General features: G+C 41.2%; 1 protein-coding gene across 2 annotated transcripts; it reads right to left on the reverse strand.

Annotated features, from left to right (window-relative positions):
• Positions 1-4158: 4158 nt before the first annotated feature.
• Positions 4159-38666, reverse strand: Rbbp6 (RB binding protein 6, ubiquitin ligase). Of its 2 annotated transcripts, XM_008849208.3 has the most exons (18): positions 38103-38666; positions 32324-32423; positions 29618-29654; positions 24616-24660; positions 22435-22523; positions 22221-22317; positions 21605-21744; positions 18050-18222; positions 16569-16672; positions 16114-16451; positions 14053-14149; positions 13855-13933; positions 13710-13764; positions 12268-12336; positions 9782-10141; positions 9387-9488; positions 6793-8547; positions 4159-6479 (listed from the first exon to the last, which is right to left on the reverse strand). In XM_008849208.3, exons 1-18 carry the CDS (start codon positions 38266-38268, stop codon positions 4859-4861), a joined length of 5427 nt encoding a protein of 1808 aa, XP_008847430.1. In that variant the 5' UTR covers positions 38269-38666; the 3' UTR covers positions 4159-4858. The 2 variants fall into 2 exon arrangements, with proteins under 2 accessions (XP_008847430.1, XP_008847431.1); XM_008849209.3 differs by lacking the exon at positions 9387-9488 and having other exon boundaries at positions 38103-38310.
• Positions 38667-67019: the final 28353 nt, after the last annotated feature.

Genomic DNA, 67019 nt, shown 5'->3' on the forward strand with positions numbered 1-67019 from the left:
CCGGGTTACATAAAGTAGTCTCAAAAGGATAGGGGCTGGAGAGTTGGTTCAGCAGTGAAGAACGTGTGCTGCTCTTGCAGAGGACGTCCTTTACTTTATCTCTAGGCATGCATGTGGTACACTTATATGCAGGCAAAAACTCATACACAAAATAAAAATCTTTTATAAAAAACAGAATGTTAAACAATTACACAACATATACACGATGCACCAAAACACTGCATTACTCAAAAGAGAAAAATGAGACAGGTGTGGTGGTGCACACCTTTAATCCCAGCACTCAGGAGGCAGAGGCAGGTGGTCAGCTTGGTCTACAGAACGAGTTCAAGGACAGCTGGGGCTACAAGGAGGCCCGGTGTCAAAAAGACCAAAAAGAAAGGATGAATACTTATAGTGTTATAGGGATGCATTTATGAGATAATTATGTTGAGTAGGATAAACAATTATGTACATAATTATGTGTGCAAATACACAAGGCTTTTGTTAAAACTAAGACAACTGCTGAAGCTAAAATAAATGGACAATAGTATAAAAAGGGCTCAGAAAGAGTATGTACCTGAATTACTGTTCTATTAATAATTTTGCACAATAAGTGTTCAGTGAAGAAGCTGGAGGATGAAGTGGACATGTATACAAGTTGGGGTGCATGAACCATTAGTTTTTACCTCTCTAATACAGCTAGTTGATGTATTTGGAGGGGCTTAGAGTCCTTCATTTGGGATATTCACATAGTAAGAGGCTAATTTTTATATGGTTTTATGTGTATGAGTGTATTGCCTACATATATATTAAGTGCACCCATGTTGTGCAGTGCCTGCAGAGATCAGAAGAGGGCATCGGATCCCCTGGAACTGGAGTTACAGATGGTTGTTAGCTGCCATGTGGATGCTGGGAACCAAACCCAGGTCCTCTGCAAGAGCAGCCAGTGCTCTTAATTGCTGAGCCATCTCTCCAGCCCCAAGAGCCTTATTTTTAAGCATCTGATTTTAATATTCTGAAAGACAATTGACACAATGAAAACATTCAGTTACTGGAAGAATGCTGCTTTTTAAGTGTATAGTAGCTCAAGATTTAATTCACTTTAAAAAAGTAGCATCAGAGCACTGGCTGCCTGTGAAGCGTGCTTTTATGGGCCTCTCCATATTTCTAGCAAGCCACTTGTAGGGAAGGATTTGCTTACTCTCTGCGATGCCTGCTTTGGTTGCTGGAATATGAATAATACACATTTCTTTGGAGCTGAGCATAGTTTAGTCATAACCACAGTTCATAAAATCTGGAATGTAGTGACTATGGAAATTTGGTTATGCCACTGCTCCCTCAGGTGGTGGTGGTGGACAGGCAGGAACCAAGGAAACAATTTTAAAAAGCAGCCTATCTTGAAGAGTAGCACTGCAGCAAAGGACATCTTGGCTACATCAAACAGCCAAGTCTAGGGGCTTGAGAGATGGATCAGGGGTTAGGAGCATTTACTGTTCTTGCAGAGGACCAGTTTGGTTCCCAGCACCCATGTCAAGTGAATCACAACCTCCAATTCTAGGAGAGATCCAACCCCCTCTTCTGGCCTCCTCCATAACTGCACTAACAAGTATCCCTTTCCCCCTCGCACATACACATTAAAACCACAAAACAACAACACAACAAAACCAACAGCCAAGTTCGAAAGGTAAGATGCAACATGGCCTTTCAGGGGACCAGCACAAACAAGGTAGTCTATCATCAGCTACCTCACACAGTCCGAGACAGGTTAGGTCTAGTTAGGCACTGGCTTGAGTAGCAGAGGTTGGACTCAACCTTCAAAGGCAGATTTTCCTGCTTAAAATCACATGTAACATGAAGGGCCAGGGTTTTTTTTTTTGGGGGGGGGGGATTGATGAATGATATTTTTACCTAGCTTGGCAATGCAATTCATTCTAATAAATTATTAAGTACAGTTCTAAAAACTTTCTTAGTTGCCATCCAAGAAAAATGCCAATGTGTACTCGAACATATGCTGAATTCTTTAAAACTGACTTTAAAACTTTTCAAACTCTCAAGTGTGATAACACTGATATTGAAAAACAGAGTTTCTATTCATTGTGATTCATGATTTAGTTTTGGGTTTAAAAGGGTTTCAGTTCTCATTTCAATGAGAACAGACAATTGAGAGATCACCTAGTCACCTTTCTATAGAGGAATCCTCAGGTCTTGCTGAAGACTACAAAGTCTGTCAGAGGCAGAGCCAGTTCTCAGAGGTGCTCCAGAAATGTCTGGATTGCATAAGGCAGATTCCTATCTCAATGACCTTGGGCCACAGGTATTTTTAAGGGTTAGATGAAGTAAAGCACCTAGCAGTGCCCGGCAAAGTAAGTACTTAAAGTACTTTTATGGGCTCGAGTTGTCTAACTTCCACACACAGTAAATGCAATTTTAACATCTTTTGTGTTGTCATGTGTTCCTAAGTGTGGCTGCTTGGGTACCAAAGCATGTGTGTGGAGGTCAAGGACACACTCGGGTACCGGTCCCTCCCTTCCACCTTCAGTCAGTCTTGTTTCTTGCACACAGGTCCACAAGCTTCTGGGGAATCTCCTGTCTCAACCTCCCACCTTGGAGGAACATTGGGATTGCAGGTGCACATGCTATGTCTAACTTTACATGGGTCCTGGGGATCCAAACTCAAGTCTGCCCACTTACACAAGCCCTTAAATATTTCTTAAAATTCCTTCAAGGTTTTAATTTTTGTTAGGCAATATTCAACCTAAGTACAGGGTCGGGGGTTAGTGCCACCAGATGGAAAGAGGGAAGCAGGTTCTGTGGACACTGGCATGACTGGAAAGGAATGGGTAACAAGGAGTTGAAACCTCAGCCCAAGGAACCAACGGATGGAGCAGGGAAAACAAGCTGTTGAAATTTTAGAGCTCTTCACTGGAGAGAAATACTTCTAGGTGATTTTAAACTCCAGTAAACTGTTACAGGTATGGGGCTGCAATTAAAGGTCAACTGAGCTTAAAGAAAGACAACAGATAACATGACTCACGAAATTTGATAAAGCCTGTTCTGGGCACCAAATCCTTCGTGCATGTGGGAAACAGGATCCAGAATTTTAGACCTGATCAGCAAGAGCCAAGTATAATCTAGCCGGATTATCTAAAGGTGGGAGGCAGTAGGGCTGGAGCACTTTAGGACATCTCAGCCCTGAAAACAGGCATCTGGGAATAAACAAATGAGCTTTCATCAGCACAACAAAGCAGAGTGCCTCAGAGTTGTGTGATGCAAAAGGCAGCATTTCCAAAATGAACTCAGTACCAGTGACTGTCATGCATGCAAGCAGTGCTTGAGTTACTTTGTCTTTAAGTCACTTACTTAAAAATTTATGTGTAAGAGGGGTGCTTTACCAGAAGGTGGCATCTGATCCCCTGCAAATGCAGGTAAGGACGGTTGTTGGTGGCCATGTGTGTAGGGAACCAAACCCAAGTCCTCTACAAGAGCAGCCAGTGGTCTTATGACTCTCTCTCCAGACCCCTCAGTATTTTAAATGTTAAATGCCACCTGAAAAACCACATCATTCAAGGGGCTGGAGAGATGGCTCAGCGGTTAAGAGTACTGACTGCTCTTACAGAGGTTCAATTCCCAACACCCACAAATAGTGACTAGTAACTGTCTGTAAGGGATACAATGCCCTCTTCTGACCTCTGCGGGCACTGCATAAGATTGGGTACATTTAGATACATGCTTGCAAAACACTCATACACATGAAACAAAAATAAAAATTAAAAAACACATTTACATGTCGTTATATCACTGACGGCTGAGAACTGTCAACCTCAGAGTGCCACATACACAGCACACACAAAGGCCAATGATTCAGGGCACACGAGCTAACAGAAGCACCTTACTGCTTGAAGTAAGTCTTCCTTCTGCTTCTACTACCCAACTCTGTGCCCTAATACAGCACTTGAGGATCACAATACAACTACTTTCTTTACTAAATATGGATTAAGACAACCGCTATTCATGCCACCATGCTTTCTAAGTACGCTGTTAGCCTGGAGCCAGATATTCTGTGAATAGCTTTTTGTTTAGGGTTTTTGAATCAGTCATGGAGAAGACTCATGACGGTCTCGCACAGTACTGCTTACTTTAGTGAACTGCGGAAGATTGGACAGGCCATAGCTACTCACTTGGGTTAACTGCATTCGGCTTTATTGAGGAATTAAGTCTGCACCTAGCAGTTTTTAAGAAAAATATATGGCCAGAAAAGAGGCACAATTCCTTTATCTCTGAGATTGAAGCCCATAGAAACAAATCTACCAATCTTCTAACTGCTGTACACAGACCTACATTTCTTTAAGGAGATATACAATTACTGCCAGCCCACTCATGAAATGCACTTTCAATGCTTAGAATTTCATATATTCAATATAGCTCACATTTGAACATAGTCTTTTAAGTAATGCAGATCTTCAACATTTGAAAAGTTTACTGAAAACTTTTATTGTAATCAAAAAGTGACATAACGGGGCTGTAATGAGTTCAGCAAATCATTCTGCTGATATTTTAGAACTGGTATCAGCTTTTGCCAGGCAATTAAAAAAATTCAAATGTGAAAATTTCACAGTAAACTCCACCCCAACTAATTAATGGTGGTTAAAAATAATAGGCCCTAGCAAAACCTCTCATGTTACATGGTCACAACTCACAATTCTGTACAAAAGTTCGTGTTATAAAGCTCTGATGTAAAAATCAAATAATCAAGCAGCAAATATTTTAAGTGCAGCACAGGGTCTTCCATGTCATTATTTACAAGGCTTGAATCTCTTTACATTATAACAAAGTTTAATACAGATGACTTAGTAATTAAGTCAATTAAAAACTCTGTCCTTCACACAGGGACAGATTTCACTTTTTGGTCATCTTTCTCCTTCTCTTTCTCCTTGTTCTTCTTGGACTTCTTTTTCTTGTGTTTGTGTTTTTGGCTTTTCTCCACCTCCACCTCGGTGCCTGCGTGCTTCTTATGTTTCTTATGTTTTTTATGCTTCTTGTGCTTCTTCTTCTCCTTCTTCTTCTTCTTCTTCTTGCTGTCCTGACTCTCCGCCGAGCTGGCACTGCTACTGTGGCTTCGGGTCTGGCTGCCGGAAGGGCTGTGACTTCTACTCGGGCTAACGCTGGGGCTGCTCTGACTCTGGCTCCTGCTGGCACCCACCTGGCTGGCAGTGGCTGCTGCTGCCACCGCCGCTCCTGCTGCTGCTGCAGCCACAGCCGCCGTGGTGGCGGCTGCAGTGACGCTCAGGCTCTCCCTTGCTTTCTCTACCGTTTTATCTTTCATGTCCTTGGAGATGCTGCTGGCAGTTTCCTCTTCTTTCACAGACACATTACTCTCGCTGTCACTCTCGTTATAGTCTGGTTCAAAAGCAGCTTCATCGGTCTCTCTAGTCAAATCAGAGGAAAGTCGAGAGGAATGACTCAACTGGGGCTTGGGCTTAATAGTGTTCTTGTCCACCTGTCCGACCGGCTCTTTCTCAACGGGAGGGTCTGGTGGGTTGGGTGTGCATGGTAATTTGCTACCAATGGCCTCTTTCGTGTTCCGAGCCTCTGCTGTATGCTTTTCCCGTTCCTTACCAGGGTTCTTTTCTACAGACTTTGTCTCTTCACAAGAGCGCTTAGTATCGTAGGTGGCTTTATGATCATGGGGCTTTTTGTCTCTTGAGGGACTAGAACTACTTTTTTTGGACTCGGTCCCCTTTTTAGACAAATCTCTCTCTTCCCTTGGCTTACTTTTCTGCCCGGACGAAGAGTCTTTACTCCGAGAAGGAGAGTCTTTTCTCCTTGTCAATTCATTTCTCTCATCTCTCCGTTTGGAACTGGAGTACTCTCTGTTGTCATACTCGGTTTTTTTGTCTCTACTGGGAGTGAAGTCTTTATTTGATGAACCCCGACCAGAATCATGCTTCTCTGAAGCTCTGGGCTCTTTGGAAGATTGAGAGAGATTTTTAAAATTTCCTTGTTCACTCAGACGGTCCAAGCTGCTCTCCTTCTCTGGCTGACTGCTACTCTTCTTCTTGTCAGGGTTTTCCTTCTCTAACACTGAATGGTCTCGATCTTTGGTCTTCCCCTTTTCACTGGATGTAGAGCCTTTTGAACTTTTCACCTCATGCTGCATAATTTCGTGGCTTACCTCCTTGGTGAGCTTCTGAGTCTTCTCTGACTGCTCACTCTCTTTCTCAGGATACTTGACTGTGGCTGATGGCTTACCAGCAACATTCTTTATAATACTAGATGGCTTTCCTACACTTGCTATAGGTTGTGTGGATTTCACATCCTCCTCTTCAGATTCAAAGTCATCTTTATCCCATTTGGACTGAGGAACCTGGATCATAATAATAACATCTTCAGCAGGAGCTGTATTGTCATTATTATATTCTTCCATAGTTTTAATGACAGTTCGCTTTGTATCTGTTTTTTCTTCAGATTTCCGCACAGGACTGCCTCCAGTTGAGCTCGTACTAAAAAGAATGAAAAACCTTTTAATAAAGAAGTTATCACTAATGATAAATGCAAATATATAAATGCTAGCTTAAAATGACCAACTTCCTTTTAGCGTTAAGTATTCTGCCCTAAAAAAACCCAGACATGATCTAAAACCAAGGGTGCTCACCTCTTCCTTCTCATCTTAGGACGTTGCCTATTCTCTGAAGATGAGTAAGCCAGTTTAATTCCATGACTAACAACACTTGGAAGTAACAAAAGCTCCCCATGGAGAATATGAGAGGGCATCGCTTCCCCGAAGGGACACTGCACCCACCCACCGTCAGATACCTGGTGTAATCCACGAGAGTCGAACTAGAGCCTTCAGCTCCAGCTACTTTCCGTTTGACCTTTCCTTTGACTTTTTCCTGTTTAATTTTGCTAGATGTGGACTCCGATTTCTCAGAGGGTTCTTTGGAACTAGCTACACTTTCCGTACTTCCAATCTTTTTCCCAGTTTCTCTGTTGAGTTTGATTTTTTTGGCTGGGGCAGTTGATGACGCACTCTTGTCCTTTTCTGGGGTCCGATCCAGCTTTTCAACATCAGCTTCCATTTTGCGCTTTGGTGATGGTTTCACTATTTCATTGCCTTCTACTTTAGAGATTTTCATTGACGATGACTCAAAATCTTTATCTACTCCCTTCTCTTCAGTTTTTCTCTTTCTTTTTTCTCCCTTGCTATCAAGGGGTTTATTTTTCTCTGGCTTCTTGGCCTTTTCTTCCTTACTGGCTGGTTTTTCTGATTTGACATCTTTGGAATAGTCCTTCTTCACCTTCTCCTCCTTGACTGGCTTTGTCTCCTGGTGTTCTTTAGCAGATTTAGAGTGTGCTTTCCTGGGGGTGCCAGTGACCTTGTCATCCTTCTGAGAGGATGAAGATGGTTTCACAGACTCGGTCTTCGGAGCCTCCTCTTTGGCTTTTTTAAGCGGAGGTTCAGCTCGAGGAGATTTTTCACGCTCCCCATCGACCTTTTCTTGGGGCCCTTTAGCGGGTTTTAAAATGTTTTCTTTTTTGGATGCAGCAGATCCATCACTTTTCCGTTTGGTCTTGTCACTTTTTGCTTTTGGCTTATCCTTTTCTCTCTTGTCTTTTTCAGATACTGATTTGAAAGTGATGGATTCTGCATCCATTGGCTCATCTCTAACAGGTGTGGCATCATCTCTACTGGGGAGGACAAATAATGCGTCAGTCTTATTTTCATCCACACCTGAAGATTCCCTGGATTTCCTAGAAGTCTCCAATAGCTCCGGGTTCAGAAAGCTTTCACTTTCGTCCCCCTTTCTTCTTTTTCTGTGTTTCTTGTGCTTGTTTCCTTTACTGTCTCCTGGAACGCTTTCGCTCTCCTTCTCTTTTGATTTTGTATTGTCTTTCTGATTGTGACTGTCTCTTGTTGAAAGCTTTTCTGGATAGTTGCCACCTATATTTCGACTTCTATGACTTTGTCCAGCAACATAGTCTTCTCTGCGTCCTCTTGTGAAGGGGGAATTTCTGATATTAAGAGGCAAAAGTCTCTCTGGAGAAAAGTTCTCTCTGTTTGCTGCGGGTCTAGGCTGTGCTCCAACAGTATAGCCTTTGTAGTATTTCTCATACCACTCTCGGTATTTTCTCTCCCATTCTCGGTAACGCTCTTTTTCAAATGGGTCTCTAAAGTCGACACTCCTCCCATAGTAGGCTTTCATATCATATGGTGGCGGAACTTCTCTGTATCTATTAAAATATTCACGCTCTGTTTCTCCTTGAGGTACATTACGTTTACTGGGAGATTGTCCCCTAAATGCTTGAGGAGATCTTGATCGTGAATGATACCGTCTATATGGAGGTGACCTTGACCGAGATCGGTGATACCCATGAGATCTCGACCGGGAACGGTAATTTCGGCTCTTGCCTCTGCCTCTTCTGGGGTAGGGGGGTGATCGTGAATAGGAACGAGAATGTGAGCGGCTGAATGATCGAGAATAAGAACGTGACCGGGTTGATCCAGACCTTGACTTTGAGTAAGTGTATGAACTTCTTGAATATGATGAACCACTGTAGGGAGATTTAGACCTAAAAACAGAGCAATAATTGATAGTTGAGAAACATACACAAAATAAAACTCTCAGATTCTATTCTCTTCTCAGTTTCATCTTTCTTTGTATCAAGTCTCACCCTAGATGATTAAAGAGGTGGTTACCTCTACTAGAATGGAATCAAGTGCACAGATCAGAGCAATCACTTGTTACAAACAAAAGTGAAGCCTTAACAACTAGAGTGGAGTGCATTAGTGTGCTGTGCGTTTCATGAGCTTATTAACATCAAATAAATGCCAATTAACTTTAAATTTCACTTCCTATCTCATCATTTAGGTAGGAGTCTATTTTTTTTTTAATCCTACACTGGCCAACAATCTAGCTTTAAAAAGAACCACATTTTAAGTTTAAGTCTAAAAAAGAAAGTCTTTTAAACAAACTTCCAGGGAATTTTTGTAATTCAATTTTTTTTTTCTATCAATAAAGCAATATGTATCCTACCACTATTTTATAATCACACAGGTTAATGTTCCAGCAAGAAGCTGTAGCCTTAGGGTAAAGGGTGTTCAGAAATGTTCTTTAGCTATTCCCCTATTTCTTTTCTTCCATAAACATTTCCCATTTACTTGAGACTACAAATAACTTCAAGGGACAAGGGCAATTTAGTCCCCAGAAATGCTAGTTCTACACAATAGAATTTACACTGAGACATCATCTTAATAAACATACTGGGGAATAAGCTGCATCTCCATTTCTATAAAACTAGACCGAATCGGAAAAATCTTGTAAGTGCAGTGTTATTTATATCCATAGGTAATCCCTGGATATTCAAAGTCCCATTTGTAATTCTGTTGTGAAGGCTTACAAAACACTAACCTGGAAAATGAGCGCCTACGCTCCTTTTGAATCTTTTTGTATTCCATCAATTCCTTAGCAAAATCATTTGTAAACTCATCTAGCTTGGACTTTTTCTTTTCCCTAGTAAAATAAAGTTAAAGAGTGAAAGTTAACAAAAACCATTTAAGAAAACTAACAAGACAAATGTAATTAGATCATGAATGAAATGAATGAAATTGCCATTAGTTTTCCACTTTAAAACTACAAATAACTAGGTATCCCTGAGGAAGTTGCTTGTATGGCTTTGGTTTAAAATTTTTAGGTGAATTTCTTATACTAACTGGAAACACTGGAAAATGTTTCCAAAATACCTATTTAATGTTACATCAGAAAATGAAAAAAAGTGTATAATAATTTTAAATGGAAATACTCACTCTTCTTTGAGCCGTCGCTGCTCTCTATAGAACTCTTCCCTGGACAAAGGTGGGGCCTGCGTTGTAGGGATGGCATTTGAATGAGCAGTCTGCACTCCTGATGATGCCCAAGGTGTTGATAAATTGGCAGGAGCTGGAGGAAACCCTGGAGGAGGGACACTATACCCAGCAGGTGGTGGCTGGCCAGGAGGAAACTGAGGAGAAAACTGTGGGGGAGGAACACCTGGTGGGAGAGGAAGTGTATGGGGAGGTGGATACAAAGGAGGTGGTGGGACAGGCACAAAGACTGGAGTTGCTGGTAGTGATGGGCCTTGAGTCCTCTGTGACCTTTCGCTGTGGTGTCGCCCACGGTTTATACTTCTGGAGAAATAAATTCCAAGAAATAATTATTCTTTTAAATTAAATTCATCTGAGACAAATGAGCTTGTCTTTTTCTATTCCTAGTTATTTTCTAAAGTCTATATAAAAAAACAAGAGTCGGGCATGGTGGCAAACGCCTTTAATCCCAGCACTCAGGATTAAATCAACTATTTATCTAGTTTAGAAATGCAGACACTCTGCAAAGCCAGATATGAGGACATAAGTCTATAGTCATAGCTACTCAGGAGGCTGAGCTGAACCACTGAGTTCACAAATTTGAGATCAGTCTGTGATCTCAAACAGCAAGAACACAGCTCAAAACCAAAATACTCTCAAAATAATTGTATTTCAAGATCCTAATTTAGCCAGGGGTGGTGACACAAGCCTTTAATCCCAGCGCTCAGAAGGCAGATCTCTGTGAGTTCCAGGCCAACTGGAGCTACAGGGAGACTGTCTCAAAAAGACCAAAAAAACCAAAACAAAACAAACAAAAAAACTACCCTTAAGATCCTAATTTAAATTTTTAAAATTTATTTTTTCTTTATGTGTATGTGTGCCTAAATGTATGTATGTGTATGTACCATGTGCATGCAGGTGCCCTTGGAGGCCAGAAGAGGGCACTGGATATTCTGGAATTAGATTTATAGGTGGTTGTTGAGCTGCCCAATGTGGGTTCTGGGCACCAAACGCTCTTAAACACCAAGCCATCTTTCCAGCCCCAAGATCCTAATTAAAAAAATTTTTTTAAATTTTTACTTTTATGTTTGTGAGCATATTAGCTGCATGTGTGTAAGTGCGCCAATGTTGTTCAATGCCCAAGAATGTCAGGAGATGTCGGATCCCCTGGAACTGACAGTTGTTAGCCACCATGTGGGTGGTGGGAATCAAACCCGAGTCCTCTACAAGAGCAGTCAGTGCTCTTAACCGCTGAACCATCTTTCCAGGCCCCAAGATCCTAATTTTTAAGGTCACTTCCCAATTGACATGAAACATTATCTTTTGAAGAAACTGACAGGTTACTGTGGATGTGATGTATTTCTCCCCTACATGTCTTTTAAAACCAAAAGTTTAAATGAAAAAAAGCCACTGTAACTACTTTTTATTTGAGGTAATAAAGACTATATAAAGTATAATACTAATTTTAATATTTATAATTAACAGAAAATCTCAATATTTTCTCTCAAAAGATTAAGAAGACCCTAACAGTGCTAAAGTTTCTGAATTGTCTCAAAGCAATTGAGTGGACTTCTATTAAACTAAATCTCCTTGTCTTTTCTTAAGGAAAAGAGGTGGGAAAAAAACTGGGACAGAGAGGAATTCAGTTCTTCACATCTGGGAGTTCAGTTTGTTAACTTTTCGTAATCAATGTCCTGCAGTGTGCTGATATGGACAAAGTAATGTAATCACTGGAAGGAATACAAAAGATGGAGTCCAAGAGACTGGGGAGATGGCTCAGTGTACTTGCTACAAAAGTGTGGGGAGCTGAGCGCAAAACCCCAGCACCCACAGAGCCACGTATGCCTGTAACCCCAATGTTGCAAGGGGCAAGACGGGAGGATTGCTAGGGCTTGTTGGACACTAACCTAGCTCCAGGTTCAATGAGAGATCCTGTCTCAAGTAGTAAAGTGTAGAGTGATAGAGCAGGATACCTACTATCTTCCACTTGCCTCCATGAGCACAACCCACCCTCCCTACACACAAAGATGGAGCTCTATAGGCCATTATGATAAAATGCAATTTATGCTTTCCTAATCTTTCTTCCTCCCTAGACAGGGTCTTGCCATATCATCCAGTCTGGTCTTGAACTCACAATCTTCCTGCTTCAGTCTCCCAAGTAGGATTACAGGTAGGTATCATGTGCAGCGATATTTTTGTAAACCTACTCTAAGTAGACTTTATTTTGCCACCTGCTGGGGACTAAACCTAGGGTCTTGCACATGTTAGGCAAACAACTGACTACCAGACTATAATAATCCCCAGTTTCTAAATTTCTTAAAGACAACTACTGAATCTATTAAGAGAAGAAATGAGAAACAAAATGGCCCTCTTCATCTAGCCATTTCTGTGCTTTAATTTCTTTTTGTATTTTCTCATGTATCGTTTTTTAAGAGTTTTAGCATGCCTACCTGTAACAGCTTCTCTCTCCTCTTCTAATTTGCTGTGGTGGAGAAACCAGATACCCAAGCTTGTTGGAACTGCACAGGGTAAAAAAAGATAAAATAGGCATGAGTATTTCTCCATGGGTTTAATATACAACCTTTCAGTGCACATACATTATCTTAATTATTTTGAGAACTTTTTCCTGTTCCTGTACTTTAAACCTGTTTCAGATCAAAGAGAACTAAGCAAATATTACATTCACTTAAAATTAACTTATTTTTTCAATTAACTATAATGATAATGTACCCCTAATACAGAATACTTTCTATTTTTAACTAGCATTCTACAAATACGTCTGCAAACATACTGTTTTAGGAAAGGAAAGGACTGTTTAGTTTGCAAAGCTCTATCCACGTGATTTACAAGGTGGGTAAGCCTTTCCAGTTTTACAAATGAGAAAATGGAGGCTGAGGAGGAATACACAGGTTCACGGTTATGTAACTAGTGAAATGAATTCTGACTCAGGTCTGCCAGTATAAATTTCATATTCTTTCTACTGATTCTCCTAGTCTTTCATTCAGTGTATCTTTTCTACAAGAAACTTGGTTTAACTAACAAAAAGATCAAAAGTTTTTAGAATATAAATCCCATAGAACTGTCTGCATAAATAAAAATATTTTAAGAACTATTTTTTTCATGCCATAAAGGAGCCCAGAGACCAAAGTTCTTTTTTTCAGGACAGAAAATCACATCCTATAGATTTTAATATGTAAAAAGACTATTAATAAGTAGGAAAAAAATTGAGGAACTTTGTGTGTTGAAGACATTCATCTTATAATCTATTTACTAAATCAAATTTTGGTCAACATTAGGGATAAGAAACAGCTTAAACTTTTTGGAAAATAAGATCCTGAAAACTTAAAATATAGAATCAATGTATTTAGTAATCTGAGGCCCTGTCAAGATCCTTATAGTAAAAAAGCAGAAAGGAATCTACAATTTTAGAAAAGAATTCTGGAAAAGAATTACACAATGACCTTTGAACAATGTGGGTTTAAAGTTCATGTTCACGTTATTAGTAAGGCAAGTCAATAGCAGATTCTTAGTAGTAAAGTTATGAGGAGTCAAAAGGAATAGGTCAGATAGAGATGAAGCTCCATGGTACAGCACTTTCCTAGCATGCTGTCACCCTAGCCTCAATTCCCAGTACTGAGGTGGTAAAATAAAAAATAAACAAGAAAAATAAAAATACAAGTTATAGATAGATTTTAGGGTCAGTGTCCCTACATTCCCAAATTGTTCAAGAGTCAACAATATGTATTCTTTCAGATAATTCAACATATAAATTTCAATTTGTAGCACTTCACATAAAACTATACTAATCTGGCATATATGAAAAGAGTTCAGAATAGTCTTCATTGTGTGGTTCAGAAGCAAGTATCTGAAGGTTATAGTAACATGTACTTACTGTTCCCAACCTGGTCGACCACCACCTGGACGAGCAGCATTTATTCTTACTGGACCTGTAAACAGAACATAAAAACAGTAAATATGAAATTGCACATTATTTTCTAAAGGGAAACAAAGGTCCAAATCAAAATGATTTTACTTACCAGTTGTGGGGATCAACTGTCCATGTAATAATGACTGTCCCAGCAAAGATGGCGTTCCTAGAACAGGTACTTGGTAACCCTTTAGGAATAACCACAAATAAACAGAAATAGTTTTGGTGTTTTCTTAATGAAACAGTCAAAGCAAAATTTAAACTATATATAATGTAAAAATTGGTCTTTAAAGCCAATAAAATGTACCTTTTCTTCCATAAGAGCAGTAATTGCGATTGAGGAGGCTCCCTTTGAATGTTCTGATGCAAGGGCTGCAGCTGGCAATAATTTATTATCAGAATCCCTAGAAATCAATGTAGTTTAACAATTAAAACTGTGATTAGGTTTGGAAGATCAAGAATAAAGTTGGCAATGATCACCAATGCTGCTTATCTATAATCTGCATTACAGATGAAATTAACAGGAATCAATGTGTGGAAAGCTCTGTACATACAACATAAAAAGATGGGGCCCAGTTTCATAGGCAGAGATGTTTGCATGCATATTTGTGAGCTCATTATGTGATTTTTATATTAAAAATAAACAAAAATAGTATCGATGAGGAAAAAAAAAAGACATGCAGGCCTCATACCGAGTACCATCCCTGGGTCCCACATGGTGGCACAAAACAAGTGACTCCTTAAGAGTTGTCCTCTGACTTCTCTGTGACACCCACAAACCTTAATGCGTGCACACAAACATAAACACACAGACACCCATACACACTTTAAATAAGATGGAACTGGAGGCTGGAGAAATGCCTCAGTGATTAAGAGCACTGGCTGCTCTTGCAGAGGACCCAGGTTGTTTCCTGCACCCGCATAGCAGCTAACAACTGTCTGTAACTCCAGTTCCAGGGGATTATGCCCCCTGCCCCCGGCCTCTGTGGGCATTGCACATATGGGTACGCTTACATGCAGGCAAAAACTCATACACATAAAAAATTCAAAAATAAAAAGGATGGAATTGCTTTAAGAAATACTATATATGACAGATGAGTAGTTGCAAACATGTAAAAAGTCCAAAAGGGCACTATGTTAAGACTATACTCTTAAACTGAAGATAAGAAGCTTCTCTACACCCTATTTCCATTATTGACCAAATTTAGAACTGTGGGATATCTTAAATATGTATGTAAAGAGTTCCTCTTCAATATGCCTTAAACAGGATCCTACCACCTATTTTAAAATCCTGGCTGATCTTAAAAATGCCTGCATCATTACAAAGGTTCCTTTCATTTCCACGGTAGATTTCAAATGCTTTCACTATTCTCCTACATAATTATGCTCCAAGACAATGATTATTCCCGGCCTTTCTACTTCCATCAGTTTCACCTCTTCTGTCTATTCAAACTGCTCTTATTCCTACTCACATCTGCTTTCCCAATATCATCATATGACCATTATGAAGTGAGTTTTCCTGGCTTTGAACTGCAGAACTGTTGTTATGCCAGTCAACATTTAATGGGGTTGTTGGCAACTTGTGTACTCTCTGACCTTCGTTTGTTTCATCCTCCAATAAGTCTGTTTTCTTATGTTATCACAAGGTACTGATCTGAGCACAGTGATCCACTAAAAAATTTAAACTATCTAGGTGTGGTGGTGCTCACATTTAATTCAGCAGAGGCAGGTGGATCTATGTGAATTAGAGGCCAGCCTAGTCTACATAGTGAGACCCACTGTCAAAAACAAAAGCAAAAAAAAAAAAAAAAAGATGTGTTTGTGTGCACTGAAGAGATGGCTCAGTGGTTAAGAGCACTGGATGTTCTTGCAGAGAGTTTGGTTATGAACATAAACATAGTGACTAACAGTCTGTAACTCTAGTTTCAGAGGATCCTATGCAGATTTCTGGCCTCTGTGGGTATTGCACACACGTGGTACACTTACATAAGGCAGGCAAACACTCAAGCATTAATTAAAACAAAGAAAAAAAGTAGTTCACTGAACTGTACAATTTGGGACCAGGTGAGTACTTGTTCCAGTGCCTATGCTAATTTAGCTGCACAATGTTTTTATTTGTGAGCTCATTATAATGTGATTTTTATATTAAAAATAAACAAAAATAGTATCAATGAAAAAAAGACACCACTGACCTCATTTGTTTTGTAATAAGAACTATAGGCTTGCCAGGCATGGTGGCACACGCCTTTAATCCCAGCACTCAGGAGGCAGAGACAGGTAGATCTCTGTGAGTTCCAGGCTAGCTGGGGCTACAGAGAGACCAAAAAAAAAAAAAAAAGAGAGAAAAAAGAAAGAACTATAGACTTACCGGAAAGGTCCATCAGATTTTTCTGAATGGACAGATATAGATACTGTTGCAGTTATATCAGGTACTGGAGCTGGGGCAGAAGATGGATTTCCAGGCACAGAAGGAGCCAAGGACGACTGATTAGAAGTTAATGAAGACATAGAGGGAGCTGGGTGAGCTGATGAAGATGTCACTGGAATCATCAGGGGATCCTGCTGTCTTGGTATTGGAGATCTCATCAAAGGCTGCAGGTTCCGTTGCATGAGTGGCCGTGGTGGTGGTACAGGGGGTGGTGGAGGAGGTAACTGTTTTCGTAGTCTTTTTGTATAGCCCGTTTCATTTTTGAAGTTATTAACAGCCTACAGATACCAAACATAAAAACGCAGAGTATATAATATACTCTTCACTTAAACAGGTACAACTGGGAAAAATGCTAAAGATATTTTTGCATGAAAGGAATATACAAAGATAGTTACCTGTCGTAAAAACTTGTTGGCAATTAGAGCATCAGGAGAAACATCATTTTGATGACATGTTGGACATGTATGTTCATCTGATTCCAGGAGTGCTGTTCTTATACCTAGGAATGAGAAAATTTTATATATGAAGACGCGTATTTGTGTTTGGCATGAATTAAACAGACTACTATTCCAAGCACACAGAACAAATCACTTCTTAGATTAAGAAACTTAAATAAGAGCACTCCTCTTGTACAAGTCTTCAACTTTTCCACATGGCCTTATAATTACATTTTAAAATGTCATAGATGTAGGCCAGGTGTGGTGGCGCATGCCTTTAATCCCAGCACTAGGCAGAGGCAGGTGGATCTCTGTGAGTTCAAGGCCAGCCTGGTCTACACAGTGAGTTCCAGGACAGCTGGGGCTACAGGGAGACCCTGTCTCAAAAAAAAAAAAAAAAAAAAAAAAAAAAAAAAAAATCACGCATGTGCCTTAAACATACAGAAAAGACACTCTGCCAAATACTCATTTTTGTTTAACTAGTGGTCAAAATAATATACCTAAAATAGAACTAAGTCTAGAAAACAGTGACTGAAACTTTACATGCCTTAAGAGTTTTTAAAAAAGCATCACAAGAATTCAACTTGGAAAAAAACCCTAAGCATTGTTTAGAGAAGGAAATGAGACTCCTGTATCAACTACATTTCAGAGTCAGATTATGCTTCAATGAGTAGTGTGTTAAATTCAAGATACACTCTCGTATCTTTTTAAAAAAAGACTATCTACTTTTATGTGTATGAGTGTTCTGTCTGCATATAAGTATACCACGTGCATGCCTGGGGTCTTTGAATGTCAGAAGGCGGCACTGGATCCCTGGAACTAGAGTTAAGGACAGGTGTTAGCCACCATGTGAAAAAAGTCAAAACCATGTGGAATGTTGGGTAATAAAATTACAGGATGGTCTTAATATTTCCTCAATTATCAAAGGTTCCAATTTTAAAAAATTCTGTATTCCAGGTGCAACATTTAGGAAACAAAAACTTGATATTTAAAACCTCAATACAGTATATCTTAGATGCTAGTAAAGAAGGCTAGAGCAGCCGAGCATGGTGGCACATGTTTAGTCCCAGCACTTGGAGACAGAGGCAGGTGGATCTCTGTGAGTTTGAGGCTAGACTGGTCTATATAGTGAGTTCCAGGCCAGCTGGGGCTACAGGGAAGACCCAGTCTCAAAAAAAAAAAAAAAAAAAGACCCAAAAAGAAGGCTAGACCCATTCCCAATTTTAATATTTATAATGTCAAAGGTGATGTTAAGTTGAAGGCCAGCCTGGGTTTAGTCTGTTTAAAATCAATCAACCAACCAACCCATCAAATAGTCCAAGAGACCAACTAGACTTCTATTAAATCATCCATCAACATTTCCTATTTCATTATTAAAATATACAATGCTAAGAGCCTTTCCAAACAAATTCATGTCTTTAGGATCTCAAATCTCTTACATTCATCACAGTAACTATTTCCACAGCAGGGAATGACAACAGCATCAGTCATGATATCTTTGCAAATGAGGCACAAGAGCTCGTCTGGGATAGGATCATCTTCTTCTGAAGACGACGACGGCTCCTCTGGTAAGAATGGTGGTTTTTCTTTCTTTCCAATTGCATATGCCTCTCTGTAAAATAAGGGTTCAGCATTCAGGATTGTTAAGAAGGCAAAGTGGTCACACTCTATGTTCTGTTATAATAGAACAGGGAACATGTAACTTCAAGACAATGGCAATTAGTGCAGACAAGCATCTCTTCCAACATATGGGGCACTATGCCCATCCAAACAGGTACAAAATAGAACTCTAAACAAGAAAGCAGAGAAATAAACCAACACTATAAAAGCAACTAAAGGGATCTTAGAATCCCTACTCTAAGAACTAAGTGTTAGAGAAGTAAAACATGTTAAGGTACCAGAATGTGGGATCTTAGAATCCCTACTCTAAGAACTAAGTGTTAGAGAAGTAAAACATGTTAAGGTACCAGAATGTTTTATTTAAATGCCTGACATACAGAATATGAACATGGAGAATACCATAAATCAATTTCCCCTTACCATATTTCTTGAAAATCAAGTAAAAAATTCTCCCCCATATTCCAGCATTCTGTGTGTAGACAGAGTGAACAACACAAGATGGGAGCTGCATTAGCACCACAGTTAATGAGACTATCATCTACCTGCCATTTTAAGATATTAATCTACTTATAGTCACTTAAGCATGACTTAAATGGTCCGAATGCATTACATAATCATGAAGGAAAACCTCCTTATACATTATGGGTTGAATTTTTGGTAGAAATGCATTTACAAGAAATGGTGGGAGTTATAAATGCATTAAAAAACACAAAAAAGCTATTCTCAGGCTTGTCTCCACTGCTTCCATAACCCCCAACCCCTTCTCTCCACTCAGACAAACTTGTAAACCACAGGAATTCCTAGAGAAAACCTTTCTAGTTCATTTAGGAACAGGATGTGTTTATCTCAGTGCTGAAAGTGAAAGCATCTCAGCTGGATGGAGTAGGGTACCTTAGGTGTGTTATTTGTGTTGCAGTTGCTCCATAGACATCACCACGATTCCACAAATAAGTATCAATTTGCTTATGCCCCATTGTTCCCAATTTGTGAAAGAGGAGTCTCCCACTGCCCAAGAGAGAAAAGAAAAAAGGGAAAAACAAAAAAAGGGGTGGGGGGAAAACAAGGATAGAAAAAGAAACAGAAGAAGAGTCTGAGTTGCTTATCAGTGGTGCTAGTGGAGAAGGTGAAGGCTGCATTTAAAATCTTTGGGTTCCCATCTCTCCCCAGTATGGGCTATGCACAAACGGGCTTTTTCTTTTTCCAGCATTCAAAAGCAATGAATTATTAGTTAGGGTTTACAGGTAATGTTAATTATTCCAGAACAAACTTTTATTCTTTAAGAACTTTTATACAATATAGATGAAGCGGTCTGCTCTTAAATTAACTGCAAAAATCAATCCAATCTAAAATTGTTTCAAAGCATTTATGAAATGTGTCTGAATTCAAAACAGGGTAACAACAGACTGCTATCAGATGAACCACAAAAAACACAGGATGGCGACTGAAAGATGGGGTGAACTTGAGTAAGCGAGCAGGGTTGGAAGTTGAGGAAAAACCATTAGTTCTTATTTGTGAACTATCTTTATACAAAAGTACAGTCTCAAAATGCTAAATCTTTCAGTATAATTTCACAGCGTAACCAATTTCATCATCTCTACCTACTCACTACATTACGCCACCATTTGTACATGGAGCTGGGGAAAACTGATATTACTATTCCTTATTTTGTCATTGAAAACCTATTCCCTAAACTGATGTTTCTCAAAGGATGTCCTAAAAAAATCGACTTCATAATCTCCTGGAAGACTTTTTTAAGATGCAGAATCAGGATCTTACCACAAAACCTGGGGGTTTGGGGCAGAGAGGTTAGAATTGTAATCTAAAGGAAAACATATTGTACATATGTGCATTCAATTCACACTGTTGAAGGTTTTAATGAGAGAATATCTACTTGACTCATACCACTAGATTTTTTATGTTTGTTCCTTACTTAAAAACTGGCTTATGGGGGCTGGAGAGATGGGTCAGTGATCAGAGGACCTGGGTTCAATTCCCAGCACCCACATGGCAGCTAACAACTGTCCTTAACTGCAGTTCCAGGGGATCTAATGCCCTCTTCTGACCTCTGAAGGCACTGCATGACACGGGTGCACTTCCATGCATGCAGGCAATATACTCATACACATAAAAATGAAAACAATAAAATATTAAAAAACAAGCCCGGCATGGCAGCACATGCTTTCAATCCCAGCAATTGGGAGGCAGAAGCAGGTGGATCTCTGGGAGTTCAAGGCCAGCCTGGTCTACCTAGTGAGTTCCAGGTCAGCTGGGGCTACAGGGAGGCCCCATCTCAAAAAAGACCAAAAAAACAAAAACTGAAATAACCAAAACAACCCCCCCCCAAAAAAACCCAAAAAACAAAAACAACCCTGGCTTATAGGGACTATGACATGACTCAGCAGGTAAAGTGCTTGCCATGAATCTCAGCACTTTATTTATATGGATTCTAGAATCCATATAAAGGTAGAAAGAACCAACTCCATAAAGCTGTCCTCCACACAAGTGCCATGCTAGGTAGGCACATACATACATGCACACACATACACAACTAACAACTCGGTACACATCTATAATCCCAGTAGTAGGGTGGCTGAGGCAGGAGGACCGTAAGTTTGAGGTCAGTCTAGGCTGCAAAGTCCTAGTGTTTTTGTTTTTTTTAAAAAGGCACTAAGGCATTTCATAGAGCTATAGCTGATCTGAATTAATAATGGTTTCTTAAATAAAGCCCACTTTAGAATCTTAAGACTATGTGTTAAACCCAAACCCAGTTATGAGTCCTCGGTATTTCATTTATGCTTGGCACTTAACTTGCCTTGATATCTTGCTGCACTTTTACTCTTTTTTGTCTTTTTGGAACAGGGTCTTCCTGTAGCCCCAGCTGGCCTGGAACTCTATGTAGACCAGGCTGGCTTTGAACTCACAAGAGATCTGCCTGCCTTTGCCTCCAAGTGCTGGGACTAAAGGCATGCCACCACGCCCATCCAGCTGTACTTTTACTTTTATGCTTATGTCTCAAAACGATTACATCTGTTTTGTTGACTTACGGAATGGAAATAGCATATATAGTAAGATCATGTGGGAACATGTATGTGAATGAAGAAGCAAGCAAAGAATGACAGAAAAAGAAAAATTAGAAGACTACAAGGGAAGTGGTACTCATTGATGACAGAAGTTTCCAAATCCATTCTAAATTTGCATTAAATGGAGCAGACTGCAGCCTCTCAAAGTTAACACAGAAATGTACCATGTGAATATTAAAATGCTAGGATGGAAATCCCCCCCCACACACATCAAAGTTACAAGCCCAAGATTAAAACACTATACCCTGGGACTGCCTGTGGTCCCCACAGGTCATACCTAACCCGCATACTTACGCATCTATAGTCGGTATTGCATATTTCCCAGTGTTGGTAAGCATTGCACCTTTCATGTTAGGATCTTTCACTTCCATCATAAAACTTCTAGGAATTCCAGTGCTCTTTTTAATCCTAGGACCAGATTCAAAGTTCTTATCCTATTTAGGGAGAAGAGAGGAAGAAAAAGCAGTCTTCTTTAGCAATGTCAGTTAACCTCATGCAGTGCTTACCACTTACTTTCCTTGTGATGCTTTACATGAAAGATCTCATTTAGTCCTCAGAAGTGCCATGTGAGGCAAGTACTAATTATCTCCACTTCAGAGAAACAGACTTAAGAGCATCAAGTACTTTGCTCTAGTCAACAGAACCAAGATTTGAAGCCTGGCCAACGTGGCTCCAGAAGTTCAGCTCACCTGCCATTTTAAGGGAGAAGGTAATTTATAACATGATACAGTTAAGGAATAATTCTACTAATCCTAGCACTTGGTAGACTCAACAGGCAGATTTGAGTGAGGCCAGTATGGTCTACCTAGTGAGTTCCAGAGCTAAACAGTTAGACCCTATCTAAACCAACCAACAAGAAAATAAGTAATTCTAAAAACATAAGCTCTATCAGTTTATATTTTGGACTTACCCCATTTGTTGGGCAATTTTTAATGTAATGACCAGGTTTACCACAACGGAAACAGGTATAAGATGGAGGTGGTGGACCTAGAGGCTTCTTCATGTAACTGAAAGGGAAAAAGAACTTACATGTACACAGGGACTTTTAAAGAAATAAAACTTCTGATTCGGGGGAGAACACACCCCCAAAGTTCCTAGTAGGATAAAATGTTTATACAACTTACTTGACCGGGTCGTATTCATGGCCAGACTGTGACATCATTGCTTTAATTTTATCTTCTTCAGAAGCATTGGCTTCAGCCAGATTGGCAGTCTGTTTAACAGGTAATTATTTGACACACACATTAGAAACACATTTAAGACCATACAGCCAAAGACAACACCACTCATCCTATATAGAGCAGCAGCTAACCAGACTGTGCAAATTAAAAGCGATGTACATGAAGAACTGGAATTGGCACTGGGAATTTCTTAGGTCATTATATAATGTTTATGTGTTTGGGAAGCTTAAGAAAGTCTTTCTGGGGGCACTCAAACCTTAGACCTTGTTTACATTTAGATTTATGTACTATTAAGATTTATATACTATATATATATTTTTTGGTCTTTTTGAGATGAGGTCTCCCTGTATATACTACTGTTCTAGCAATTAAAAGCAGAGTGAGATTTAGAAGAGAAACACTTGATGTTGTCAAATCTTAAATATTTCAAGTGTTAACAGCATTGAGATAATTTATAATTAAAACTTGGAAGGTAGGAATGGGGGTAAACAACTGAACATATTACACCGTACAACTCAGAAGGCTCTTTAGGTAGTGGGATCAGTTTCAAATTAAGCTCAAACATGCGCATTAACAAACATTAAAAAATTAAAGCCTCCAGGAAAATTTTATTAAATTTAAGGTATTAAATATAATCTAGATATAAACAGGATCCAAGGGAGTGATTTCTAATATCCTGGATCTTTAAGCATCTAACACAACAGCCACTCACTGTGTTTTTATCTTTACATTCATCCACAAAACAAGCAACCAGTTTTAACACTTTATTGTAATTTTATATACAATGGATGCTTAACATTAACAAAGCTTAAAACAACAACATTTACAGAAAATTGTATTACAGGTGTTTAACAACTAATTTGTTTGAACCCAAACATTATTTTACAAATAGATTTTTAAAAAGTAAAATAAAAAGAATAACCCAAATCTTCAAAACTCCCCGACTCCTTCCCAGCAAAGAAACAATGGTAGGAATAGACAAAACTAAAATATGGTCCTAACAGTACATTAAGAATAAATGGTTATACTATAAACTGCTGAAAATGTTAACCCTATGCTAAAATAATTTGCACTAGAAAATAAAATAGGATGGCTTCATCAACTTTGTTTTAGATTCATCAATTTTAATGTTTAGTTTTCCTAGGACAAGAACTTAAATAGCAATTTATTTGTTAATAGTGTATCTTTGGGGGACATATCCTAGAAGAGATACAACCTATAACAAAATCAAGGACAAGATAGGGACAGCACTAATGGAAAAGCCCACCCATCTTTTCATTTATGTTGGTTGTTAAAATTTGGCTGTACATTTCTGAATGCAAAAACAAAACAAAACATTCAGGACAACTTCCTTAGCCCTCAGACCTGCCTGGTTTTTTTTGGAAAGGCAAAATTTGCAATCTAAAAAGTGTTGTTTTTTAAAACAATCCATCACTAGTGCTTTCCCAAACAGAAGATACATATTGTTGAAAATGCAAGCAACCTTATGGCACAACATGGCATATACAGTGGTTTCAGAAGGTAACAATTTGCTTCTCTGTCAAACACACAGGCTGGTATTCCTGCAAACAGCTTTACACACATACACAATTCAAGTAGTCTGTGTTCAAACAAATTAGGTTTAAAACTTTTTTTTTTTTTTTTAATGTGGACAGACTACAAATCTATAGCAAAAGGAAACAACTGTACCACATTTAAAATATAGACCTTGGTGAGATCAATTCAAACATTCAAGAAATAACCACGAAATTGTCCATGTAAAGGAAATCTTCTGTTTTGGCTGTTTTAAAGAAAGTCCACATAATTCACAGCCAAAACCAGGAAATTCCTCCAGAACTTTGTTAGCTTCCAATGTATAATTAAAATGTATAAGAAAGAAAAAAAATCAATTAAGTGAAGCTTCGTGTATTTCTTCGGTCTTGAAGATGAACAATACTCCAACATTATGCTGAGACTGACCAAGTGTTCCCCTATCTTCTCAAAACAGCAACTACTCTTTACAGGGCAGTAATACTATGTACAGTGTGTTCACAAAACATACACCACCCCCCATCTTAAAAAATAGTTTCACATTTTAAAAAAACACGATGTTAGAAAAAGACATATTTTCAAGAATATATATACCTTTGTAAGCTGGGCCAGAGAAATAGATGCAGAAGAGTCATCAATCTGTTCATAAAAAATTAAACACATATTCAAGTTCCACACTGTAAACATCTGAAGGTGGTCATTTAGCCCCTAGTATCACTTAATGTTTAAATATTGGGCATTTTCTTACTTTTCTAAAGAATGTTGTTTTAAGCCTAAAAGTACAGCTCAAACTGTTATCTTTTGTACATATTTCACACCCAGCTATAAAGGCTATCAATTCAGGGGGACTGAATACAATGAAAAATCAGAGGGTAAAGAAAAGAATCTCCACAGGAAATCTATTCAGAGTGGTGAATAAATACTATAATGAGTTCCATGTCTCTCAATGGTCTCTAAATTTGATAATGCTCAAGACACTGTACACTGGAAAATTAAAAAAAAAAAAAATCTTTCCCCCAATGCCATTTTATATTATAAAAACAAGCAGCTCTATAAGGGCTCAGATAATTGCCTTAATACACAACAAATCCCACATAATTGCTACTTTTTGTTGAGCATGGACTACTCAGTCTGAATAAGTTTGTTTATTCTCCCATACAAAGAATAACAGCTTCTCTTGCAAAGAAACCACAGCTTTCTTTATCAAGGCAAAGATGTCAAGCCAACCCCCGCCCCGAACCCCAAAACAAAAAGAAAAAAGATAACCCCAGGGAAGGGTAAATAGAGCTGGAATATACAAGGATGGATTCTAGGGATCTGGAGAAAAGATGTCAATTTAACCAACAGAGCAAGGATGTATGAGAATATAAAAAGGCCAAAAAATGTATTTTAAGATGTAACATTAACTTTTTTTTTTCATTTGATTCTCTTAAACAGTTGAATTCTTTTTAGAGGTGTTTATATTCATGCACATATATGTTTTAAACATGTAACTCTGAGGACATGAGTTCACTAAAGCTACCTATTTAGTGAGTTGCTTATTCAACATGCTACAAGCTTCTTGTAATACTGGTCAGGATTCTTGTTTAAAATGGAGATATTTCAGTAAGATGTCTGATTCAAAGATGAAGTCTTCATTAAATATCTAAAAGTACTAAAATGAAAACATAAAAATAGAAATGCAGCAAGCTTCAATATGAAGTTCTTCGCCAATGCCCACCATAGAAAAGAATTCAGTAAATTTAAGAATCACATTGGTTAAATTTAAGATACATCTTGGCTGGGCATGGTGGTACCTGCCTGTGAAGCTGAGGCAGGAGGATCACGAGTTCTAGGCCAGCCTGGGCTACACAGTGGATTTGAAGTCAGCTTGACCTACGTAGCATGACTCTGTCTCAAAAAAATAAGTAAAAATGAATAAAAGTACATCTCATAAGTATCTAATGTTTTTGAAAGTTAGTCTGATGGATATTATTACTTGAATGTTTATTTAGACGAATAATTCTTTGTTCCACTCTCAAGGACTGTAGAGGTCATCATGAACTAATCCCACATTTGTAATGCATAGCTACACAACGGGCTCTCTCTTGCTCAGCTCTTAAGCATTTCTGTACTTTAAGAACTAATCAAGGAGAAAGTAGAAAAAAGAAACTAGAGAATACATAAATACCCTGTTTTTTATTCATAGTTCTAGCCTCATCAATGTATTTAAAAAGGGCTGCATTTTAGATCAGTAGGAATAACCTTAATATTAAATAATAAGGACTGAATAAACTCTTGCTAACCAAGTCAACATCTATATGCTAATCTTTTTGTTTATATGCTGGATATTCTTACCCTCTCCCTTTTGCTTTTCTGATACTTATTTTTATCATGTATTTCTTGAATTCAAAGTGATTTCCTATATAAGTTGCATCTCAATTATATTTTTCCCAACGAATAATCACTATACAACCTAAAGACCTTATAATCTGCTTAGAGGTCAAATGTAGCACAAATTTAGAAAGGCATCCAATTTTGTTTCCTACATACAGCAGGGAATTAAGAGACAAGTGAAAAATGTTCATAAAGAATGGCTGAAAAACGAATAGGAATTTATATGTACTAAAGCATCACAAAAACAGTAATTTATCAGTGAAATACTGTTACATTTACCACATTAAAAAGTCTTCACAAAGTGATACATACCGCAGATACCATTAAAATGAGCCCACCTCCCTATTATTAATTAGGGGGTCTTGTTTCTGGGAGCAAAGACCTAAAATCATTTATGCCAATTATATGTGAATGAAACTAAAAGAATCCTATAATGTAATTCTGATGTTTATTTAGCAAGAACAACATCTTATTCTGGAGTACCAACGTGGAAGCATGACTGGGGCAGCATAAGGGAATATACAGCCATCTTTAATCAGACTTGGCTTAAACTGCCAAAAATGAGATGGGCATGGTGATTCTTACTGTAATACCAGTGCTCAGGAGGCTGAGGTAAGAGGATTGCCATCTGGACTGGGCTACACAGCAGGTACCAGACCAGTGAGGGCTATACAGCAAGACCTTGTCCAAAAACTCTAACCAAACAAACCAAGCAAAAAACCAAGCTGGGGATGGGTGGCACATGCTTGTAATCCTGGCACATGGGAGGTGGGGCAGAAAAGATCAGAAGCTCAAGGAAAACCTCCAATACATATTGAATGCATTGTCTCAAAAAAGAAAAAACAAAAAACAAAAAATCCCCACCAGAAAAACCCAAAAAACCCCCCAAAACAAAACAAAACAAAAACCCAAAATGTACATTAACATGCTTTTACTAATCAGAATTTAAAAATTGGTCCACAATGGGTTGGTGAGATGGCCCAGTACTGGCTGTACTGGCAAAGGACCCAGGTTCATTTCCTGGTATCCACATGGCAGCTAACAAGTGCTTAATGCCATCCAGTTCCAGGGGACCCGATGTCCTCATCTGGCCTCTGTGATCACTCCACAGATTAGTGCACTTACATACATACAGGCAAAATACTCATACACATTAAAAAAAAAAAAAAATTGGTTCATGTTGGGTTTTCAGTACTCAGGGAGCTGAGGCAGGATCTCTGTGAGATTAAGGTCACCTCATCTACATAGTGAGTTCCAGGCCAGTTGTGGACACACAGAGACCTTGTCTCAAAAAAAAAAAAAAAAAAAAAAAAAAAAAAAAAAAAATTCCAGTGTCTCTATTTTGCTTCTGTTAATGTGCATAGCCAAACCATTCTTATACCTAAAATGAATACTAGCTATGCTCAATGAACATACTTTCATCCTAAATATCAACGAATGTACCCCAAGCAAATAAAGGATGGAGATTAACAAGTTATATAATGTCTCCATTTCAATTCTACCTAAAAATTAAAGGTACTTTTTTTCCAAGCATTAAAAAGAGAGACCTAAGTAAGCTTAAATTAAACTGCTTCTTATAAATGTAATACAGACATGCCAGGGAACACACAAGGCTAAAAGAATGTTAACTTTATTTATGAACATGTGATTTGTGTTTATACACATGCTAATAAACAAAAAGGAAATAGCTGTTTTCAAGAAATAAAACTTCATCTGAATTAATTGAAATACTATATAAAAAATGTACTTTATACAAAATGTGTTACATTTACTACTACAGTCACCAGGATAGTTGATCTAATTTGTGCTAGCATTTGAATACATGAAAATCATTTTTAAATCAATCATCAGCAAAACAGAAACTTGGACAGTTTTTACAGCATTATGCTTAAAAAAAAAAAAAGAAAAAGAAAAAAAGAAGAAAAAAAAAAAAAACATCCAAAAGAAGGGGGAAAACCCCAAACACTAAGACTTTTGATCTTTGCATTACTATACTTAGTTCCACAAGAACTAAAGGTCATATATTTTAGAAAACAAGTCCAAAGTTCAGATATTCTATGTTATCATCATGTTTAAGATCCAATGATCCAAGGTTAGTGAAATGCCTCATACACAAAGATCAGTAGTATTTAAAAATAAAATGAAATAGCAAGCAATACCCTTTATTTCTAAATGAAGATTTTTAAATACCTTGTGTTGTGTACAATATTAAGCCTGAGCAATAAAATGTTTAGAGAACCATCAAGTTTACAGAACCCAATTAAAAGAGACCTGTGTTCTGAAGCATGTTTCACCCCACAATTTAGGAGTGGTGCTCTTACTTAAGAGCTCAAAGTTAAAATGGTGTCACACTAAGAGTTAATCTATAGTTATTAAAAAAATGTTACCTTGGTTAATGGTAACTTACTTTTAATTAAGACAGTCTATAACTAATGCAGCATTTTAGCATCATATGAGAAAGGAAAATATTTTAAACAGACTAAATCATGTAAGACCTTGCAATTAAAATCTGAAAGCAGTGGGAGACCCAATTTAGGTATTCACCATATGGTAGAATTGTAAGCATAGGACAGGAGTTCCAAATTGCCAAATAAAGTAATACGGACTACTAGAGTAGAGCTGCATCAGTAGTCTCTGCAAAGTGCTTTTCTATGGTGTGTTTGAACCTAGAGAGAGTATCAAATAATGTACGGTCTGCATGTTGCTAATCCATTTTTGAAAGCTGTCAATAAGGCAGGAAAAAAAAAAAAAAAACTAACAAAAAACTAAGTGATACGAAAACGTGAAAATGGCAAAATATACACTCCAAACAACTTTTTTTATTGCAAGAAACAAAAAGCACAAAACAGCCTGTACATACATACAAAATACTAACTATAGACAGACAGATGTCGAACATGTTATCATGTTCATTAGTGTAAAATCTACACGATCTAAAAGGGATCATACATTACTGTACAACACAGTGTCATACAGGAAAAATGCTATCATATTTAATATGAAACAGTGTAATGGGCACAAACTACCCATTTCTACAGAGTAACTGCAAATTATGCCACAGATATCCATATTCAACTGAGCTGTCATTCAAATACAATTTATTTACAGTATGAGCTATCATCAGTTGGGTATTAACTTCTAAAATGATTTACTTCACTGCAACATTATAAAGGTAAAAGTAATTGTGTAGAAAAAAGTGTGAGATTGTGTTTTTACATACTGCTTTTGTAGTTCCCATCACTGGCTCAGTTCGACTTCTAGAAAATAAAACAAAAACAACAAAAACTTAGCTACTTAGGAATTTTGTGTTAAATTGTTTTGAGACAGAATCTCAGGTAGCCTAGACCAGCACTGAACTTGCTTATGTAGCCAAGGCTGGAAGGATCCTCTCACCTCTGCTTCCCAAGTACTGAAATTATAGGAGTGCACAACCATGTCTGATGGCTAATAAATCTTTATATGTAACATCTTTTCAGGAATACAATTTTCTTTGATATAAAACTTTAATACAATTTCTGAATCTTTACCACTTCTGAACAGTTTAAGATACATTTGTGGTTTTAAAAAAACAAATCCATACTGAGAATTCTAAGCGACTTAATCACTTATGTTTTCTGAAAAGTACTACATTACAAACTTTGTGCTTTACTCCTAACAGACTGAAAAATTACTCTCCAGTTTTTCCAAAAGATGTAAATTTCCATATATCAAATTTCCCTAAAGCAGACCCCTGTTCAAATCATTTATGATTTAGATCCTAGCAGACTACTATGTTACAGAAATCCAGAAAGACAGGTAGATGATAATTTTTTTGCGGGGGGGGGGGGGGGCCTTTTAGAGACAGGGTCTCCCTGTGGTTGGCCTAGAACTCGCTATATAGACCAAGCTGGCCTTGAACTCACAGAAATTCACCTGCCTCAGCCTCCCTGTACCCCTGTCATGGAAAACTGGCAGAGGCCAGAAGAGGGTGTCACATCCCTTAGAACTAGAGTTATGAGCACTGGGATTAAAGGTGTGCACTACCACGCCCAGCCTGATAATTTTCATTTTAATATTTCAAAACAAGAATTAAAGTTCCCTGGAAGATGCAACATAGTCTGAAAATATTTTTTTAAAACTGAGTTAAATGCTTATCTATAATTGGGCAATTTGTCACTAATCTGAATTCTTCATTTTCTAGTATTTGTTCAAACTGAGAGGCATTTCATGAGGCAAATATATTATCAACAAAAATCCCACGTTATAAATAAGGAATTATAAATAAGCAATTTTGTACAAGGCATGGACTTCAAATAATCCTTTTCTCAAGAATTTTGTAATAAATGAAAAATCCAGAGATCGAATATGATACTTAAAAAATTTTTTAAAAAATATTTATTATTTTTATTTTATGTATATGAGTGTATTGCCTGCATGTATGTGAATGCATCCGTGTCATACAATGCCATTGAGGTCAAAAAAAGGGCTTCGGATTCCCCTGGAACTGGAGTTAAGGACCGTTTGTAGCCGCCATATGGGTGCTGGGAATCGAACCCAGGTCCTCTGAGCAGTCTCTTAAACTGCTGAGCCATCTCTCCAGCCCCTGATACTTGTTTTTAAAAAGCACATGGTGAAGTTTAAGTTCATGTAAAAGTATCTTAGGAAATAATTCTACCCTAATTCATATTATAGTCCCTCTACTATGATGTAACTTCTGAGATGACCAGGACTGGTAGTGCAGATCTATAATTCCAGTTACTTAAAGGGCTGAGGCAGCAGGATACCAAGTTGAAGGACATTTGGTCTACAGAGTTAGTTACAAGGTAAGCTTGGACAACTTAGTAGGACCCTGTCGCAAAATACTAAAAGGATTAAAGAGGACGAGGGATGTAGTTCAGTAGTAGAATGCATGCTTAGCATAGGCAAGGACCTATGTTTGTTTATTCCTCAGTACTACATACATATATACAAAAAAAAATAAACGAAACTTAATGAAGTTTTAATTATGTCACTTTAGTGACTATAAGGTTCTGACTCTGTATACCACGTTCTTATTCTAATAATGGGCATTTATTTGTCCAGTGCCAAGTACAATTTAATTCTTACAACTCAGAGTTAGAGGGACAGTTATCTTTAGGTATCTATGGGGAATCTGCTCTAGGATCCTTACTTCCACCTACTATAATACATACCAAAAAGTATGATGCTTAAATCCTTTACATAGAAAAGCATACATTTTCGTATAAACCATACAATTTTCCATATTTTAAACAATCTCTAGGTTACTTATAATATTTAATACAATGTTATAGTTGATTCTGAATTCCTCAGATGGCAAGAAAAGTCTACACCCGTTCAATACTTAACTATCACAGGCCTAACATGTACAGTACACGTCAGCAACAACTACCTAACATTTTTCCAAATGTTTCATGCTGCAGTTTATTGCAGAAACAAATCAGACACGAGTTCTGAGAAGTATGCCAAATGCACTTAGAGAGATCTGCCTTAGAGAGATCTGAGACAAAAATACTAACTTATCCTGCATCACATAGCTAGTAAGTAATAGGCAGTTAATGGAGCCAAATCTAAGCCTGCCTCCAGTGTTATACTCACAATCCTTATACACCCTATGGCCTCCCAACCAAAACCTCGTAGTGATAAGCTTATGTGGGCATTACTTGTGATGCTGTCAAAATATGTGAAACAGAGCTCTACAACACATACATTTGGGAGGAAAAATGTTCTCAAATAGCAGCTCCTTTAACTACAGGCTACCAATTTAACCAGAAGAATTCAGTAAGAAAAAAACACAAACAAAATACCCATCACCAAAACCCTATGCTCAGTTTTCAATTGAGATAGTAAAACTTTAAATGCTGATAAAATATTTTTTAAACCTTTCAAAAGGTCTTTATTTAAATGCATGAAATTTATAAATACTTACATAACATATGTCTTGCTTGTAGATTTAACACCTCCAATAGGAATTCTTCTGACAATTACAGATGAATTTTTAGGAATTAGAGCATTATCATCAGTATACTCTGTAAATAAAGAAAATCAAATTTCTACTTAAGGATTTGAATAAGAACTCAAGAATGAGGTGGCTTCAACCAAACATAGGCTTTGTAGGAAATGAATTTAGACTAAAAGAGCAACTAATAACTACATGTATGTTCCTTAATCTAGATTACTAATATTGTTAAAACAAATATTCAAAATCCTTGAGGGTTAGAGAGATGGCTCAGCGGTTAAGAGCACTGGCTGATCTTGCAGAGGACCTGGGTTCAATTCCCAGCACCCAAACTGTCCTAACTCCAGTTCCAGGGGAATCCAACACCCTCTTCTGACCTCTGGCACTGCACAACATGGGTGCACTGACATACATGCAAGGCATTACATTCATACACATAAAGTAAAAATAGTATTTTTTAAAAAAGAGGGACAAAATCCTAAGGGGGCTTCTCTTCAAAGGATACCACATAGTATTAGTTAGTATCAGTCAAGTTCTAGGTCCTAGCACCTCTACTTTGTTGACCTCCAAATCTCAGTAAGACTAAGCTGCTCCCTAGCCCACTTGACCAGAAATGTTTAACATGTCAACTATAGAAAGTGTTTCCTCCGTCCCCTAGCATTTGAGTTGACTATTATGATCCCTGCCTTCATGTAGCTCATTATTAGAAAAGACAAACTAAACATGAAATTATGATTTGCTGGTTTTTATAATAATGGTAGGTGTTAAGCCAGGCGTGGTAGTGCACACCTTTAATCCCAGAGGCAGGCACATCACTGTGAGTTCAAGGCCAGCCTGGTCTCCATAGCAAATCCAGGCCAGCTGGGGCTACAGAGAGACCCTGTCTCAAAAAAAAAAAAAAAAAAAAAGACTTTAATTAAGCCCTAGGGAGGCAGAGACAGGCAGATCTCTGTGAATTCATGGCCAGTCTGGTCTACATAGTAAGTTCCAGGCTAGCTGGGGCTACAGAGAGACCATGTCTCAAAAAGACCAGAAAAAGAAAGGTAGGTGTAACTTTGGATAGGATGATTTTTTTTTAAACTTTCCTGAATATCCAGTATTTGTGAATGAGAAGCCAGTCAGATATACAAGAAAGCTGAATGAATAGTATTTTACAGAGAAAAAATGTAAGGGAGTAAGACACATAAAGGACAATGATGCTGAAAATGGAAATACAGGCAGGAAGGTATAAATCAGGATCAACTTATACTTTGTTTCTATGTATAACAGGAAATCCCCAGCTGATTTTATTCAGAGTGATGATAATTTACGTTATCAAAAAAGCTTGCTCTCAAAAAGGCCATAAAACAAACCAAAATTTGCTCTGGCTGAGCGTGGTGATGCATGCCTTTAATCCCAGCACGCAAGGAGGCAGAGGCAGGCAGAGCTCTGAGTTCAAAGCCAGCCTGGTCTACATAAGTTCCAAGTCAGCCCCACTATAGGGAGATCCTGTCTCAAAAACACCAAAACAAAAAAAACCACAACTTGCTCTGGCCTGGTCTATGAAAAGATGGAAAGAGATCGGGTAAGAATTCCTGGGTTCCACTCAGCAAATGGAGAAACAGTGACAGCAGTGTTTGGGAAGAAAAAAGGAAGGGTGAGTGCACCTTATCTTTCTACTTACACTTTAACTGGTGGCAGTTCTAAGCATGAAATTAAAAGATCAAAATCTTCCTTAATTGCACAACCAGACATCAGGGTCCACTCTCAATGTTACTTGCTTCACTTGAGTTACTTAGCATCAACTGGCTGACTTTTTCTGCTCTGTTGGTTAACTCGGTATTATATGTAGGTCTTTTAGGCTTTTAATGTGTATCATTATTATCTTTTATCTTAATGCTATTAGTATTCCTTGCTCCACATTGAATTGCTTAGGCAAGAGTTCTTATTCTTTTAAGGGTTCTTTCATTCAGTTTTAAATTGCTGGCTAAAGGTCATGGGTATCTACTTAAGAATGATGCAATTTCCTGGATGTTACGCATACCAATGAAGACCATCATCACTACTTTGAATAGCTTGCAATCCCAATTTCTAAGCAAGAGTCAGAAAAATCAGAAGCAGGGAGAATGGGGGATTTTTAATACATTTAAAGAGATAGGTGTGTTGGTGCACGCTTTTAATCCCAGCACTTGAGGAAGAGGCAAGTGGATAGAAGCCAGCCTGATCTACACAGTGAGTTCCAGGCCAGATGGAGCTATAGGGAGACCCTGTCTCAAAAAACATACAAACAACAACAAAAAAAAACCCAAGAGTTATTTCTAGAACCAAAACTTAGTGACAAACACCTGACAGTTTCTTTAGTTTCTTTATGTGTAACAACTCTCAAGTGTATAAATAAAGCTTTCAAAGAGAACTTACTAGTTAGGTATTGAGGCTGAGGCAGTAGCATTTTGCTATGAGTTCAAGACCAGCCTGGGCTATAATGCAAGATCTGTTTTTTGTTTTTATTCAAAAAAAGAAAGGCTGGGTGTGGTGTCTTATACCTTTAATCCTAGTACTTGGGAGGCAGAGGCATGTGGATCTCTGTGAGTTCAAGGCCAGCTTGGTCTACCCCGTGAGTTCCAGATCAGCACTATGTTACTATATCAATTAGTATTACTAGTACTAGAGTCAGATGTCTCAATATCCCTTGAACACATGCTCTAGCTGACCTGTTAGGTACTTGAATTTACAATGGTTTTCTTAGTTGCAAGAGTTCTTTCTTACATATAAATCCTTAACAAGTAGTTCCTTTAGATTCAAAAGGCCTACCAGTATAAGTTTTGCTCTAAACCAGAAAAGGCATGGATGGAATAAAATGATGAATCTGAGTAATGACCAGCCTGGTCTACAGAGCGAGTTCCAGGCCAGCTAGGGCTACAGGGAGACCATCTCAAAAAGACCAAAAATAAATAAATACTTCACTCTCAGCCTCCCAATCTCTTACAAGTTCAGGATGAGGGTACTCGGGGGGTGGGGTGGGGTGGGGAGGAGTTAGTATAGAAAAGTATAAAAATAAGTTTTACAAAGATCATTGGGATTCATTGTGAAATAAGTAAGGTCTAGAAATAAACTAGCAGGATTCTTAAGTCCAAAACAGAATTCTGACACAAGCATTTTAGATTTTAGTCATATCAAGATTTGGAGTCCTAAATACCCAACAGATTTCCAAAACTATTAAGGAATGTTTGCAGAAACACAGTGGATTAGTAATTTAAACATTAATTCAAGCACACTAAAATCATCCAACTCAATCTTCTAGGCACTCTTAGGAAACTATAAGCATTTACTTTGCAGCCTTAATTCACTGAGTAGTTCTAAACTGGGTAGTTTTTTTTCTTTTTTCTTTTTGAGACAGGATCTCCCTGTAGCCCAGCTGATCTGGAATGGTCTACGTACACCAGGCTGGCCTCAAACTCATATTTCCCCCTGCCCCTGCCTCCCAAAAGGTGCTAAACCAGGTAGAATTGTTGTTCAATCACCCTGTAAAGCTGGGCACCATCTCCTAAGAAACTCAGAAGTTTCTCTACCACGATCAGCATCATCATCTCTCTCACAACTTCTTAACCATTCTAACAAACTTTCTTCAATAAAGGGTATTTCACACAGTATATGGAAGAAAAAAAAGCTGGACTTCAGGGTTTGGATTGTATGCCCTCAACCAGAGAATAAATCAGCAGCAAAGAACCCAACCCTCCTTACCACCTGCACAAAAACTCCCCCAAAACCAGTCACAAAACTCTTCAATTTGCAGACAAAATTTCTTCAACTACAACTTACTCCAGTCTAAAAGCTACCTTTAATTGAGGGTTGGTAGACATGATCTCAAATGATTCAACTGTAAATATTCTAATGATAAAACTGAGACAGTATGTGATAACTAAAAAAATAAAATAAATTTTTTTTGGGGGGGGTCTTTTTGAAGCAGGGTCTCCCTGTAGCCCCAGCTGTCCTGGAACTCACTATGTAGACCAGGCTGGCCTTGAACTCAGAGATCCGCAGGCCTCTACCTTCCAAGTGCTGGGACTACAGGCGTGCGCCACCACGCCTGGCTAACTAAAAATTTTTAATGCCTCTAATTTCATTATCTTTCTCCTCATTTAAAAATATCCATTATTACAGCAGCATGGCCTAAAATTCTTAAAAATTCATGTGATTTTTGTGAACTAGCCAACAATACTAAGGGATGCTTTTGGTGGATTTAAAGTTAGTAGCTGTTCATTACCAAGAACAATTTTTTTCTCTTCCTAAGTAGAGAGAAATTACAGAAAAATAACAATTACCAAAAAGGTACTTAAGTAGACAGTATTCTTTTACATGGTATTATATAAGCAAAGGTTTTTCTTACTGAGCACTTTGAATCACAATATGCGAGTACTGCTATTTCTTAATTATGCTTGTATCTGCATTGTAAATGAAAAAAAAAATTGTCTTCTATATTGACATTTGGTCTACCCACCAAACTACAGGCTAAAGAGATCTCCCTTTTAGACTAAAAAAACCCAAACTAAACCTTATACCAAATTTAGTGATCAAAAATTATCCTAACTGCCAGGCAAAGTGGTCTTTAACCCCAGCACTCAGGAGGCAGAGGCAGGTGGATCTCTGTGCGTTGGAGGCCAGGCTGGTTGACACAGCCAGTTCCAGGCCAGCCAAGGCTATATGGTGAGACCCTATCTCAAAAACAAAAAATAAACAAATACCCTATTTAGAACTCCACTAGATTTCTTTTTCCCCATTCTATGAATAAATGCCAGAAGTCTGGTCTACTAAAACCCATACATCAGCATTACTATTTGGAGAAAAGAAACCAAAACAAATTCAGTCAGAAAAGCCTCCTGTCACATGCACCTATAGTGCCATTTATTACAAATATTTTAAAAATGAAAAACTCCAATTTGAGGATCTAAGCCAGGGCTCTAAAGAGCTATATATAGCCAAAGAGCTATACCCTCAGCAAGCTATTACTACTTTAAAATGTAAATATTAGTACTTTAGAGCCTCCCTGAACTGCTAAATTTTAAGAGTTTATGTGATGAACTAAATGAAAGTTTAACTGCTGCTGGATGTGATGACTAACATCTGCATTTCTGGGGACCTGGGCTGAGGCCAGGGATTGTTGGGGTTGGAGGCTAGCCTGGGCTACAGAAAACTAGAATGGTGGGTCACATCAGAACTTTTATATTCCAAAAATAATTCCAACACTGACTCATTAAATCCTCAGAAAATCCTTTCTCCACAATGCAAACAACTCCAAATAAATGAATGGAGTGGGCATAAAATATGCTATCAACTTCAGATCGCTGCTGGGTTAGAAAGTTAAAATCACACCATAAATTATAATCGCTGCTTTAACAAAAAGGCCCTCCACGCCTTCTTTCAGTTGGAAAAAAAAAGTTGTAGAGAATGCCACAAGGCAAACGCCCAAAGGACTTGGTATTTAACCTCTCTTTTCAGTCCCTCCCCAGTGAAGAGGAGGAGGAAGAAACAGTAACACTGAGAAGAATTGCCACGTTTTTGAATGAGCCTCCTGCAGATGACCCCAGCATTCAGAAGGCAAACCAGCCAGTTAAACTCCAAGGTCGAGTGCTGCAATCCTAGGCTATTCATGAAAAGCTAGCTGTACGAGAAGTATTACAACGAACAAGAATGGCGGTTAGGCTTCTGCAAGGCCCCTCCAACTAGCACCCATCTCCACCCATTTAGGACCTGCGGCCCATGTGCCTCTTACCTTCTTCCGTCTGTGCGTTGGTGATCTGCAGATCGCAGTCGGCAGCTTTCAGCTTTTCTCTCCCCATAATCTGCTTCTTTAAGTCGCAGAGGGAGATGTGGAGCCCATCAAAGGTGACAGTATCATAGTTGAGTTTAGAGGAAAATTTATAATGCACACAGGACATTGTGGCAAAGGATTCCTAAGGTTCAGCGAGGAGACGTGGACACTCTCAATATATGTATATTTATAAACTTAAGAGCAAAATATGTACACACACAAAACACTCAAAAGACACCGAAGGACCCTAAGGCCTCAGATTAAATACCCCCCAACCACAAGCGGGGGTTCGAGAGAACAATAATCCGGAACCCCCCCGTACTCAGAATCGCTTCATGTGGGAGGAGGACGGGAATGGGGGCAATCGAGGATCCGCCAACCGGCACAATGTCACCCGGCTGGGTCCCCCTCGCTCATGCTAAGGGCCGGCTGGAGACGGGGGCAGGCGGTGCAGTCAGTAGCGGTCAGTCCACACGTTAAGAGTCCGAATGACCCCGCGGGGTCAGGGGTCCATAGCGCGGCCGCACCTCCCGGCTGGTCTCTCTCTCGGTGGACGGGGTGACCCAGGCACCGGGAGAAGGTTGCGGGGAGAGAGGGCCTAGGCCCGGAGTCCTCGAGTGGCCTCTCGCCTCCTCCCGGCTTCCGGACGACCGGCGTCGGCGTCCCGAGGCCCAGGCCCCCACCGCACACACCCTGGCGCCTGCTCCCCGGAGGCCGCGAGAGGCCCACGGCCTAGGCCGAGAACGCGCGGTCGGCGGAGGAGAGGCCTTCAGCGGCCGCCCCCGACTCAGCTCCGCCTCCCCACCCCCCCGCCGCCGCGCCGCCGCCTGAGACACAAAGCCGGTGCGGGGCCTCGCTAGGCCTCGAGGCCCTTCCTCACCACCCCGGCCCCGGCCTGCGGCCGGGCGGCTTCGGCAGACCCCGGGGACGCTGCCGAGGCTCCCGGACGCGTCCTGTCGCCGGCTCCTCGGCGCTCCTCCCGTTCTCGTCGCCTCTAGGCCCGCGACCGCGTCGGGGAGCCCAGGAACGGTCGGGCGGCGGCGAGGGCTTCGCTTGCTTCCCTTTTTTTGTTTTGTTCTGCCCCCCGGCCGCTCTCGGGCCTTCACCCAGCGTCGGCGACACCTCTAAGCCAGGAACTATGGCGGACGCGGCCCGGCTTCAGGCGAGCGCCCCCACTCCGGGGTCTCTTAAGCAGTGACTGCACGGGCCGCGCGCGCGAGGCGGGACTTGGGCGTGCGCCGATGGGCGGGCGGGGGACGGGGCCTGACGTCACAAAGCGCACCGGGTCGCCCACGTGACCCCCGCGCTTTGTGACTTAGAGCCGGAGAACGGGCGCAACCATAAGCCTCGAGAGGGGGGTGAAGACTAGAGGACCGGCTCACTGGCGGGCCCGGAAGGGGAGCTCAGAGCCGGGCCAGTTCCCGTGGCCGAGGGGCGTGGCCGAGCAGTGGGCGGTCAACTCCCCCAACCCAACTGCAGTCAAAGTGGCGGTTGCTATGAGAGCACTTCCTTACTCCCTTTCCACCAGCAAGCCTGAACCCTGCGTACACGGAGTTTGTAGAGCCACCGCTGCCTAGAATTAAACAGCTTCACCACCGGTAGCATCTTAGAGATTTATTCAGCTTTTACTGTGTGCAGGCGCAGAGTTAACTGCGTGATAACATTAGCAAGCTCTGGAGCCAAGGTGTCTGGGTTGGAACCCAGTCCTGGGGCTCTCAATTTAACTCCCCCAAGTTCTACTCTCCTTGGCTCTAAGATACTGTTTAAAGAACAAAGGGATTTGCTGGGTTCTTTAGGATGCAATCCGTGAATACATTTCCATATATAAGACCATGCTCGGCACATGATTCAATGTTCCTCCATAGATGTTCCTGGATAAATGTCAAATTAACAGTAACACCCCCTGACTGGTCAGTATTATAATTATCTTCACTTTTTAGACTAGAGACCTGAGCCAACAACGCCACATTTTCAGAAGAGAAATCTGCGGGATGCTGATTCCATTTGTAATGACAAATGCCAGGAATTTTGCCAAAACCCCGGCAGGTTGCTTTTTTTTTTGTTGTCGTTGTTGCATCATAGGAAATATATTATGTATATAAATTTCATGAATAATAAATTACTTTAAAACCATAACATTATCAGTGCATGCTGCACACCCTCTCTGGATTATATAGGCTGTGCTCAGAGAAGTTGAACAACCAAAAGGTAATAGAATTTCCTAGGAACTTCCTAAATGCTAAGGCCCCCAATTCTTCTGGAACTTGGTTTGAATCATTGGACGCCTTCCTAAGGCCATCTTATTTAAGTAACCTAGTCATCAGTTTGGGTCTCTTTATTTTCTTCTAAATAGTCCTCAGTAGCTGACAAGGTATACGTTTGTTTATTCAGAGAAAGTCTCACTGGGTAGCCTAGATTGGCCTTGAACTCAGTCTTCCTGTCTCAGTCCCCTGAGTGCCAGGATTAGTTTATTTTTTATGTTTCCCGCTCAACTGAGAACAAAGATTTTAGATTGTTATTTACTATTTCCCTAGCTCTTGAAAGAGTGTCTAGACATAGTGGACACTCAGTTAATAGAGTTTTAATACTGGGGTACATTTTTATGTGATCTATTGAATTATTGTGGCAATAAGATTTCTGACAAGAGTCAGGGACAACCCCAGAGGTAAAAACCCAACTTAAATCACTTATATAAGTGGTGGGGGTGTGTTTTTTTTGTTTTGTTTTGTTTTGTTTTGTTTTGTTTTTTGGCTTTTGGTCTTTTTGAGACAGGATCTTCCAGTAGCCCCAGCTGACCTAGAACCCACTATGTAGACCAGGCTGGCCTTGAACTCCAGAGATCTCCCAGCCTCTGCCTCCCCAGTGCTGGGATTAAAGGCGTGTGTCACCACGCCTTGCCTATATAAGTACTTTAAAAAAATGTTTTAATTATTATTTCTATTTTATGTGTATGTGTATATCGCCTGCATGTAGGTAAGTGCACCTGTGTCGTGCAATGCCCTTGGAGGACAGAAGAGGCAGTCAGATCCCCTGGGACTGGAGTTACAGACAGTTGTTAGCTGCCATGTGGGTGCTGGATTTCAAACTCTGGTCTTCTGCAAGAACAGTCAGTGTTCTTAACTGCTGAGCCATCTCTCCAGCCCCATAAGTACTTTTTAAAAGTAGCAAGTTTCTCCCTCCTTTGCCTTCTTTTTTGGTAAGTCTTCCAGATTTCTTGCTCTGTGGTCAACTTTAGGGTGATTGCTTTTCTTAAATATCTGCCTGAATAGCTGGGCGTGGCAGCACTTGCCTTTAATCCCTGCACTCTGGAGGAGGCTGTGGCAGGCAGATCTCTGATCAAGGCCAGCCTTGTATAGATAGTAAGTTCCAAGTCAGCTGGGAGTACAGAGTGAGACCCTGTTTGTTCGTTTTTGTTTTAAATCTGTGTGAAGGGACAGTTGGACTGGGGAGCAAGGGCCTGGGTTCCATTAATCCCCTTACCAAATCCAGAAGCCGATTGGATCAATGGGCTACTCTCCAGGGTGGTCAGAATCCACTCAGAGGAGGAATGAGTCTCCAGGAAGGATGCAGTCAATATGGTATAGGCTCCAACTGCTTAATAAACCTTTATTTTCTAAGTCAGTTCAGGTTTAAAGACACACTGAGTGGAAAACATGGAATTCTTATATACAGTTTCCTCTATTTTTTAAACCATTTTACTTTAGTGTGGTATATTTGTTACAACTGAGGAAGCATCAGCATTTTATTATTAACTAGTTCATAGTTTATAATTTATTCTGGGTTTGTGTGTGTGTGTGTGTGTGTGTAGAGGATCAAACCCAGAGCCTCCTATCTGCTAAGCTGGTGCTGTACCGCTGAGCTATATCGTCAGCCCCCATTTTGTGGGCCTAACAAGTATACGGTGACACAGCCTACTTTCACAGCCCTGGAAGTCCCAGACGCTGTACCTATTTACTGTCTCACCCATTCTCCAACTCCCGCAGCCACTGCTTTTTTGATTGGCTTCATAGTTCTGGCTTTTCCAGAATGTCATATAGTCAGAATTACACAGTATATAATTTTTTCAGACTGGACTGTTGTCCTAAATTAAAAAGAAAGAAAGAAAGAAAGAAAGAGTTGAGGGGCTGGAGAGACGGCTCAGCAGTTAAGAATACTCACTGTTCTTGCAGAAGACTCAGGTATGAATCCCAGCACCCACATGGCAGCTAACAACTGTCTATAACTCCAGTTCGAGGGGATCTGACAACCTCTTCTGTCCTCCGAGGGCATTTCACGACATGGGTGCACATAAAATAAAAATAATAAATATTAAAAAAAAAAAAAAGAAGAAGAGTTGACCAGGGATGTAGGTCAATGGTAGAGTGCTTGCTTAGCATGTAAATCCTTCGATTTGATTCCCAAGACACAGACTTTTTTTGGGTGCGGGGGAGACAAGGTCTCATATAGCCCAGGGTGACTTCAGACTTGATACATAGCCAAGGATGACCTTGATTTTTTTTTTTTTTTTGTCTTTTTGTGATAGGGTCTCAAAAAGTTCCTGTAGCCCCAGCTGTCCTGGAACTTACTATGTAGACCAGGCTGGCCTTGAACTCACAAAGATCCGTCTACCTCAGCCTCCCATGTGCTGGGATTAAAGCTGTACACTACCATGACCAGCTTGACCTTGAATTTTAATTGTCTTGTCTCCCATAGTGCTGGGATTACAAGCATGTACTATCACACCCAGATTTACTGAACCTAGGGCTTTGTACGTGGTAGGGAAACATGATGCCCACTGAGCTGTTTCCAGCCCTAATTTCATGCTGCTAGGTAAATTACAAGAATAACAAAGGACTTCTACTTACAGTTTACTTACATTCATCAAATATTAGTATTTTGACCCAATTCCTCTTATCTTTTGTTCTTTTTCTTCTTACTGATGCATACATATCGTATGCAATATGTTTGTATTAATGTGCTTTAAAAACTACATGTATATAACCATATACATTGTATTTCTAGATCATGCCTCTTCATTCATAAAAATATCCATACATATTCCTGGAGAGCAAAGACCTCTTTAAAACTCAAATGTATTAAAATCAAGATGGCTCAGTGGGTAAAAGCACTTGCCACTAAGCTAACAGCCTGCATTCAGTTCCCAGAACTCACATAGTGGAATGAGAGGACCAAGTCCCACAAGTAATCCCCTGGCTACACATATGCCCTACCATGTGTGTGGACACATTTTTTTTTAATTAAAAAAAAAATCTTATGGCTCAGTGGTTACGAACACTGGCTATTCTTGCAGAGGACCCAGGTTCAAATCCCAGCACCCACATGGGAACTAAGAACTGTCCATAACTCCAGTTCCAGGGATCCGACGGCCTCGTCTGTCCTCCGTGGGCATTGCACGACACAGGTGCACTTACATATATACAGGTAATACACATACATAAAATAATAAAATATTTTTTTTTAATTAAAAAAGTCTGGCCAGGCGTGGTGGCACATACCTTTAATCCCAGGATTTGGGAGACAGAAGCAGGTGGATCTCTGTTAGTTCAAGGCCAGTGTGGTCTACATAGGGAGTTCCAGGTCAGCAGGGGCTACAAGGAGACCCTGTCTCAAAAAAAGACCAAAAAAAAAAAATTTAAAAAAAAAAAACCTGACCATGTAACACAGATACTGCATTATTATCTAAGTTCAGATTAGATTTAGCTATCCACTAATACCATTCCTCTTTTTTTTTCCTGGTCTCTGTATCTACACCACAGTTAGTTGTCAGACCTTAAATCTCTTTTACTCTTAAACATTTCCCTAGCTTTTCTTTGTTATGTAAAACAATCTTATTATTTTTATTATTTCTTATGTGTAGGATGCCTAAGTATGGGCGTAGGCTTGCTGTGGCATGCGTCTTCAGAGAACAATTTGCAGATTTGGTGGTTCTCTCCTTAACGCTGTGTATGCCAGGGATTGGGCCTTCAGGTTTTCAGGCTTGCTGGCAAAGCGCCTCTAACATCTCAGTGGCTGTCAGTTTTGAGAAGCACAAGCTAATTTATTTATATTTTGTGCCTCTCAGTTGGGGTTTGTTTAATGTTTCCTTAGAGTTAGATTAGGGTTATACAATTTTGGTAGGAAAGCCACAGAATTAATGTGTCCTCGGAGGACCATTCCAGAAAGAAGACTAGATAGTGGCCAGCCCAAACCCAGAGCCTTGGAAGGAGCTCAGCAAACACTCCACCACTGAACCACACCCCCTAAGGCTCCCGCGCTCTCCTGTCTTTGAACCCCTGCCTCCAGCTCCAAAGTGCTGGGATTATGTGTGTTATGTGACCACACCCAACTTGGGATCTTTATCACTATTGTTGCTGTTGTTATTGTTCTATTATTTTGACAGGGGGTTTCTCTGCAGCCTCAGCTTCTCCTCAAACCTGTAATTCTTGTGCCTTAGCCTCCTGAATGCTGGCATTATAGATGGCCCCCACTCCTGGATCCCAATTTTTAGAAAGTCCTACTTAGCTACTCAAGAGGATGAGGCAGAAAGATTATGAGTTGGAGGCCGGCTTCGGTTACATTGTAAGTTCTAGGCAGGCTACAGACTTCTTTCAGTTTTGCTTTCTTAGTACCATTAAAAGAGTGTTCAGTTCAGGAATTGGAATGTAGGTTCATTGGCAGAGTGCTTGCCTAGTATCAAGAAACCCTGGGTTTGTGTCCCAGCATCAAGTAACTTGGTCATGGTAGTGAATGCTTGTAATGCCAACACCAGGGAGGCTGAATTCGAGAAGAGCAGATGCTCAAAGCCTTCTTTGGTCATCTGCAGCTACATAACACATTTGAGGCCAGTCTGGGCTATATGAGATTCTGTTTTTTAAAAAAAGAAAAAGGCCGGGCATGGTGGCGCACGCCTTTAATCCCAGCACTTGGGAGGCAGAGGCAGACAGATCTCTGAGTTCAAGGCAGGCCTGGTCTACATAGCGAGTTCCCAGCTAGCTGGGACTACAGGGAGACCCTGTCTCAACCCCCCCACCCCAAAAAGAAGAAAGTTCAATTTGGTGAAAGCTAAAGCTAAAGTCATAAATTTCCATTACATTGAAGCCAGATGCCTAGTTAGGAAACAGAGGAGTTTCGAGGAAACAAAGGACCCTCCTTATTCTCCTGGCTCTGATGTATGTCTCTCACTGGCAGGCATTCAGGAATTTCAACAAAATTCACCAGGCTACCTGTGTAAGACCCACTTCTCTGAGAAACATCACAAATGAGATTGCGAAAAATGACTGATGAACTATTCCTTAAACCGAACCTCCTCATGACCTATGTATAAGAGAGGATCCCAGGGCTGGAGAGATGGCTCAGAGGTTAAGAACACTCGTTGTTCTTACAGAAGACCCAGGTTCGAATCCCAGCACCCACATGGCAGCTTACAACTGTCCCCAGTCCCAGGGGATCTGACAGCCTCTTCTGACCTCTGAGGGCATTGCACGACATGAGTGCACTTACCTACATGCAGGCAATACATGAATACACATAAAAATAATAGCCAGGTGTGGTGGTGCACGCCTTTAATCCCAGCACTCAGGAGGCAGAGGCAGGCAGATCTCTGTGAGTTCAAGGCCAACCGGGTCTACATAGTGAGTTCCAGGACAGCGAGGGCTGCAGGGAAACCCTGTCTCAAAAAGACCAAAAAAAAAAAAAAAAAAAAAAAAAAAAAAAAGAGAGAGGATCCCAAGTTGGGTGTGGTCATAGACACTTGTAATGGGAGGAAAAAGAAAGGATTCCTTTGACGGCTTTATCTTTACCATCATTCTCTTCTCTGGCTGCAAACTTGCACAACATACCAATAAAAGGCTCCTCTTCAAGGACAGAATTGTTTCCCTAATATCCAAACTGTAGCACAGAGTAGTGATTCCATGCACAGCTGCGCCTAGGCATGGTCCTCTCCTGACACCCACACTCAACACTTCAAGTGCATCTTATACTTTTTGCGTATTCAAGAAACTCATTGACTTTACTTCAGTCTGTCTCATCTTGATATTCTTTGCTGTGGTAGCCATCAAGGACCCAGGTGACCCCAACAGTGGCCCCTGGAGGCTCTGCAAGGAACTCCTGGAGCCATCCTTCAGCCAGTGTTGACCATGTATGTCTTTCCTGTTGCTGGTGATGATAGGAGCAGATATTTTTTGAAAGTTGTAAAAAAGCCATTGTTCCCTCTCTATTCCTCTGTTACTTCAATACTTATTCTGTTATCAACATTAAAAAGATTGATCCCTTCCTCCCCATCCAAGGTCCAGGGAACCCTGAAGAAGAGGGGTTGGAAAGGCTGTAGGAGCCAGAGGATGGGGTGGGTGGGGAGGAGAGCTATGAAACTGTCTTCTGAACATGACTTACCCATTGCAATTATGGACACACTTGGGCTATGGCTACATGCACAAGGCCTGGACACAGAAAGAGAGAGAGCTGGCAAGATGGCTCAAGTGCATAAGGACACTTGTCGCCAAGCCTGACCACCTGAGTTTGACTCCTGGGACCCACATAGTAGAAGGAGAGAACCAACTCCACAAGTTGTCCTCTGACCTCCACACATGTGCACACACACAATTGCACATATGCACACTCACAATAAATAAGTAAATAAAATGTTTAAAAGAAAGACATGAAGAGGGGGACTAGTTGGGAAGGAGGGGGTCAGCAGAGTGAGGGGCTAAATACGACCACACTACATTGTATATTCATAACTGGCAGTTTTCAGTGCCATACAGGAGAAGCGAACTTCAGAGGAATTCCTTATATGTTACAGGATGTGTGCATTGGACAGTCACTCTAGACAACACAGCATTCCCTGGTAAATTTGAGCCTTCCTATACTCTACAAATCAGTAATTCTATTTTTAGTAATACAAATTAGTAATTCTATTATTGTTTATATATACCAGGTAAGTCTTTTTGACATAGGGTCTCCCTATAGCCCCAGCTGTCCTGAAACTCGCTATGTAGACCAGGCTGGCCTCAAACTCACAGAGATCCACTTGCCTCTGCCTCCCGAGTGCTGGGATTAAAGGCATGTGCCACCATGCCTGTCAATACAAGGTAAATTTTAACCCAAGTGCTGTTCAAGAATTTCACAGACAAGGCTGGAGAGATGACTCAGCAGTTAACAGCTCTTGAAGAGTACTCGAGTTCAATTCCCAGCACCCACATGGGCAGCTAATAACTGCCCAAAACTCCAGTTCCTAGAATTCTGACCTCCACAGTCATTGCATGACATGGGTACACTTACACACATTCAGGCATAACACTCCTATACATAAAATAAAAATAAAATATTAAAAAAAGAATTTCATGGAAGCTCTTTTTAAAAAATTTTTTATTTATTTATTTTTATGTGTATGCGTGTATTGCCTGCATGTAGGTAAGTGCACCCGTGTCATACAATGCCTGCAGAGGTCAGAAGAGGCTGTCAGATCCCCTGGGACTGGGGTTATGGACAGTTGTTAGTTGCTATGTGGGTGCTGGGATTTGAACCCAGGTCTTCTGCAAGCACAACCAGTGTTCTTAACTGCTGAGCATCTCTCCAGCCCCAGAAACTCTTTTTTAATATCAGAAGGCTGAAACAACCCAAATAGCCACCAACAGAAGAATGGAAAAGTGTACTATGGTCTATCTAGATAAGGGATTATTACATAGTAGTGACTGTAGATAATGCATAGCTATATGCTACAAAATGGTGGTAGAATTTTTTCAACTTCTTAAGTAAAAAAAAGAAAAAAGTACCAATAGATGGTATGTTGCTGGGTTTGGTGCATGCTTAAAATTCTAGTACTCATGGCTGAGCATGGTGACTCATACCTTTAATCATCACTCAGGAGGCAGAGGCAGGTGGACCAATCCCCATGAGTTCATACATAGTGAGTTCCAGGCTAGATAGGGCTACATAGTGAGACCTTGTCTCAAAACCCAAAAACAAGCCGGGTGTGCTGGCACACACCTTTAACCCCAGCACTTGGGAGGCAGAGGTAGGTGGATCTCTGTGAGATTGAGGCCAGCCTGGTCTATATAGTGAGTGAGTTCCAGCCTAGCTGTGGCTACTCTGTCTCTAAAAATAAAACAATGAAAAAGAAAAATATTATAAAATAATTTTTGTGTCTGCATGAGTTCATGTGCAGGAGCCCTTGGAGTCCAGAAGACTTGGATCCCCTAGAACTGGAATTAGGGACAGTTGTGGGTGTTGAGAACCAAACCTGGGTCTTCTGCAAGAGCAGCAAGTATTCTTAACTGCTGAGCCATCTCTGAGCCATCAATACCTAGCTAATATACTACAAAGTAACATTTCAAAGGCATGTAAAACCAAGCAGTATATAACTTAGCTAGCTTTACATTTGATACATTGTTAAAAAGATGACTGAGAAACACAACTTCAGGATGGTGATTACCTTGGAGCTTCACGATGCTCTGCTGGAGGGAAGCCTCTAGGAAATACGCGTCACTAGGAAAGATCTTGCACTTGAGAGGATGAGTAGATTCACAGGTATTCATTATTATACTGAAACTAAAGAATATACAGTTAAACTCATAGGAAGTCATGATGTGATGACACAGGAACCAGTTCCCTCAGGCAGTAAGGGCGGGGCCCATGGCGATCATGAGCTGGTCACGTAGCACATGGAAAATCCCTTTTCCTCCATGGATGAATAGCTCTCTGGTTGGATCAAGGGAGCATGCACAGGGCATATGAACTCCTTGGGGATGCACTCAAAATAATGACCATTCCCAATAGAGGTTACCTTCGTCCCTATCCAGTTCACACCATAAAACCCATACAAGGCCACCCCACAAGGCAGCAAGGCCGTATTCCTTCCTTAGAGCCCCTCCCACTCTCAGTTCTTTCTCACTTCTCCTTAATAAATCTATGTTCCTTCTACTCCTTGTCTGAGTTCCCTTGTTTTTCTTAGGTGTCAGACATCAGACTCTCAGAAGCCACTGGCTCTGGGTTGGTTTAGTGGCTGTTGACTTTCTTGGACCCTAACATGCCCCGCCCCCCATGCCCAAGTTAAGCCCAACAAGAAAGGCTCCATCACACTCAAAGAACCCACATCAGTGATACCAGAAGTATGACTGATGGGGTTGGAGAGATGGCTCAGCAGTCAAAAGTACTTGATCTTGCAGAGGTCCTGGGTTTGCTTCCTAGCACCCACACTGGTCAATTCACAATGCAATGCCCAGAACTTCAGCTCCAAGAGACCTAGTGTCCTCTTCTGACCTCCAAGGGCATTGCAGTCACACACACACACACACACACACACACACACACACACACACACACACACAAATAAAATAAATCTTTTATTTTTATTTTATTTTATTTATTTTTGGTCTTTTTGAGACAAGTTCTCCCTGTAGCTCCAGCTGGTCTGGAACTCGCTATGTAGACTAGGCTGGCCTTGAACTCACAGAGATCCGCCTGCCTCTGCCTCCTGAGTGCTGGGATTAAAGGCATGCACCACCACGCTTTGCTAAAATAAATCTTTTAAAAAGAAAAGGAAATATGATTGAGCCATTTATATGACTCCAAGTTTCCATTTCCATCTTTCTCTCTGACTGCCAGCCAAAAGTCTCACAAACTTTGAGGTAGAAAAATGCAGTCCTTTCCAAAGAAGTAAGAATTAGGGTTGCTTCTTTTTTAAAAAAAAAATTATTTATTATTTTTATTTTATGTGTATGCACGTGTTGCTTGAATGTAGGTAAGTGCACCCGTGTCATGCAATGCCCACGGAGGACAGAAGAGGCTGTTGGATCCCCTGGGACTGGAGTTACAGACAGTCGTTAGCTGCCATGTGGGTGCTGGGATTCGAACCCGGGTCTTCTGCAAGAACAGTTAATGTTCTTAACCACTGAGCCTTCTCTCCATCCCCTAGGCTTGCTTCTTAAATCTAGCTAAGATTATATTAGTCTAATTAGTTTGATCTAGAATAATTTAATCTAATCTAGCTATGCTTTATTTTTTCTCTCTTCCTTTCTCCCTTTCTTTTTGAGACAGCCATGTATCTCAGACAGGCTGGAATTTTTTCTGTAGCCAAGGATGACCTTGAACTTCTATGCTCCTGCCTCCACCTCACAAGTGCTGGGATGATAAGCATTTTCTACCAAGTCTGGCTCTTTAATCATGACTAAAAGTCATTTTTGCTTACATTTTAAAATGCAGTTCTTTTCTGCTTCTTTTAAGATTTTTTTTTTTTTGGTCTTTTTGAGACAGGGTCTCCCTGTAGCCCCAGCTGACCTGGAACTCGCTATGTAGACCAGGCTGGCTTCGAACTCACAGAGATCCGCCTGCCTCTGCCTCCCAAGTGCTGGGATTAAAAGCGTGTGCCACCATGCCCGGCCCAAGATTTATTTTTAATCTTTATATGTTTCTGTGTGGCACATGTGTGCAGGTGTTCTGTTAATTACAGAAAATTATGAACCACTCAATGTGGGAACTGAACTCAGGTCCCTTGGAAGAGCAACTGCTCTTAGCCACTGAACCATCTCTCCTGTCCCAAGATGCAGTTTTGTTTTAAATAAAGGCTCTTCCCAGGTTTCATAGAGAGAAGAGGTGAGACAGATTTCAGGTGAAACATTGTCTGTAAAAGGAAACTGGAATAGGAGATCCAACAATTACACACAGAACAAAGGAAATTCATATTTTATAGATTTTATTTTTCTTTCTTCCAGGGGTATGTGGTGAGCATGTGTGTGTGTGCATGCTTGCATGTGTACACATGTGTGTGGGGGTGCACATGCACATGTGTGTATGCATGTGGAGGCCTGAAGTTGATGGTGTGAATCATCTTCCATTGCTCTTTCACATTATTCACTGAGGCAGGGTCTCTCAGTCACACCCAGAGCTCATTGATATGGCTAGTCCTGATAGCCAGCTTTCTGTGGAGATTCCTGTCTGTGTCTTCTGAGGCTGGTGTTATGGGTGGGTATGCTGCTGGCATTTATGTGGGGCCTGGGGAGCCAAACTCTGGTCCTCATGCTCATGGGATTTAACCACTGAACCATCCCTCCAGTACTATTTTTATAGACTTTAGAGAGTAGAGGTCTCTGAGCTTAGAGGGGAGGAGTCTCTGAGTTTAGCAGTTTAGCGGAAGCATTAAATAGAATCTAGGGTTTTAACTCAGGAAGCTAATCCTATTGACCCATCCCATCTTGGGGCTACTACCTGCTAGAAGTTTAGCAGCTCAGGGAAAGTGTTACAAGGAATATAAAGTGTTGCTGATCCTGGGACTCAACAGGGACAACAAGTGTCATCTAATAGTTCCAGTTTTCTAGAAATACTAAAACAACAACAAAAACAAGTTTCAATATGAGAAAAACTCATTTTCTCATATTGAAATCAGATAGGGGATCTGGTCATCAGACGCTGAGTGACCCTGAGGGATCTAGAAGGAGAACGCACCATCAGCAACAACAGCTTATCCAATACAATAAAACAAAGAAACTCATGCTATCAATCAATCAATTGATCGATCAGTCATTCAATCAATCATTTTTTCTATTTATTATTGGAGTGCTGAGATTAAAGGCATGTATCCCCGTGCCCAGGTTTCTTTCTTTTTCTAAAAATATATTTTTATTGATCTGAGAATTTCATACAGTGTATTTTGATCACATTGAGGTCCCCTCTCCCATTTCCCCCCACACCTCATGTCCTTTATCTTTATTTGTTTGTTTTAAAGGCCTGTTGATTCTAATCTGTTCCCCCAAACACTCTTGGGTAAGGTAGTTAAGCACACTACCACTTGAGCTACATCCCCAGTCTGAAAGTCATGTAGTTTTAAAGACTGGGCTTGAATCTTGGAGGTCAGAAGAGGGCTTCAGATTCCCCTGGAACTGGAGTTAAGGACAGTTCATAGCTGCCATGTGGGTGCTGGGAATCGAACCCGGGTTCTCTGCAAGAGCAGCCAGTGCTCTTAACTGCTGTGTGTGTGACCTTGGGAGAGTTGCTTAGCGTCTCTGGCCCTTGGTTTCCTTAGTTAGCCTTGTTTCATGACCCTGTGTGACTGTACTCAGAAGAACCCCAACATGCTTTAATATTTCACTGTCACCAACTTGACATTCTCTGTACATTTTATTTTATTTATTTTTTTGAGACAGGGTGTCCCTGTGGCCCCAGCTGGCCTAGAAATCATCCTGCCTCTGCCACCTGAGTGCTGGGATTAAAGGTCTGGGCCACGATGCACGGCTCTGTGTACATTTTAAACACAGAGCTTTGCATTTCTATTTTGTTATGAGTTCCATAAATTATATTGTAGGTCCTGATTTTTTTAAATAATTTTTTATTGTTTGAGAATTTCATACATGTATATAATGTGTTTTGGTAAAATCCATCCCATTCTTTCCCTTCCAATTCCTTCCCTATTCCTACCTACCACTTTTCCCTCTCAACTTCTTGTGCTCTTTTTGTTATATCCACGGAGTCTTCTTAGTGCTTGCTGTATGGGCACAGGTGTAGGATCATCTACTGGAGCATGAGTAGCCTCTCAGGGCTGTATCTCTGAAGAAAACCGACTCTCTCCCTCCCCCAAAGCCATCAATTGCCAGCTGCTCCTCAGCTGGGATGGAACTTCAGGAGCTGCTCCCCATCCACACTGGGATTTTTCTGGTTTGATCTTGTGCAGGTCTTGTGCATGCAGTCACAGCTGCTGTGGGTCCTTGGTTTTTGATTTGTAAAATAAGGGTAAAATAGTCTCTTTTTTAGGAAGAGAGACTAGAGTGGTGGTTATCAAGGGCTGGGGCTGTTGGTGGTATCAGCGAGGTGCAGGCTAGCACAGCTGCCAGCAGCTGGAGGAGTTCCTTACCCCGCCCCCCCCAGGGACCTCTACTGAAGTAAAGTTGGATGCTTGACTACATTACAGAAAAGATTTTCAGGACAAACCAAAGTAAGGCAAGATTAACAAATTTATTCAGTAGAGCTAAGGGATAGGGTATGCTTCAGATTGTACTGTGGGCATTTATTTAAAATATGTTTACTTATTTATTTATTTATTTATATGTGTTGTGGTCAGAGGACAACTTGAAGGAGTTGGTTCTCTCCTTTCACTATGTGAGTCCTGAGGATTGAACTCAGGTTATCAGGTTTGGTGGGAGGTGCCTTTATCTACTGACCCATCTTGCAGCCTGAAGGACAGGCATTTAAACCAAAAGGATGGGGCTAGAGAGATGGCCCAGCGGTTAAGAGCACTGGCTGCTCTTGCAGAGGACCCGGGTTCGATTCCCAGCACCCACATGGCGGCCATGAACTGTCTTTAACTTCAGTTCCAGGGGAATCTGAAGCCCTCTTCTGACCTCCGTGGCATTACAGGACACGGGTGCACTCACATGCAGGCAATATACTCATACACATAAAATAAAAATAATAAATAAAACATTTAAACAGAAAGGACACTTAAGTAAAGGTACATTTCCAAGACATGCTTGCCAGCTTCTCAAGGGAAAAAGTTGCATTAGAGCATCTTTGCCACCAGGCATGGTGGCACAAGCCTTTAATCCCAGCACTTGGGAGGCAAATGCAGGTGGATATCTGTGAGATCGAGGCCAACCTGGTCTACACAGTGAGTTCCAGACCAGCTGGGGCTATAGGGAGACTCTGTCTTTAAAAAATCATCTTTGCAATGGGTGAATATAAGATTCTTTGGCTTCTAAGCTGCATTGTTCCAAGGATGTCATTTACAATAAGATTTAAAATTAAAGTTTAAGAATTAAATGAAACAAACTGGTTTGCTTATTTTTCTTATCTCAAAGGACTTCCTTTTGTAAATAAACTTGTAAGGGGGATTTGTGAGGTGTACTGTTTAGATTTAAGGGTGAGAAGAATGTTAATAGAGTCAAACTCACGCCACCACTCTGGCCCTGAGTCAGCACAGTGTGTTTTGACATTTTGGTTTGAGATGCCTTTGGCAGCTGAGCTCTATCTCTATGGACCATTTTGGCTTTATCGGTTGTGTTGAAGCTTCCTGAGTCTCTGCCAGCAGGAAACGCAAGCCAGATCCCGATTAAGGGGCATCGCTCCCTTCTGTGCCCCCTTAAACTCTTTTACTCTCTGTCCTGCCTCAGAGGGCTAGAAAGGGAGAAACAAGGAAATAGTGTTCAATTTCATTTTTGCAAAATGAAAATTTTCTAACAATCTATTGTATGGCAATGTAAATATACTTCATATTACCGTACACTTTAATTTTAATTTTTTGAGACAAGGTCTCACTATGTAGCCCTGGCTGACCTGGAACTCACTATATAGACTGAGCTGCCTGGCACTCAGAGAGATCTGCCTGCCTCTGCCTTTCCAGTGCTGGGATTAAAGGTGTTTGCCACTGTGCCCAGGTGAACTGTACACTTTAAATGGTTAAGATGACAAATTAGGTGATGTCTAAACATAATTGCAAAATGATATTATATTTAAAAAATAATGTTCAGGGGCTGGAGAGATGGCTTACTGCCTAAGAGCACTGGCTACTTTATCAGAGGACTTGGGTTTAATTCCCAGCACCCCACATGACAGCTAACAACTGTCTATAACTCCAGTTCCAAGGGACCTAATGCCCTTTTCTGAACTCTGGGGGCATTGCATACACAGGTGCACTTATATGCATGCAAAACACTCATACCCATAAAATAATTTCAGAAACCCCACAAAACCAAAACCAAAATGATGTTCAAAAAAGATGACAAGCTGTGGGGATGGCTCAGTTGGTGAAGTGCCCACCTTGTAAGTATGAGGCCCAAGTTTTTATATTTATATGCCAAGTTTGGTTCCTTAGCACCTATGTGTTATAACAGCTGGGCAAATGCCTGTGATCCCTGTACTGCAGGGCGGTAGAGCAGAGACAGGTAGATAGATCCCTGGAGCTCAGAGGCCAACAAGCTTAGCTGAATAAATGAGGTTCAGGTTCAGTGAGACACCTTTTTTCAAAAAAGAATGGGGAGGAGGGTGACCAAATAAGACACTTGTCATCGACCTCTGGCTTCTACTTGCATGTTTGCACACACATCCCCATATGAACATCTACACCCCCCCACGGTTTCTAGTAATATATTGATGTAATGGAATTGTACACTTTAAATGGTTAAGATGACAAATTACATAATACATGAAAACGATAGTTAAAATGTTGCTTATAATTTTAACTTTTTTACATTATTTATTTACGTGTGTGTGTGTGTGTTCATATTCCACAGCACATATATGGAAGTCAGAGAACAACTAGCGAGAGTCAGTTCTCTCCTACTATGTGAGTTACAGGAATTTAACTCAGGTCATCTTTGGTGGCAAGTGCCTTATCCACTGAGCCATCTTGCCCCTGATAAAATGATGTTGCGAAAAAGGTGACAAACTGGGGCTGGAGAGATGGCTCAGTGGTTCCGGTTCCATAACTCCAGTTCCAAGGGATTCGACAGCCTCTTCTGTCCTCTGCTGGCATTGGACGACACAGGTGCACTTATGTACATGCAGGCAATACACGCATACATATAAAATAAAAATAATAAATAAAATATTTTTTAAAAAAGATAACAAACTAACTCATCAAAATAATGCAGTAACCTACAGAAAGAGTTGTTAGAGCAGTTTCCTGACATCCTCCTGTAAAAGCTTGGGTCTTTCAAGTGGCAAATGCTGGAAGATCTTTCTTTGAAGTGTTTCCAAGCTAGATAAACATCACAGCATGAGGCACTGGTTTGCTGTTGGCCAAGCATTTTCTTCTCACCACACCTTATGCCAAACACTTTTCTTAATTTGCTCTTTAAATCTTCCATCAACCCTGTTAGTTGGTCCCAGTAGTATCCCATTTTACAAACCGGGCAGTGAGGTTCAGAGAGGTGAGGTCACATGCTTGAGGTCACACAGCATGGGGTGTGGCTGTCTGGGAAGAATAGTATCTTAACTACAGACTCCATTTTATCAGCTCCCTTTGGAGGCTTGTAGCTGAGGTGTCTTGTGGAGGGCGCCCCCCACACCCCAGAAGGGGACCCTATCCCTAAGACCCAGGGAGAGAGCAGCAAGGTTGATCATTTGCCAACAGAGTGCCTCCTGCTCCTCTCTTCTCTTCTGTTTTCTATCTTGTCCCAGCATTGGGATGAACTTCCTGGAGGGCACAGACGTTGTCTGCCCCATCTGACTTCCCTGAGGCACCTGGCAGGGGTTGTGTAATTGTTGGTAATTGTTTGTGAAGCCCTGAAATAACTCTTGATGAGTGGTTCTGCTTGGCTTCTCCCAGAGAGGAGCTTCCTAGATGAAAGCAAAGCTGTATGTAGCCTTGAGTCTTCCTCCTCACTCCCCAGTCTCCCTCAGGGCCAGACAAGTGGAAAGCTTTGCTTACATGGACCATGGCATAGGCTTTGGCTGAGGTGTGATGTTCTACCGGAAATCCATTGTGACATCCACCTTCACTGCAGACTCTGCTTCTGTCCAGGGTTGTTGGCATCGCTGGCTGGCTGCAGCACTGCCTGCTGAATGCCATCTGAGGTCCGCCATCTGCAGGTGCATACTCACGATCCAGGCAACTGCAGAGTGAAAATATTTTGGAAAAAAACATCGTGTCTATATGGAACTTGTACAAAATTTTCTTCTTGTTATTATTCCCTAGAGAACACAGCATAACAAATATTTATAGAGTACTTACTTTGTGTGAGATATTAAAGGTTTATTTTTATTTTATGGGTATGAGTGTTTGCCTGTATGTAAGTGTACCATATGCATGCAGGTGCCTATGACAGCTAGAGGAACTGGAACTGGAGTTACAATAGTTGTGAGCCATCATGTGGGTGCTAGAAATCAAACCTGGGTCCTCTGTAAGAGCAGCAAGTGTTCTTAACCACTGAGCCTTCTCTCCAGCCCATATGAGATATTCTAAGTCGTTTGACTTATAGAATATGGGTGGGAGCTGGGGATGCAGCTCAGTGGCTGTCTAGGGCTTGCCTAGCATGGAGTTTGAACCCCCAAATTGCAACAGTGAAATAAAATACAATATTTATGCATGTGAGTGTCTATGTGGGTATGTTCAGGTTCCCATGGAGGCCAGAACAAGGTGTCAGATCCCCTGGAGCTGGAGTTACTGACTGTCTGAGCTACCCAATGTGGGTGCTGGGAACTGGATGGTCCTCTGCAAGAGCAGCAAGTGCCCTTAACCACCACTGAGTCATCTTTTTAGCTCCTGAAATATAATAAAAATAAATAGATCATCTTTGAGTCAAGTCTGGTGGTGAAGGCCTATAATCCTAGTTACTTGAAAGGCTGAGGCAGGAGGATCATAATTTCAAGTCCAGCCTGGGCAACTTAGTGGAGACCTTGTCTCAAAATAAAAAATGAAAAAGGAAGGACTGGGAAATTATCTCAGTGGTATAATGTTTGTCTAGAATGTGGGAGGTCTTAGATTCAATCTCCAACGTGTGTGTGTGTGTGTGTGTGTGTGTGTGTGTGTGTGAGAGAGAGAGAGAGAGAGAGAGAGACAGGGAGAGAGAGAGAGGGAGAGGAGAGAGAGAGAGAGAGAGAGAGAGAGAGGAATACAGGAGGATGTGCATGTTAGCGTGTTAGTTACATGTATACAGAATGTCTTTTGTAGATTTGGGTATCTGATCTCATTCTTTTTTTCACAAAGGAGGAACACAGTTTCAACAAGGCAAGCTGCATGCTATACACCCCAGAGAGGAGCCCAAGGTCCCAGCTGGTAGTGATGGAGCCAGAGTTCCAATCCCTTGTGGGCTCACTCTCCTGTTATACATCAGGCTAAGCCTCCCTTGGTTTAGTGGCTTTGCTCCTAGAGAACACAGAGCTGGAGGGGCAGGAGAGCAGCAAGAAGTGCTGACTGCAAAGACATTTGTTGTCTACAGAAGCTTGCTGAGTGACAGCAGCATTCTAGGATGCTGGGGACACAGTAGTGAGCACTGTGTTACTGGAGCTGTTAGGGTTGGAGCCTGGACCCTACTGGTAGCCCTGACAGCTAGGCTTGGCCACCCAGCCCCAGTATGCTAATTAAAGAGACAAGCAGCAAGGGAAAGCCTAAAAAGGAGATTCTTTCATTGTGGCCACATTGGGAAGAACAAAGAAAGAGGTCCTGTGATTTAAATAAAAGGCATGAGGTATGCATGACTCAGCAGTGCTGCTCAAGGTCTGGTCCTGCCCATCACTAACCCATCATTGCCTCAGCTCCGGCCTGTCCTGCAAGGTGGTTGGACAGATGGTCAGAACTGTGTGAGATTTCCTCCTAGGAAACAAGAGATTTGGCTGGCACAGGGCACCAACCTTTCCCTTCCCCTAGCATGGAATTCCTGAGAAAATTTTAATTCTTCAGGGTACATTGTTTCAATAGTTTGAAAACAGGGGTGAGTGTCGGGGGGTGAAGGGTGTGTGGGGTGTGGCATGCACAAGTGTCTTTAGAAAATCTCTCCTGCTCAGAATAGTTTCTGTACTATGAGTTCCTAAGATGTTCAGGTTACAAGTGAGTGGTAATGACAAACTCGAGGGAGCCCAGGACAATGTCAATTACCAGGTGTGGTTGTTTAGAAGGCAGAGGAGAGGTGACATAAACACTATGGCTCATAGCATCTTTGGCAGCAGTCATATGACCAGGGTTAAGGCAGCTGGGGAAAGGTGACGCTAAGGACAGCTGTGGCTTCCAGTAGCTCCCAGAGCCTGTTCCACCTGTCATTCAGGCTGCTGACATAGATCTTTCAGGGGTGGGTCGATCTTTCAGGGGTGGGTCATAGGCAGCCCTAATAGCTCAGCCTGTGCCTTGGTCACAGGCCCAGAGGGGTTAGAAAGAGTGATCCTTCCCTGTGAGTCAGGAGAAGGTTGGCTAAGAGGGGAAGGGAAGGCTTGAATTTCAGTGCTGACTCCATGCCAAGGCGGGAACTCTTCCCAAAGAGGCTGGAAAGCCCCACTGAGCCGGTCTTTTCCGAATGCCTACAGGAGTTTGATACACCACTGGCATAAAAACCCACGCCATTGCTGGGTGTCGTGGCACACACCTAAATTCCAGAACTTGGAAGGTGGAGGCAGGAAGACTGCAAATTTGAGGCCAACCTGGGCTCCACAGCAGGCCCTGTCTTAAAGAACCAAAACCAGGCTGGGTGTGGTGGCGCATGCCTTCAGTCCCAGCACTTGGAGGCTGAGGCCGGTGGATCTCTGTGAGTTCAAGGCCAGCCTGGTCTCCCTAAGAGTTCCAGGTTAGCTGGGGCCAGAGAGAGAGAGAGAGAGAGAGAGAGAGAGAGAGAGAGAACCAAAACCAACCAAACAAACATACTAAACAACCACACCATAGGTTGGACATGGTTAAATTCACCCTGGGAGGCCCTAGCCACAGCTCTGATTTCAGCCTTGTCTTATACCATGGCCTGAGGGTCCATCCACCATTTGCTAAATGGAGCAGGAAACAGTAGGACAGCATTCACTGACCTCCAAAGGGACCATGAGCAGGGCACCTGTGAGGTATGTGCGCCATGCAAACATGGGCCACCACAGTGCCACTTCAGTGAGCTTCAGGACACACCCTGCAAGACAAATACCATTGTCACTCAGATTTACACATGCGATCTGACACACTGAAAGCATTTCATTTGCCAATACATGCAGACTAAACAACACACTGTATCTCCAACCCAGTGACCGAGTGTTACTGATTGCTCATAACAATAATACACTAATAATATTATTTTAAAGATTTATTTATTTTTATTTTTTGTGTATGAGTGTTTTGTCTGCATGTATGTCTATCATCTGCATGCCTGGGGCTTGTGGAGATCAGAAGAGGGCACCATAGAACTGGAGTTACAGATGGTTGTGAGCCACCATGTAGGTGCTGGGAATCAAAACCCAGGTTCTTTGCAAGAGCAGCCAGTACTCTTAACTGCTGAGCCATCTCTTCAGCTCAATATAATAGTATTACTAATACTATAAATAATAATAGTGGGCTGATGAGATGGCTCAGTGGGAAAGGTGCTTGTCACGCAAGTATTGTGACCTGAGTTTGGATCTCCAACACCCATATAAAAGCCGGTTGTAGTGGCACATGTCTGCAGTGCTGGGGGTGGGGAGAGCAGAAATAAGTGATTCCCAGGGGGTTGGCTGGCCAGCTGCTCTAGCCAGAATGGTGAGCTCCAAGTTCAACAGTAGGCTCTCTGTCTCAAAAAATAAGGTGGAAACAATTGAGGAAGAGACTTGACATCAGCCTCTGGCCTCCAGACTCACATGTACAGGTGCACCTATACACACACATGCAAATGCATGTATATATCACACAGACAATCATAGCCATAACAACAATAATAGTAACTTTCTGCAGGGTGCCCTGAAGTTGAACTGTGGTAGAGAGCAGGGCAACATTCTGCTCCCAGCCACCCAGAGTCATTCTTCCCATGTCGGCTTTACTCAGACAACAACTACAACCCTACTCATGAATCCAGAGTGCTTCCTGAAAACACTGGAGAGTGACCACAAACAGGAAGTAGGCAGGTATGAAAGGAAGATATCGCTTGAAAGAGGCAGGGCTGGTAAGGGTCTGATGTTTGAGGCAAAGCAAGACTAAGCCAAAAGGCAGAGGGGTAGCTAGAGCTCAGACTCTGCTGGAAAATCTAGGCTGAAGGACCAGAGCACAGAGCGTGTGCAAACACTGACTCTGGAATGAGGGGATGAATCTTGGAACAATCCATGGAAAAGAGGAGTCCTGAACTCCGTATATGAACTCTGTCTACATCTTAGCAAGGCACTCTTTTAAACTCCAGCTAAGCTTCAAGAAACTAAACAGGGATTCACACGATGGAAGGAGAGAATTGACTCTCTTCTTTTAAAATTATGTTTATGAGCTGGGCATGGTGGCGCACGCCTTTAATCCCAGCACTCAGGCAGAGGCAGGTGGATCTCTATGAGTTCAAGGCCAGCCTGGTTTACATAGCAAGTTCCAGGCTAGCTGGGTTACAGGGAGACCCTGTCTCAAAAAGACCAAGAAAATAAATAAATAAAATAAAATTATATTTATTATTTCTTTGAGTTTCTGAGATAGGGTCTTGGTATATATAGGCTGGCCTTAAACTCTGTAGCCCAGGCTGGCCTCAAACTTGTGTAATCCTCATGCCTCAGCCTCCTGAGTGCTAGGATTTTAGGCACGCCACCACCCTTGGCTCCTTCAATTTTTTAAGTGTCGGGCTCACCGAAATAGAAATTTTACAAAAATTTAATTTATTATTATTATTATTATTATTATTGTGTGTGTGTGTGTATGTGCAAGTGTGTGCATGCCATAGTATGTATGTGGAGGTCAGAGGACAACTTGTGGAGTTGGTTCTCTCCTACTTTACTCCAGTTTTGGGACTCAAACTCAGGTCACCAGGCTTGTGCAGCAAGTGCTTTAATCGTTGAGCCCTCTCAACAGTCCCAAGGTAATTATTTTTTTCATTGAGTAACTATTCTGCTGGATATGACAAAGTGTCTCATTGTGGTTGCAATATAAGTGACTGTAACAGTTAATAGCACTGACCACTTTTTCATGTATTAATTTTCTACTATGTCTCTTGTTTGAAAAAGTGTTTCATGGGCTGGAGAGATGGCTCTGTGGTTAAGAGCGCTGACTGCTCTTGCAGAGGACTCAGGTTCAATTCCCAGCACCCACATGGCGGCTCCGAACCGTCGTTAACTCCAGTTTCAGGGGAATCTGAAGCCCTCTTCTGACCTCTGCAGCATTGCACGACATGGGTGCACTCACATACATGCAGGCAATACACTTGTACACATAAAATAAAAAAATATGTATTTTTTTGTCTTTTTGAAGCAGGGTCTCCCTATAGCCCCAGCTGTCTTGGAACTCACTATGTAGACCAGGCTGGCCTTGAACTCACAGGGATCCGCCTGCCTCTGCCTCCCAAGTGCTGGGACTACAGGCATGTGCCACCACATCCGGCTCAAAATAAAAATAATTTAAAAAAAAGTATTTTGTATTTTAAAAATTTATTTATTTATTTATTTATTTATTTATTTATTTATTTATTTATATGCACATAAGTGAGCTTGCGTATGCAATGCCAGTGAAGGCCAGAAGAAAGTGTTGGATCCTCTTGAACAGGAGTTATAGAAGGCTTTTGGCTATCATATTCGTGCTCAAGTGCTGGGATCAAAAGGCATGTGCCACCATGCCCAGCTAAAATTTATTTATTTCTATTGTGTGCATATGAATATTTTGCCTGCATCTATGTAAGTGCATTCACGCTGTGCAATGCCTGTGGAGGGCAGAATAAGACATTGGATCCCCTGCAACTGGAGTTATAGACAGTTGTGAACCTCCATGTGAGTACTGGGAACCAAGCCCAGATCCTTTGTACAAGCAGTCAGTGCTCTTAACTGCTGAGCCATCCCTCCAGCCCCTCTTGTTGTTTAAAAACAAACAAACAGTAAGAGCATCAGTGAGATCTAATTCGCATACCACACATTCTTTTTATTTTTGCAAGTTTTATGGATGTATGACACAGTCCTGCTTTCCATGGGGTATATTTGTATATCTTATTTTTAGTTCTACAGGCATGTTCAATTACAAACATTGGGGGCTAAAGAGATGGCTCAGCACTTCAGAACACTGGTTGTTCTTGCAGAAGACCTGGGTTCGAATCCCAGCACCCACATGGCAGCTAACAATGATCCATAACTCCAGTTCCAGGGGATTCGACAGCCTCTTCTGTCCTCCTTGGGCATTGCACTCCTGTGGGTGCACTTACCTACATGCAGGCAATACACGCATACACATAAAATAAAAATAATAAATAAAATATTAAAAACAAAAAACAAAGATTGCAATATATATATCAGGGTCTCACTAGGTCTGGCTTGGTCTAGAACTTGCTCTGTAGATCAGGATGGCCAACCTGGCCTTAAATGCACAGATTTTTTGCCTGCCTCTGTCTCCCAAATGCTGGGATCAAAGGAGTGCGCCACCATGGCAGGTTTGCATTATGTATGTCTGAAAATAAAATTCCTCCTGATAAAGCCACTGAAATATTTTTCATACAAATATATTGAAAATGTTTACATTTTTTTCTTCTTGAACAAATGTTTGTAAAAATAGAATCTGTGTGTGTGTGTGTGTGTGTGTGTGTGTGTGTGTATGTGTGTGAAATATAGGTAAATGGAAAAACTGGAATTTTAACCCACGTTTGTCTCTTACCCAGGCTCTTTCCACTTCTCTTTAGGAGGTAGTCTGGTGTTAGGGGAGCAGATACCTGGTTTTATTTTCATTTGATTTCAAGTAGCTGTTACAAGTCTATGATGCTTATGGGTGCCCCCTAGTGGATTCTTACGAGATTTCGCGAATGGGCTTCGAACCTCTGTGTCCCTCTGCTCTTTGCCGCTGGAGGGCACTCCCTCTGCTCTGTACCATGGACTGTCCCTATCGGGTGTTTCAGAGTCAGTGGATGTACCTGTGCACCCACATTCAGGGTTGTGTCTGTACCAGCTCAGCCCCGAAGTTAATTAACGTGGCCATAAAATCCAGTAAGGGCTGGCTTAACAGTGTTCTCTTCCTAGAAGAGATGCTATTCATGCCCCTCCCCCATCTCACTTAGTGACAGTACTGTGGGCCTCTGCACAGCTCCAAAATCTCCATCTGAGAATGTTTTCTGCTCTTCTGACCCCTGCATCTTGATGAACTTCAGGGGGCCATCAAAAAACTAGGTTTCTTCAGGAGCTTGCAGTGGCTTATGTTGCTTTTCTCTTAAAATACTACCCTTTGGTTAGGGCTGGTTGTACACACTTGCTTCCAGTACACAGGCTGTACACAAGGAGGACTGCAAGTTAGAGGCCAGTCTGGGCTACAGAGTGAGAGCCTGTCTCAAAAACCAACCATTCAACAACTCAACCCCTAGTTAATGGCTCTGACCTTCAAGTAGGAGTTCCAAATTTGAATTCTGTCCTTTTGACTTGGAAACTATGATATTGAGGTTGATGAGATGATTCAGCAGGTGAAGGTGCTTGCTTCCAAGCCTTGATGACTTGAGTTCAATCCCTGGATCCCACAGGGTGGAAGAAGGGAACCAGCCCCTGTAAGTTTTCCTCAGATTGTGTACATATGTGGCACATGTGCACTCCACCCCACCCACAATAAATATATAAATGTACCATACCCAGCTGGCTTCATGTTGGTTTGAATTTACAGTTCTCTAAGGTCTAATGATGTTAAGGATTTTTTTGGGGGGGGGTCTTTGAGACAGGGTCTCCCTGCCACCCCAGCTAGCCTGGAACTCACTGTGTAGACCAGGCTGGCCTCCATCTTACAGAGATCCACCTGACTCTGCCTCTGCCCAGACTTGATGTTAAGGATTTAAAAAAAAAAACTTGTTGGCTGCCAGGTGTGGTAGTTAGTATATGCCTTTAATCCCAGCACTCAGAAGGCAGAGGCAGGCAGATCTCTGAGATCAAAGTTGGCCTGATCTACATGGAGTTCCAGGTCAGCTGGGGCTACACAGTGAGACCTTGTCTCAAAACAAAAACAAAAATTTGTTGGCCACGTGTATGTATTCTTTGACAAAAATATCTGCTCAAATTCTTTTCTCATTTTGAGCTATTATTTTGTTGAGTTATAACAATCCTTTATTTTTTTAAAGAATATTTTTTATTATTCCAAAGAAAGGCAATTTTTAGCACATTTTTTCAGAAATAACTTGAAGTAGGTTACATTAAAAAAATATATATACAATAAAGTTTAAAGGTGGAAAAGTAGGGATAAGAAATCAAAGATTAAGCTGGGCGTGGTGACATGGCACATGACCTCAATCCTAGCACTTAGGAAGCAGAGCATGGCAGATCTCTGTGAGTTCAAGGCCAGCCTGGTCCACACAGTGAGCTCCAGGCCAGCTGGGGTCCTTATATAGGGTCAACTTTGGTGGATAAATGAAGGTTTCCATTAGTTCTGTGTAGGAGGTGAAGTGCCAGACCTAAGCACAGGCTGCACTGGAGAGCACAGCTTCCGCCTTGAGAGTACAGCCCGCACTTCTGCAAAAGAGCCAAACTATAATCTGCCCCAGGACCTAGACACTGATGATGTGAGTGGCCTGGATGAGGGGATCTATCAGGGAGCGACACACCAGCTTATGGGACACTGGGGGCAAGGGGAGAGATATATAAGGCCTGCCCTTCCCAGCAATAAATGAGTCTGTAGCACATTGCCTAATGCCTGCTTCCACCCAACTCCTGGTATCTGTATGTTGACTCCTCACTGCTCATCCCCACCTTGGTCAGAACCCTTGGTCCCTGCAGTCCCTTGTGGGCTGGACCCATGAGAGAACCGGCAACAGTTCTGGTTTTTTTTTTTTCTATTTTTTTTTGAAAATCCTAACTAGTTTATTGAGCTTGCTAACTGGACGTAGGGTGGGGGTTTACTTATGGAAGAGTGGGTGCCCCCCATTTACAGCTGTCTTGGAAAGTCCACACTCAAATAAAGATCCTGTGACTTCCTGACAGCCACACAAAATGGTGAGAGAAGGGCCTCCTGGCGTTCTCAGCTTATATATCCTTAGCCCCTCCCCCACATGCAGCTAGGTTGACTGATTGGGTGGGAGGACTAACTAACTCCCCCCTCGACTCCTTGATGAGTGTTGGAAGGAGGTGTGACTATAGCTTGCTGGCACAGTGGTGGGAGGACACTTCCAGTTAACACTCCACCCCTTCCTCTGGCTCTTACACTCTTTCCACCAACCTCTTCTGCAAATGTCCTTGAGCCTTGGAGGAGGTGGTAGGTGTAAGATGGCCTTCCTCCCATTGTGGCAAGGCACATTCCTCCCATTGTGGCAAGGTCTCTGCATCATTAGTTTTCCATGGGCTGTTGGCCCATTTCAGTGGGATTCCATCTACTATAAAAACACAAACAGCAAGAAGCAAGAACATCTAAACAGTGACTGCTATAATAACTTAACCTGTGGGTGTAGACACAAATGCTTGGACGGTACTTTAGCAGGTGCATCACATCCACCTAACAAAACAATTGCAGTGGCTTCCCCACTGGGGCCTATATCTTCCCCTGCCACAGGGGGTTGGCCTGGTCTGCAGTACCAAATATGTGTTCTACCCTTAGGAGCTAACATTATATCTAATCGAAAATTTGCTGGTTGTACATATACTAGACACTCCACTATTGCACCAGCAGGAACATCTTGTTTGGTATGTTGATAGTGCAACACGCGGGGTCTGTTTTTGAGCAGAATTATAGGGGACAATTCTCCCCCAGTCATTTGCATGTCACCTTTTGGCACCATGAAAGCCACCCATCCAGTGGCAGGGAGTTTCCAGCTTAGTCCAGGCTTGATTTCTCCCTCGTCTGTGCTCACATCAAGCAGTGTCTTCAGCAGTAAGGTTTTTCTGTTCACTTCCGGTGTATGACCAACATTATTGGCAATGGTCTTTATTGTTTTGGGGACTTCTAGGGCCCCTCAGGCCAACAGCTCATAGTGGGGCAACCCACTTCTGGCATTGGGATTTTCGTTTAACAACCACATTGCTTCTGGAAGGGGTTTCTTCCATCCCCGTAGGGTTCCTTCTGTGCTTAAGGCTTTAAAAAAATTTTTTTTAAATTGTGTATCTGGAGAACTTTTTCTCCCTTTATTTCCATAGTTCTTTGTAGAGCCCTCTTTCCCTTCCTCCCCTTTATTCCCTTTTTGCATATTTCTCCCTTAGTAACACCTGTCTCCTACTATTCCTCTCTCTTGGTTTCCTTCTTTCCCTTTACCTCCCTGTTTCCCTTCCATACTTCTGGTCCCTGCAGTTGTATCAGGATGTGCACTCACATAAGGATTTGGTGCTAGGATCCACAAATGAAGGAGAACATATTTCTTTTGGATTTCTGATTCCATGTTACTTCACTTAGTATAACAGTTTCTAGATCCATCCATTTACCTG

The sequence above is a fragment of the Nannospalax galili genome, unplaced genomic scaffold (assembly GCF_000622305.1).
Source record: "Nannospalax galili isolate Female #2095 unplaced genomic scaffold, S.galili_v1.0 scaffold84, whole genome shotgun sequence".
Taxonomy (NCBI): domain Eukaryota; kingdom Metazoa; phylum Chordata; class Mammalia; order Rodentia; family Spalacidae; genus Nannospalax; species Nannospalax galili.

Coding starts and splice junctions, on each gene's coding strand:
- Rbbp6 (XM_008849208.3), bottom strand. CDS start 38,268: ATGTCCTGTGTGCATTATAAATTTTCCTCTAAACTCAACTATGATACT. Junction 22,318..22,434: donor CATGAATACGACCCGGTCAA/GTAAGTTGTATA, acceptor TTTCCCTTTCAG/TTACATGAAGAAGCCTCTAG. Junction 16,673..18,049: donor AAATAGTTACTGTGATGAAT/GTAAGAGATTTG, acceptor TCTCATTCCTAG/GTATAAGAACAGCACTCCTG.